Source organism: Symphalangus syndactylus, chromosome 3 (genome assembly GCF_028878055.3).
Source record: "Symphalangus syndactylus isolate Jambi chromosome 3, NHGRI_mSymSyn1-v2.1_pri, whole genome shotgun sequence".
Taxonomy (NCBI): Eukaryota; Metazoa; Chordata; class Mammalia; order Primates; family Hylobatidae; genus Symphalangus; species Symphalangus syndactylus.
The window spans coordinates 71,905,415-71,977,503 of NC_072425.2; the positions used below are offsets into that span (position 1 = coordinate 71,905,415).

Below are 72,089 nucleotides of genomic sequence, written 5' to 3' on the forward strand. Positions count from 1 at the left end.
GGATCACCTGAGGTTGGGAGTTAGAGACCAGCCTGACCAACATGGAGAAACCCCGTCTCTACTAAAAATACAAAATTAGCCCGGTGTGGTGGCACATGCCTGTAATCTCAGCTACTCAGGAGGCTGAGATAGGAGAATCACTTGAACCTGGGAGGCAGAGGTTGCGGTGAGCTGAGATCGTGCCGTTGCACTCCAGCCTAGGCAACAAGAGGGAAACTGTCTCAAAAAAAAAAAAAAAAATATATATATATATATATATATATAATTGAATGCTACAAAGCACATTCTTTGTATTTCTGAGAATCATGTGTATATATGTATATTTAATATGGACATTTAAAAATAAATATCGTATATAGAAAGAAGATAAAGGGCATTGAAATCTTTGAACTTGATCCCTCTTTTAATACGATAAATAGATCAGCCATTAAATCTGAACAGAAACAATCACAATACGCAAACATCTAGTTATTATTATACCTTGGGACAAACAACACAAGTGGTCAGCTGGTTGGTTTCACAAATAGCAAGTGATCCCAGGTAACTATCATCTCCTTGCCTCTGAAGTATTCTCTGGTTCTTTAATTAAAATTTTAGCTAATATTAATCTGATTAATGCAAACACAGCTTTTCCAAGTATCTTGTGATCCATGTTAACAAAGTTGTGCTATAACCAGCATGTCCTGACAAAGTCCAAGGTGCAAACAAGCATCTGTGATGTGTCCCCCAAATACAACAGTGTTTGCAGCCCACTCCACCCCCACTTCAGGCAATAAGCAGCTCAGAAGGGTAGTGGGTCTCCAGACTCCTCTATCCACCCTCCCTCTTAGTTTCCCACAGGTCTTTAATGCTTACAAGTCTCTCCTGGGGGGGATTCCTTTACAGCTTGGACCTTTCCTAGTCAGGGAGTGACAGCAGGGGGAAGAGGCAGGTGCAATTCTGTCCAAAGCACAGAATCCTTGTAGCAGCTCATCTTCAGGAGTTCATTTGTTCTGTGGAAGAGCTCCCAAGTAAATAGGCCAAGATCATTGGGACCTTTCAATCTCCTCTTCCCTGACAGAAATTTGGGTTATTATGGACCAGGACCCCTGCTCACCAGTGTGATCAAATCCCCCTGGCAGAAGACACAAGGTCACAGTGTTAGTTTAAGGGCTGCTGTAATAAATTACCACACAGTGGGTGTCTTAAAACAACACAGATCTGTTCTCTCAGAGTTCTGGATGTTAGACCTCTGAAATTGAGGTGTCAGCAGGGCCATACTCTCTGAGAGGCTCTAAGAGACAATCTGTGCCATGGCTTTTTCTTAGTTTCTGATATTGCCGGCAATATTTGACATTCCTTGGCTTGTAAACACATCACTCTAATCTCTGCCATCATCACACGGCCTTTTCCCTATGTGTCTATGTCTCTTCTCCTCTTCTTATGAGGATGCCAGCCATATTGGATCAGAGCCCACCCTAGTCCAGTATGACCTCATTTTGATTTGAGTACATCTGTAAACATCCTAATTACAAATAAGGGCACATTTACAGGTCCCGGAGACTAGGACTTTAGTCTGTCTTTAGGAAGGACTCAATTCAACCCTCAAGAGCTACTTATGTTTGAGATGGCTCAAAACAATGGCTACAAGGGGATAAAGCTTGGACGACTTCAGCCAAGCTCTCCTCAAAGGTCTGGCTGAGAAAGCAGTGGAGGAGCCTGAATCCCCCACACCATCTGCTTCCACGATTCTGGCAACTCAACAGGGGGAAGGTGATTTCCCAGCAACATGCTAAATCATGGGCTCATAGTTCCCTTACCAGGCCCAAGCTCAAAGCATAGTGGTGCTTCGTTTTGCTTTGTTTCTGTATTTCTTTTGTTTGTTTCTTTGCTTTCCCCATAAGATCTTTTGTTTTAGATAAACGGCTAAGGCAGATGGATCCCAGGGCCCACTATATAAGTTTCCTATTCCTGTAACAAATTACCAAAAATGTAGTGGTTTACAATAACACTAATGTATTGTCTTACAGTTTTTAGAAGTCAGAAGTTCAAAATCAATCTCATCGGACTAAAATCAGTGTGTCAGAAGGATCACCCTTCTTTTATAACCTCTACAGGGCCAATTATTTTCTTGTCTTTTCCAATTTAAGGTCACTTGCATTCCTTCGCTCTCAACCCCTTCCTCCATCTTCAAAGCCAGCAACAATATAGCATTTCTTTCACCATAGAATTTATAGGAAACAATATTGCATCTGTAAATCTGACTGATCTCAGCTCCCATCATTCCATCTCCTTCTTTGGCTTTTCTGCTTCCCTCTTTTCTTTCAAGGGACACTTGCGATTACATTAAACCCACACAGATAATCCAGGATAATCTCTCTAACTCACGATTCTAAATTTAGTCACATTTGAAAAATTCCTTTTGCCACATAAGGCAATGTAGTCATAGGTTCCAGGGAATAGGATGGGGAATAGGACCTGAACATCTTGGGAGAGGGAAGAAGTAATTATTCTGCCTACCACACCCACCACCCTCTTTACTCCCTATTTCAATTTCCCAGGACTGGAACAACCATACTTTTTTTTTTTTTTTGAGATGGAGTCTCCCTCTGTCGCCCAGGCTGGAGTACAGTGGCGCCATCTCAGCTCACTGCAAGCTCCGCCTCCTGGGTTCACACCATTCTCCTGCCTCAGCCTCCCGTGTAGCTGGGACTACGGGCACCCACCACCACGCCCTGCTAATTTTTTGTATTTTTAGTAGAAACGGGGTTTCACCATGTTGGCCAGGCTGGTCTCGCTCTGTCACGTAGGCTAGAGTGCAGTGGCACGATATGGGCTCACTGCAAACTCTGCTTCCTGGGTTCCTTAAAGCAATTCTCCTGCCTCAGCCTCTCAAGTAGCTGAGATTACAGGCGCCTGACCATGCCCAGCTAATTTTTGTATTTTTAGTAGAGACAGGGTTTCACCATGTTGGCCAGGCTGGTCTCCGACTCCTGACCTCAAATGATCCGCCTGCCTCGGCTTCCCAAAGTGCTGGGATTACAGGCAGGAGCCACACCTGGCCTGGAGCAACCATGCTTTTAAATCCTCAAATTACAAAAAAGTCGTGCTTCACCTTTGTGTCAGGATATCAGGGCGATTTGTCCTGCATTCTCTTAGTGAATTCAGGTTGATATTCTACCACCATTTAAAATGCAATATGGGCCAGGCGCACTGTCTCACGCCTGTAATCCAGGAACTTTGGGAAGCCGAGGTAGGTGGATGGCCTGAGGTCCGGAGCTCGAGACCAGCCTGGCCAACATGGTGAAACCCCATCTCTACCAAAAACACAAAAATTAAGCCGGACTCAGCGGCCTGTAATCCCAGCACATGGAGGCCAAGGTGGGTGGATCACGAGGTCAGGAGTTTGAGACCAGCCTGGCCAACATAATGAAACCCCATCTCTGTTGGCGGGCGCCTGTAGTCCCAGCTACTCGGAGAGGCTGAGGCAGGAGAATGGCGTGAACCCGGGAGGCGGAGCATGCAGTGAGCCGAGATTGCGCCACTGCACTCCAGCCTGGGCGACAGAGCGAGACTCCATCTCAAAAAATAAAAATAAAAAAATAAATAAATAAATACATAAATATATATATATACACAAAAATCAGCCAGGCATGGTGGCATGCCTGTAGTCCCAGCTACTCAGGAGGCTGAGGAAGGAGAATCACTTGAACCTGGGAGGTGGAGGTTGCAGTGAGCCAAGATCACGCCACCACAATCCAGCTCGGGCAATAGAGTGAGACTTCGTTTAAACAACAACAACAAAAATTAGCCAGGTGTGGTGGTACGTGCCTGTAATCCCAGCTACTCAGGAGGCTGAAGCAAGAGAATCGCTTGAAACTGGGAGGCAGAGGTTGCACTGAGTAGAGATCGCGCCACTGCACTCCAGCCTGGGTGACAGAGTGAGACTCAGTCTCAAAAAAGAAAAAAAAAAAAAACACAAAAAATTTAATATGGCTAGACTTAAGAGCAGAAAACACTGTTGGACATGGTGGTTCATGCCTGTAATCCTAGCACTTTGGGAGGCCAAGGCAGGAGGATCCACTTGAACCCTGGAGTTCAAAACCAGCCTGGACAACATAGTGAAACTCCATTCTCACACACAAAAAAACAATTTAATGAATATAGAACAGAAAGCACCATTAAATTATTTAATGAAATATAATGTCTGATGACTACCTTTGATGGGAATATATGAGTGTACAATAACAGGTCTTGCAAGCCTGTAGTAAATAGTAAAATCCAGAAGAGAGGTTTGTAAATAAAGTTACTAATTTGAAATGTTGATCTCTGAAGATCTATTGTTTCTTTTATTCTAAAATTCTTCCTCACTCATTTATTCCACAAATATTTATTTCATGTCCACTATGTGCCAGCTACTGTGCAAGGCGCTAGAAATATAGGTGGATAGAGGGGATATAGTTTCTTCTCTCATGAGCTTGCTCTCATGGGCATGTGTGTACCCAGAGCTGGGGCAGCACATCGTCTTTAGAAAAATTAAAAGCAGTAATAAAATTGACAAAAATGAGTGGTTTTATTTTTATTTTTTTAGAGATAGGATCTCACTATGTTGCCCAGGTTGGTCTCCAACTCCTGGGCTCAAGCAATCCTCCTGCCTCGTCCTCTCAAAGTTCTGGGATTATAGGCATGAGCCACTGCAGCATGACAAGTCAGCTTTTTGCCATGCACTGGCAATTGTAGACAATCAGTGATAAAAAATACAATTCCCAGAAAAGAAAACATATCTTGTTGGCTTAAATTCTAAACAATTGCAGTAACTGTAGACTTTTTTTTTTTTTTTTTAAGAAAGAGTCTCACTCTGTCACCCAGGCTGAAGTGCAGTGGCGTGATCTTGAATGAACCTCCCGGGTTCACTGAAGCAATTCTCCTGCCTCAGCCTCCCAAGTAGCTGGGATTACAGGCGTGCACCTGACCATGCCCAATTAATTTTTGTATTTTTAGTAGAGATGGAATTTCACCATCTTGGCCAGGCTGATCTTGAAACTCCTGGCCTCGTGATCCACCCCACCTCGGCCTCCCAAAGTGCTGGGATTACAGGCATGAGCCACTGTGCCCAGCCCTGTAGACTTTTAGTAATAATATATATACTATAAATTAACACATTTTTTATTACTTATCCTTTAATAAATACTGTATTCTACATGGACGTTAATTTGAAGAATTCCGATTTATCAATCAGTTCCCAACACATACAGACTCAGTGCTATGGATTGAATGTTTGTGTACCCCCAAAATTCCCGTGTTGAAGGCTAAATCTCCAAGTGATGGTATTTGGACATGAAGCCTTTTGGTTACGAAGGTAGAGTGCTCATAAATAGGACTGATGTTCTTCTAAGAACGGACATGAGAGGTGGTCTGTTCTCTGCTCTCTGCCATGTGAGGATAGAACAAGAAGATGGCCATCTGCAAACCAGGAAGACGAACCTCAGCAGATACCAGATCTTGGACTTCCCAGCCTCCAGAACTGTGAGAAATAAATGTTTACTATGAAGCATTCCAGTTTATTGATATTCTGTTAAAGCATCCCGAATAGAGTAATACACTTAGCTATACATATTTGTTTCTAGGTTCATGGGAGGTATAGAATAATTTCTGTTCATTTCAGGCTCTGTTCCTATCTCCAAGTCTTTGGTTCTCTTTCAGAGCACTTAGTCTTCCCAGTGGTTTATACCCTGATCAAATGTAAAGTCCTTAGTTATGTTCATTTTGAGAATAGCAAATTTGGAAGAAAGGAGTCATGCCTGGGTTTCTTTATATTTCTAGGATAAACACTCCTGAACTCACATAGTAGTCACCATATGACTGAATTGTGATAGCTGGACTTGAACCCCTATCATGGCCAAGGACATGACAATGCTGAAACTATGGCCAAGACTGACTATAGTGTTTAGGTAAAAGTCAAAGGAATTTATCCTAAATCCTCATTTGTGCTTGTGCAAATCAATCTCCAAACTCCACTGTTTTGGAAATGTTTCTTCATGTACGATTTTTTTTTTAGGGGGGTTGAGGCGAACTTGGAGAATTTTTATTTCATCTTTTTAACCTTTTTTTTTTTTTGAAATGGAGTCTGGCTCTGTTGTCCAGGCTGGAGTGCAGTGGCACAATCTTAGCTCATTGCAACCTCTGCCTCCCAGGTTCAAGCCACTCTCCTGCCTCTCAGCCTCCCAAGTAGCTGGGATTACAGACGCACGCCACCGCACCCAGCTGATTTTTGTATTTTCGGTAGAGATGAGGTTTCACCATGTTGGCCAGGCTGGTCTCAAACTCCTGACCTCAGGTGATCCACATGCTTTGGCCTCCCAAAGTGCTGGGATTACGGGCGTGAGCCATCGCGCCTGGCCTTTTTATCAATTTTAAAAAGATTCACTGATGGACCATGCTGAAGATTGTAAGTATAACAATGGAAAGGCTTTCTCACACACAACAGAGTATTCATTTTGAAGCTATGCACACAGTAAAGTTTAAGAAATGAGTCCCAACTTTTGAAGTATTATACTACCTAAAAAAAAATGTAGACACAAGAAAATCAGTAGATTTTTCTCTCTGCTGAGGCTATTTATCTTTTCTGGGTTAACTTTTTTCCTGGAGTGAAGTCTTAGATGAACTTAATCAGACACAAACTTCCAAAGAGACAGAATCAGCTTTGAAAAATGTGCATGCTTTAAAATTCTGTGTGTGTGCTTTAAAATTCTGTGTGCAGTCTTTAAAATTTTGTGTGCAGGTTTTAAAATTTTTTCTTGAAGATCAGTGCAGAGAACTGGTGGAAAGGCCAATAAATATTTAATCACAAGTATAAGGAAATGGCCATTTACGTCTTTTTCAAAGCAAATTTTGAAGAAAACAACTAGCAGCAATAACAAAATATGCTGGTCTGACGTTACCGGAAGAAAACAAAAGGACAATGTTTGAATCCCTCAATCACTTTAATCAAGAACTTGGTACTTGCTCTAAAGCAAAGAATTAAATAATGTCAATGTTTTCAATCATTCAGTGGTTTTTTCTAACTTTCTGCAGAAGAAGAAAATTTCAGCAGTTTTTCCAAGTGTAACATCAATTTATTTATTTATATATTTTTTGAGGAGTCTCGCTCTGTTGCCCAGGCTGGAGTACAGTGTTATGATCTTGGCTCACTGCAACCTCTGCCTTCTGCGTTCAAGCGATTCTCCTGTCTCAGCCTCCCGAGTAGCTGGGATTACAGATATGCACCACCATGCCAGGCTAATTTTTTCGTTTTTTTTTTTTTTTAGTAGAGCTGGGGTGTCACCATGTTGGCCATGCTGGTCTTGAACTCCTGACCTCAGGTGATCCATCCACCTCGGCCTCCCAAAGTGGTGGGATTACAGTTGTGAGCCACTGCACCTGGTCTGTACCATCAATTTATGATTAATTTTTCTAGTGAAGGTATTTTTTTTTTTGAGGGATGACATTTTTTTGAGCGATGACATTTGAACTTTTTTGAGCAATGACATTTGAAATCCACTATAATTGATCTGAAAGAAGTGAAGGTATTGTCAATTTTACAATTTGTGAAAATTACTGTGCAATAGGATTTTTATTTCACCAACCATATCCTTTTGTTTAAGATTTTTTTATGGGGACTGGGTGCAGTGGCTCACGCCTGTAATCCCAGCAGTCTGGGAGTTCGAGGGAGCTGGATCACTTGAGGTCAGGCATTCGAGACCAGCCTGGCCAACATGGTGAAACCCTATCTCTACTAAAAATTCAAAACTTAGCTGGGCATGGTGGCAGGTGCCTCTAATCCCAGCTACTCGGGAGGCTGAGGCATGAGAATCACTCGAACCCGGGAGGCAGAGGTTGCAGTGAGCCAAGATGGCGCCACTGTACTCCTTCCTGGGCAACAGAGTGAGACTGTGCCAAAAAAAAAAAAAAAAAAGTTGACAAATCGGGTTAAACTGTCTATTGAAGCTGATTATTTTTAAAAAGATCAGTTTTAATGAAATCATTGACCAGTTTGTCAAAGTTAAGTCATTAAAACAGAAACCATAATATTGTTATACATTATTGTGACAGACCAGTATATATGTAAAAGGTTTTTTCTTTTTTTAAAAAAAAACATATTAATATAATTACAAAGTATTAATTCTGAAGCATAAGAAGAAGTCAGCCATTCAAAGGGCATGGCTACAAATACCCATCAATCAATGAGTGGATAAAGAAATGTGACATAGATATATATATATATCTCATGAAATACTACCCATGAAAAGGAACACATTAATGGCATTCACAGCAACCTGGGTGGAACTGGAGACTCGGGAACAGAAAACCAAATATTGTATGTTCTCACTCGTAAGTGGGAGCTAAGCTATGAGAATACAAAGGCATAAGAATGATACAATGAACTTTGGGAACTCAGGGAAAGAGTTGCGGGGGGTGAAGGATAAAAGACTACACATTGGTTAGAGTGTATGCTGCTCAGGTGATGGGTGTGCTAAAATCTCAGAAATTACCACTAAAGAACTTTTCATGTAACCAAAAACCACCTGTTCCCCAAAAACCTATTGAAATTAAAAAAAAAAAAAAAGAGGTAAAAAGGCTGGGAGCGCTGGCTCACGCCTGTAATCCCAGCACTTTGGGAGGCCGAGGTGGGAGGATCACCTGAGGTCAGGAGTTCGAGGTCAGCCTGACCAACATGGCAAAACCCCATTTCTACTAAAAATACAAAAATTAGCCGGGTGTGGTGGCAGGCGCCTGTAATCCCAGTTACTCAGGACGCTGAGTCAGGAGAATCACTTGAACCCAGGAGGTGGAGGTTGCAGTGAGCCGAGATCGTGCCACTGCACTCCAGCCTGGAAAACAAGAGCAAGACTCTGTCTCACAAAAAAAAAAAAAAAAAAAAAAAAAAAAAAAAAGTTAAAAAATCAACAACAAAGGGCAGGGCTAAGATCATTCCACCTGGAAGAAGCAGCAAGCTCAAAGACTTTGAGTTAGGAAAGAATGTGGTGTGTTTGAAGAATTAAGATGAGACAAACATGGCTTGAGTGAAATGGAGAGTGTCTGGGGTTATACCTTGAGGGGCCTGGTCATATGACAACTTATAGGCTCTGGACATGAATTTAAACTTTATATTAAGCACAAAAAGAAACTATTGAAGTGGCCAGGTGCAGTGGCTCACACCTGTAATCCCAGCACTTTGGGAGGCCGAGGCGGGTGGATCACAAGCTCAGCATTTGAGACCAGCCTGACCAACATGGTGAAACCCGTCTCTACTAAAAATACAAAAAATTATTGGGGTGTGGTGGCACGTGCCTGTAGTCCCAGCTACTTGGAAGACTGAGGCAGAAGAATCACTTTAACCCGGGAGGCAGAGGTTGCTGTGAGCCGAGATCACGCCACTGCACTCCAGCCTGGGTGAAAGAACGAGACTCCATCTCAAAAAAAAAAAAAAAAAAAGAAAGAAAGAAAAAGAAAAAAGAAACTATTGAAGCATTTTAGGAAGGAAAGTCACTGGGTGTGGTGGCACATGGCTGTATTCCCAGCTACTTGGGAGGCTAAGATGAGAAGATCTCTTGAGCCCATGAATTAGAGACCAGTCTGGGCAACATAGAGAGACCCTTCTCTTAAAAAAATCTAAAAGTTAAAAAATAAAAAAAGATTAAGCAGGACAGTGGTGTGAGCAAACTTTATATATATATATATAGCCTCCTGGGTTCAAGCAATTCCCCTGCCTCAGCCTCCCAAGTACCTAGGATTACAGGCACCCACCACCATGCCCAGCTAATTTTTGTATTTTTAGTAGAGACGGAGTTTCACCATGTTGGCCAGGCTGGTCTCAAACTCCTGACCTCAGGTGATCCTCCCACCTTGGCCTCCCAAAGTGCTGGGATTACAGGCTTGAGCCACCATGCCTGGCTCAAACTTACATTTTTAAAAGATAATTCTGGCTGCATTGCAGAAAATTGATCAGAGGGGAGTCAGAATGAAAATATGAAGACCAATAAGAAGGTTATTCCAATAATCTATAAGGGAAGTGGTTGTAGCTCTGGATAGACTAGTAGCAGGGGAGATGGGAAGAAGTACATAGACCTGAGATGCAGGAGATCAATTTGGGAACTAAATTTAAGGAAGAACGGACAGGATTTGCTCATGGGGTAGATGGAAGAAGTAAACAATAGGAGGAGGAATCAAGGAAAAGTTCCAAATTTCTGGCTTCAACAATTAGTGAATGGTAAGGTCACTGGTTGAGATGGGAGAGAAACTAGTTGAATGAGAAAAATCACTGTGTCAAGGCTCAAAGGCAACCTTACCAGATGAAAGATAAAATGTAACATGACACCTTCTTTTTTTAAAAAAAAAATTATTACATAGAAAAAAACAAGTGAAGGTCTAGTGCATATTTTCATTTTACACATTAGAAAACTGAGGCCTAGCTGGGTGCAGTGGCTCATACCTGTAATCCCAGCACTTTGGGACGCTGAGGTGGGTGGATCACGAGGTCAGGAGTTCGAGACCAGCCTGGCCGAGATAGTGAAACCCCATCTCTACTAAAAATACAAAAATTAGCTGGGCGCAGTGGCAGGCACCTGTAATCCCACCTACTCAGGAGGCTGAGGCAGAAGAATTGCTTGAACTCAGGCAGCAGAGGTTGCAGTGAGCTGAAATCATGCCATTGCACTCTGGCCTGGGCAATAGAGTGAGACTCTGTCTAAAAAAAAAAAAAAGAAAAAAAAAAAAAAACAAAGAAAGAAAGCTGAGGCCTGAAGAGTAAAGATGACTTGGTCAATGAGTCAGTGCCTGGATCAGAATTCTTTTTTTCTTTTTTTCCCCCTAGGCTGGAGTGCAGTGGCACAATGTCAGCTCACTGCAACCTCTGCCTCCCAGGTTCAAGCGATTCTCCCACCTCAGGCTCAGGAGCAGCTGAGATTACAGGTGTGTGCCACCACACCCAGTTAATTGTTTATTTTGAGACAGAGTCTTGCTCTCTCGTCCAGGCTGGAGTGCAGTGGCGCGACCTCAGCTCACTGCAACCTCCACCTCTTAGGTTGAAGTGATTCTCCTGCCTCAGTCTCCAAGTAGCTGGGACTTCAGGCACATGCCACCACACCCGGCTAATCTGTGTATTTTTAGTAGAGACGGGGTTTCACCATGTTAGCCAGGATGGTCTCGATCTCCTGACCTCAGGTGATCCTCCCACCTCAGCCTCCCAAAGTGCTGGAATTACAGGCATGAGCCACCGAGCCAGGCCCTTTTTTGTGTGTATTTAGTAGAGGCGGGGTTTCACTAAGTTGGCCAGGTTAGTTTCAAACTTCTGGCCTCAAGTGATCCACCCACCTCGGCCTCCCAAAATGCTGGGATTACAGATGTGAACCACCACGCCCGGCCTCTTAGGTCAAATTCTTTGGCTCTAGTATTGCAAATACCTCACCCAGGTTTTTTATTTTTGGTTTTTTGTGTTTTTTTGTTTTTGTTCTTTAACAATCCTTTCTCTTACATCCTCTTTCAGTTTTTCAGCTATGTATGCTAATAGAGCTTATGACCTCACTTCTTCCTAAGGGCATAGACTGATGCCAAGAAGGTTCTTCCTGACTTCAGATCTTTCAGTCTAGTCATACCTTGTTTCTGAGAAGGACATAAAATGCTGTTGATCTGGAAATTTTCATCTATCAAGCTTCCTCTTCTAAAGCCAGTACCTCCAAGACCACCCTGGAAAGCTTCTAGGCTTTTTTTTTTTTTTTTTTTTTTTGAGATGGAGTTTTGCTTTTATTGACCAGGCTAGAGTGCAATGGTGTGATCTTAGCTCACTGCAACCTCCACCTCCTGGGTTCAAGCAATTCTCCTATCTCAGCCTCCTAAGTAGCTGGGATTACAGGCGCATGCCACCATGCCCAGCTAATTTTTGTATTTTTAGTAGAGACGGGGTTTCATCATATTTGTCAGGCTGGTCTCGAACTCCTGACCTCAGGTGATCGGCCTGCCTTGGCCTCCCAAAGTGCTCAGATTATAGGCGTGAGCCATCTCACCCGGCCGCTTCCAGGCTCTTTAAGAGAATTCTAGCTATTCAAACAATTCATTCAGACAAATACTTATTCAGTTCCTACTGTTCTGTATGGTCTGAATAACTCAAAAATATGAGATTTGATTCTTGGCACCAACAAGTCTTAAGTTTGGTTGGAGAAATTAAGACATAGATGTAAGAATTTATTAAGTGATAACACCAGTTGGTGTAAAGATTTGGCATCAAAATAGGTGGCTAGCACTGTAAGAGCTATGACATTTCAGAAAAGGTAACCATCCATGTGGGCAAGAGAAATGAAAGATTGTAGGGCTAGAGATGGAAACTGAAGAACAATTTGGCATTGAGAAAAAGGAAAGGAGGGTAGATTTAAATTTGACCTGGAAAAAACAATTCAGTTCAGGACCTAGCCACATCCAAAACAAAAGTCAGAAGTTTTAATAAAGATGGGTAGTATTGATGATTGGATTTAATGGAGGCAGATAACTGATCATTATATCTGTATTAACTCACTGAAGCTTCACAACATCCCTATGAGGAGGTACTATTCTAGCTCCATTTTATAGATAAGAAAATCAGGATGCAGAGTGGTCATTTAATTTGCCTTAGTCACACAGCCAGCATGTTGTCGTGCTGAGTTTCAAGGTCAGCTACAGGGCCTGTGCTCTTAACCACTACAGCAAGTGGCCATTTGCATGAGCTCTCCTGGTTTGTAACAGTCAAAGGGTGGGGCATCAAAATGACCACAGCAAAGTTCTGGGAATCATGAATAGGGACAAAAATAAACGACTACAAACACGCAATGCAGAGACAGATTGCAAAGACAAACGGGCATAAGAGCCAACTTCAAAACAGTAAGGACAAGGATAAAGATTGGAAAGGAATAGTGCCAGGTTTGGAGAAGAGGTGGAATTAAAAGAAAAAAAAAGTCAGAACAAGGAAAGTCAAAGATGAGGAATTTCCCTGAGGTAAATTCCTGGCAGAAAGCTGGTCTGTCTGCCCCTGATTTTACTACCCACGTGGCTATCTCTGCCATTGTACCTTAGGGAAATCATGCAAGCCTCAACAGAAGAATAAATGGAATAAAATGTGACAGTACAGGCTGAGCATGACTGCTTAGAGTACACCAAGAACTCATCTTCCTACCCCCCATTTCCTGGGATAAAGGACAAATATTAGAAAACAACAAGAAACAAGGTGCTGTAGTTTGGATGTTCGCCCTCCCAAACTTCATGTTGAAATTCGATCCCAATGTTGGACGTGGGGCCTAATGAGAGGTGTGTGTTGTGTGGGTGGATCCCTCATGAATAGATTAATGCCCTCCCTGGCAGTGGTGGGAGTGAGTGAGTTCCCAATCTGTTAGTTCCCTCAAAAGCCTGTACCTCTGTTAAAAAGATCGTGGCACCTTCTCCTCCTCTCACGCTCTTCTCTCCCGCCATGTGATCTCTGCACATGGAGGCTCCCCTTCACTTTCTGCCATGAGTGGAAGCTTCCTTGCCTTCACCAGAAGCAAATCCAGGCACCAGGCTTCTTGTATAGGCTTGCAGAACTGTGAGCCAAATAAACCCCTTTCTTTGTAAATGACCCATCCTCCGATATTCGTTTAAAGCAATGCAAAATGGACAAAGTCAGAATACTGGTACCAAGTAGTGAAGTGTTGCTGTAAAGACACCTGAAAATGTGGAAGCAACTTTGGAACAGGGCATTGGACAGAGGTTGGAAGAACCTGGAGGGCTCAGAAGACAGGCAGATGAGGGAAAGTTTGGAACTTCTTAGAGATTGGTTAAGCGGTTTTGACCAAAATGCTGATAGAAATATAGACAGTAAAGGCAATGCTGAGGAGGTCTCAGAAGGAAATGAGAAACTTACTGGGAGCAAAGGGTTCCATGTTATGCTTTAGAAAAAAAACTTGGCTGTATTGTGTCCATGTCCTATGGATTTGTGGAAGACTGCAGTTAAGAGTGACGACCTAGGATATGTGGCAGAATTTTTTTTTTTTTTTTGAGACAGGGTCTTGCTCTGTCACCCAAGCTGGAATGCAGTGGCACAATCTTGGCTCATTGCAACCTCCATCTCCTGGGCTCAGGTCATTCTCCCACCTCAGCCTCCCCAGTAGCTGGGACTACAAGCACATGCCACCACACCTGGCTAATTTCTTTTGGTATTTTTTGTAGAGATGGGGTTTTGCCATGTTGCCCAGGCTGGTCCCAAACTCCTGAGCCCACGTGATCTGCCCACTTCAGCCTTCCAAAGTGCCTGCCTCTCACAGGCATGAGTCACCATGCCCAGCCAGCAGAGGAAATTTCTAAGCAACACAGCATTCAAGAAGTGGCGTGGCTGCTGGAAATCAAAACTAAAATTCAAACTCCCCCCAGTCAACTGAATAGACTCCTTGGTCAAGGAGATCCCAAAGAAACCTGAAAAACTAGCTCATGCCATAACAGGATGAGAGGGTACCCAACAAGCCTTATTACACCCTCCTCCTTTGGAGTTTAGACACAAATGACCAGCATTAACATTAAAACAGAGATCATATGACTGACAAAACAGACTCTTTGTAGCAATAAGATACCAAATTTGAACTCGACTCTGATATAGCATCACATGACATAGCAAGACCTAAAGGAAAAAAAGCATTTTATTGTCCATGCACGGTGGCTCATGCCTGTAATCCCAGCACTTTGGGAGGCCAAGGCAGGCGGATCACTTGAGGTCAAGAGTTTGAGACCAGCCTGGCCAATATGGTGAAACCCTGTCTCTACTAAAAATACAAAAAATTAGCCAGGCATGGTGGCAGACACCTGTAATCCCAGCTACTTGGGAGGCTGAGGCAGGAGAATCGCTTGAGCTGAAGAGACAGAGGTTACAGTGAGCCGAGATCTTGCCACTGTATTCCAGCCTGGATGACAGAGCAAGGCTCTGCCTCAATACAATATGATACAATACAATACAGTACAATACAATGCAATGCAATGCAATACAATACAAGTATTTTATCCCAAAATACATTTATTTGACATTTTGAAAAGGCCCTGCAACGTTGTCTCTTGTGGGGGAAGTCAGTGTTCTATAGAGAATCTCTTTCCCTTACCAAGTCTTTTCCAGAGAGTCTGACACCTTTTAAGTTCTACCAAGAGACACTCATCATCTATTCACTCTGAAGCCTGCTACCTGGAGGCTTCATCCACATGACAGGAACCTTAACTTTCACAATTTTTTTTTTCAGACAGTGTCTGGCTCTGCCACCCAGGCTGGAATGCAATGGTGCAATCTCAGCTCACTGCAAACTCTACTTCCTGGGCTCAAGTAATCCTCCTGCCCCAGCCTCCCAAGTAGCAAGGACTACAGGTGTGCCCCACCATGCCCACCTAATTTTTGTATTTTTTGGAAAAACAGGGTCTCACCATGTTGCCCAGGCTGATCTCAAACTTCTGGGTTCAAGCAATCTGCCCACCTCAGCCTCCTAAAGTGCTAGGATTATAGGCATGAGCCACAGTGTCCCACCAACCTCTTTATCTTAACTCAAGCTGACTTCAATTCTTCAGGCAGAGCTTAACTCTTTCATCCAATTGCCAATCAGGAAACTTTTGAATACACCTTTGACCTGGAAGCCCCCACTTAGAGATGTCTTACCTTTCTGGGCCAAACCAATGTATACCTTGCATGTATTGATTTATGTTTTTGTCTGTAACTTCTGTCTGCCTAAAATGTATGAAACCAAGCTACACAATACTACCTTGGGCTCATGTTTGCAGGACCTCCTGAGGCTGTGTCATGGGCCATGGTCCTTAACCATGGCAAAATAAACCTTACATTGACTGAGAACTGTCTCAGATACTTTTTGGTTTACACTGCTTTTAATTGTAAATATGATTGTAAATTAGACATGGCAGCAAATGAGTGACCTAAAGTTGTAAATTGTAACTAAAAACCAAGTAAAGCATAAAAATTTGGAAGTTTTGCAGCCTGGCCATGTGGTAGATGAAGAAAGAGCGTTTTCAGGAGAGGAATTCAAGGATGCAGCCAAACACTTGCTAGAGAGATATTAACATGACTAAATGGGAGGTAGGTTCTAATAGCCAAGACATTGGAAAAAAAGGCCCCAAAGGCATTTCAGAAACTTTTGAGGCTGCTCTTCCCATCACAAGCCTAGAGGCCTAGGAGGACAAAATAATTTTGCAGGACAAGCCTGGGGCACCACTGCCCTGTGCTGCCTCAGGATGCTGCTGTCTGCGTCCTGGCCACTCTGGCTCCAGCCATGGCTCAAATGGCCCCAGGTACTGCTTGAGCCACTGCTCAGGTGGGTGTAAGTGGTAAGCCTTGGTGGCTTCATGGTGTGAAATATGCAGGTGCCCATAATGCAAGAATGTTGGAGGCTTGGCAGCTTCCACCTAGATTTCAGAGGATTTACTGGAAAGCCTGGGAAGGCAGGCAGAAGTCTGCCATGGGGCAGATCAACTACAGACAGCCTCTACTTTGGCAGTATCTATTGGAGGTGTGGGAGCAGGGCTACCACCCTCCAGACCCCAGAATTATAGAGCCACCAGCAACATATAACTGCAGCCTGAAAAAAGCACAGGCATTGGGCTTCAATCTGTGAGAGCAGTCACGTGGGCTGCACCCAGCAAAGCCAAAGAGTGGGGCTGCCTAAGGCCTTAGGACCCAGCCCTCACACTACTATGCTCAGGATGTGGTATATGGAATCAAAGGAAATTATTTTGGGGTTTTAAGGATTAATGTCTGGCTAGGCGTGGTGGCTTATGTCTGTAATCCCAGCACTTTGGGAGGCCGAGGCAGGCAGATCACGAGGTCAGGAGATCAAGACCATCCTGGCTAACACGGTGAAACCCCATCTCTACTAAAAATACAAAAAATTAGCTGGGCATGGTGGCAGGCACCTGTAGTTCCAACTACTTGGGAGGCTGAGGCAGGAGAATGGCAAGAACCCGGAAGGCGGAGCTTCCAGTGAGCCGAGATCACACCACTGAACTCCAGCCTGGGCGACAGAGCAAGACTCTGCCTCAAAAAAAAAAAAAAAAATGAATGTCTGCCCCACTGGGTTTCAGACTTGGATGGGACCTGTTACCACTTTCTTTTGGCCAGTTTCTCCCTTAGGGAAATGGGAATGTTTACTCAATGCCTGTACAACCATTGTATCATAGAAGAATATAATTCATTTTTTATTTTTGCAAGCTCACAGCTGTAAAGAAGTTGCCTTGAGTCTCGGGTGATAGTTTGCACTTTGGACTTTTGAGTTTATGCTGGAACAAGTTAAGATTTTTAGGGACTATTAGGAAGAAATGATTGTATTTGAATGTGAGAAGGACATAAGTTTTAGGGGGCCAAAGGCAGAATGCTATAGTTTGGATGTCTGTCCCCCCTCCAAACCTCATATTGAAATTTTATCCCAATGTTGGAGGTGGGGCCTAATGAGAGGTATTTGGGTCATGGGGGAGAATCATTCACGAATAGATTAATGCCCCCCCCTACAGAAAGAGTCAGTGAGTTCTCACTGTATTAGTTCCCACGATAAGTGGTTGTTAAAAAGAGCCTGGCACCTCTCCACACCTCCCTTGCTGCCTCCCTTGCCCCGTGATTTCTGCACATGAAGGCTCCACTTACCCTTCTGCCATGAATAGAAGCAGCCTAAGGCTTTTACCAAATGCCCAACCTTCCAGCAAGCAGAATTGTGAGCCAAATCAACCTTTTTTCTTATTAAATTATCTAGCCTCAGTCTTCCTTTATAGAAACACAAACACACTAGAACACAAAGCTAACTAGATATGTCAGATTGTGGAACACCAAAACTCAGGATGAGTGGCTGCAATTTAATCTCAGAGGTAAAATGGAGCCACTGAAAGTTCTTGAGGAGGAAGTGAGGGAACAAAATTGACAAATCACATATCCTCCCCTGATATGGTTTATAGGTTGGATTAGAAGGAAAAGAGTAAGGTTATATGCAGCTAAATTTAAATGCAATCAAGGGAAGAGGACATGTAGGTCAGGATCAAGAGGACTCAAGAAGATAGTTAAAACAATGATAGAAATACAAGTTTTCAGGAGAAATCCAAACTTTCAAGGATGACTTCTAGCAGCTCTGGGAGAGTTTCTTCCTGCAATGCTAATAGTTCAGAAGACATTGGGGTACCTTTGTAACACGCTAAACAAAATGCTGAAAAGATGAGTCCCTTGGAACACAGGTGAACTGGGTAACTTTACGTAGATTCATAGTTTCCCCTGAAAACATTCCTTCATCCATGATAAATATAGCTTTAAGCAGCATCCTACATGATTAATATAGCTGTAACACACCCAACTAGTTTTTTTTTTTTTCTCTAAGAGATCCATGAATCAACTGCCTTTGTGTAAGAATCAGGACTCTTTGCAAGCATCAACTTAGATAATAGACATATTTGAAGTAAGAGTAGTTATAATGAAAATAAACTGTTTCTACTCTGGTATAAAAAGTAGTCTTTTTATTTCACTTTATCTTTGAATACTCTAAGTCTTTATAACAGGTTGCCAACTACATTATTGGGTTTTGGACTTCTTAATTTCTTAACCACTATTTGCAGGGATAACTTTTTTCAGCATTTAGAATGAAAACCTAAATGCATCTTTAAAATATCTTTATAATCTTGTGATTTCAGTTCTGTTTCTTCATCAGTTGATTAAGAAAGTTAAACTGGACATTCTCACAGGAACGAAATATATAGGATTCCATTAACCTTTTCATTAATGTCTTTCTAATGATAGCCTTTGAAATATCTGAGATTTTTCTATATATGCCAAAATAATATATAGAGTCAGATACCAAATACAAATTTAAGAAGTTATATAATCTACATGTGTGTTAGCTTTTAACCAATCAATCATAATTTCTTCATGAACACAATTAAAATAATTTTCCAGAATGTTCATAAATATAACAAATAGCTTTCTTTGGTGGAGCCCTTTCAGAATGTCTGTTCAGCACCTCCCTCCACCTCCCCACCACTTTTTCTGTAAACTGCTGTCCATCTGCATAATTAAAGGTTGGATCCTAATGTGATAGTTCTGTTTCATGGCCCTACCCCACAACCACAGTCAGCTGAGCCAGGGAAAGCATCAGACCCAGGAACTGAGAATTGGAAAAGAGAGAGAACAAGAGACAGCTGTCCCTCTCCAAATTGCTGACATTTAATGTTGGGAAATTTTTTAAATTGTATTTATTTATTTTTATTGTTTATTTTACTTATTTATTCATTTATTTTGAGATAGATTCTCATTCTGTTACCCAGGCTGGAATGCAGTGGCACAATCACAGCTCACTGCAACCTCTGCCTCCCAGGTTTAAGCGATTCTCCTGCCTCAGTCTCCCAAGTAGCTGAGATTACAGATCTGCACCAACACACCCGGCTAATTTTTGTATTTGCAATAGAGATGGGGTTTCACCATGATGGCCAGACTGGTCTTAAAGTCCTGGCCTCAAGTGATCCACCTGCCTCGGCCTCCCAAAGTGCTGGGATTACAAGCGTGAGTCACTGCACCTGGACAGAAATTGTATTTTCAAAATTTGAATATGAAAAGTAGAAAAGCTTCCTTCCTTCCTTCCTTCCTTCCTTCCTTCCTTCCTTCCTTCCTTCCTTCCTTCCTTCCTTCTTCCTTCCTTCCTTCCTTCCTTCCTTCCTTCCTTCCTTCCTTCCTTTCTTCCTTTCTTTCTTTCTTTCTTTCCCCTCTCTGGCCCCAGCTACAATCTACTCGGCTTGCTACTGCCCGCGCCGCGGACTGCCTGGGACTGCCGGCGCGCACCACTGCTGCCTGCCTTTTCTCCTTTGGATGCAGGCACGCGTTCGCCATCTTGGCCACGCTGGTCGCCAGCTCCTGACGCCGAGTGCTCTGCCCGCCTCAGCCTTCCGAGGTACTGGGACTACAGACGGAGTCTCGCTCACCCAGTGTTCGGTGTTGCCCGGGCTGGAGGGCGGTGGCGTGGTCTGGCCTCGCGGCAGCCTCTACCCCCCGACCGCCTGCCTTGGCCTGCCAGGGTGCTGGGATTGCAGCCCCTGCCGGGCCGCCGCCCCATCTGGAAGGTGGGGAACGCCTCTGCCCGGCCGCCCCGTCTGGGAGGTGAGGAGCACCTCTGCCTGGCCGCCCCATCTGGGAAGTGAGGAGCGCCTCTGCCCGGCCGCCCTGTCTGGGAAGTGAGGAGTGCCTCTGCCCGGCCACCCACCGTCTGGGAGGTGAGGAACGCCTCTGCCCGGCCACTCACCGTCTGGGAAGTGAGGAGCGCCTCTGCCCGGCCACCCACCGTCTGGGAAGTGAGGAGCACCTCTGCCCGGCCGCCCCGTCTGGGAAGTGAGGAGCGCCTCTGCCCGGCCACCCACCGTCTGGGAAGTGAGGAGCGCCTCTGCCCGGCCACCCACCGTCTGGGAAGTGAGGAGCGCCTCTGCCCGGCCACCCACCGTCTGGGAAGTGAGGAGCGCCTCTGCCCGGCCACCCACCGTCTGGGAAGTGAGGAGCGCCTCTGCCCGGCCACCCACCGTCTGGGAAGTGAGGAGCGCCTCTGCCCGGCCACCCACCGTCTGGGAAGTGAGGAGCGCCTCTGCCCGGCCACCCACCGTCTGGGAAGTGAGGAGCGCCTCTGCCCGGCCACCCACCGTCTGGGAAGTGAGGAGCGCCTCTGCCCGGCCACCCACCGTCTGGGAAGTGAGGAGCGCCTCTGCCCGGCCGCCCCGTCTGGGAAGTGAGGAGCGCCTCTGCCCGGCCACCCACCGTCTGGGAAGTGAGGAGCGCCTCTGCCCGGCCACCCACCGTCTGGGAAGTGAGGAGCGCCTCTGCCCGGCCACCCACCGTCTGGGAAGTGAGGAGCGCCTCTGCCCGGCCACCCACCGTCTGGGAAGTGAGGAGCGCCTCTGCCCGGCCACCCACCATCTGGGAAGTGAGGAGCGCCTCTGCCCGGCCGCCCCGTCTGGGAAGTGAGGAGCGCCTCTGCCCGGCCGCCCCGTCTGGGAAGTGAGCAGCACCCCTGCCCGGCCACCCCGTCCGGGAAGAAGTGAGGAGCGCCTCTGCCCGGCCACCCCGTCCGGGAAGAAGTGGGGAACGCCTCTGCCCGGGCGCCCCGTCCGGGAAGAAGTGAGGAGCGCCTCTGCCCGGCCGCCCTGTCCGGGAAGAAGTGGGGAACGCCTCTGCCCGGGCGCCCCGTCCGGGAAGAAGTGAGGAGCGCCTCTGCCCGGCCGCCCCGTCCGGGAAGAAGTGAGGAGCGCCTCTGCCCGGCCGCCCCGTCCGGGAAGAAGTGAGGAGCGCCTCTGCCCGGCCGCCCCGTCCGGGAAGAAGTGAGGAGCGCCTCTGCCAAGCCGCCCCGTCTGGGAAGTGAGGAGCTCCTCTGCCCGGCCGCCCCGTCCGGGAAGAAATGAGGAGCGCCTCTGCCCGGGCGCCCCGTCCGGGAAGAAGTGAGGAGCGCCTCTGCCCGGGCGCCCCATCCGGGAAGAAGTGAGGAGTGCCTCTGCCCGGCCGCCCCATCCGGGAAGAAGTGAGGAGCGCCTCTGCCCGGCCACCCACCGTCTGGGAAGTGAGGAGCGCCTCTGCCCGGCCACCCACCGTCTGGGAAGTGAGGAGCGCCTCTGCCCGGCCACCCACCGTCTGGGAAGTGAGGAGCGCCTCTGCCCGGCCGCCCCGTCTGGGAAGTGAGGAGCGCCTCTGCCCGGCCACCCATCGTCTGGGAAGTGAGGAGCGCCTCTGCCCGGCCACCCATCGTCTGGGAAGTGAGGAGCGCCTCTGCCCGGCCGCCCCGTCTGGGAAATGAGGAGCGCCTCTGCCCGGCCACCTATCGTCTGGGAAGTGAGGAGCGCCTCTGCCCGGCCTCCCATCGTCTGGGAGGTGAGGAGCGCCTCTGCCCGGCCGCCCCGTCCGGGAAGAAGTGAGGAGCGCCTCTGCCCGGCCGCCCCGTCCGGGAAGAAGTGAGGAGCGCCTCTGCCCGGCCGCCCCGTCCGGGAAGAAGTGAGGAGCGCCTCTGCCCGGCCGCCCCGTCCGGGAAGAAGTGAGGAGCGCCTCTGCCCGGCCGCCCCGTCCGGGAAGAAGTGAGGAGCGCCTCTGCCCGGCCGCCCCGTCCGGGAAGAAGTGAGGAGCGCCTCTGCCCGGCCGCCCCGTCCGGGAAGAAGTGAGGAGTGCCTCTGCCCGGCCGCCCCGTCTGGGAAGTGAGGAGCGCCTCTGCCCGGCCGCCCCGTCCGGGAAGAAATGAGGAGCGCCTCTGCCCGGTCGCCCCATCCCGGAAGAAGTGAGGAGCGCCTCTGCACAGCCACCCATCGTCTGGGAAGTGAGGAGCGCCTCTGCCCGGCCACCCACCGTCTGGGAAGTGAGGAGCGCCTCTGCCCGGCCGCCCCGTCCGGGAAGAAGTGAGGACCGCCTCTGCCCGGCCGCCCCGTCCGGGAGGAAGTGAGGAGCGCCTCTGCCCGGCCGCACCGTCGGGAAGAAGTGAGGAGCGCCTCTGCCCGGCCGCCCTGTCCGGGAAGAAGTGAGGAGCGCCTCTGCCCGGCCGCCCCGTCTGGGAGGTGAGGAGCGCCTCTGCCCGGCCACCCATCGTCTGGGAGGTGAGGAGCGCCTCTGCCCGGCCACCCATCGTCTGGGAGGTGAGGAGCGCCTCTGCCCGGCCACCCATCATCTGGAAAGTGAGGAGCGCCTCTGCCCGGCTGCCCCATCTGGGAAGTGAGGAGTGCCTCTGCCCGGCCACCCATCGTCTGGGAGGTGAGGAGCGCCTCTGCCCGGCCGCCCATCGTCTGGGAAGTGGGGAGCACCTCTGCCCGGCCACCCATCGTCTGGGAAGTGGGGAGCACCTCTGCCCGACCACCCATCGTCTGGGAAGTGAGGAGCGCCTCTGCCCGGCCACCTATAGTCTGGGAAGAAGTGAGGAGCGTCTCTGCCTGGCCGCCCCGTCTGGGAAGTGAGGAGCCCCTCTGCCCGGCCGCCCCGTGTCTGGGTAGAAGTGAGGAGCTCCTCTGCCTGGCCGCTCCGTCTGGGAGGTCTACCACGGAGGCCAGAGGCAATGTGGGGGCTGGACGTGGTGGCTCACGCCTGTGGTCCCGGCACTCTGGGGGGCGAGGCGGGTTGATCACTTCGGGCTAGGAGTTCGAGACCAGTCTGGCCAACTTGGCGAAACATGAAGAATACAACAGACAAACCAACCAACCAACTCAATGACAACAAAACAGGTCTACCCTGGAGTCATACTCTAATTTTTTCTATTTTCTTCCCTTTCTGATCCTTTATCCCACTTTCTTTTTCTTCCTCTTCCTTCTCCCTCTTCTTTGTCAAATAGAGGATTGAGTTATTATCACTGATCCATATAAAGTCCCTCTCTCATTTATTTTAACTCCCACCCCCATTTCTATTCCCCGACTTCCCATGTGCAACCTTCCTAATATGTTTGATACGCATCTTTTTGTTTGTATGTATTTTTAGAAAATGTTTATTGTTTTTGTATGCAAAAAAAATTAATAAAAAAAAAAAAAAAAAAAAAAAGAAAAGTAGAAAAACCTGGTCCACAGAGAGAAAAGAGAGACAGGAAGGGAGAGAGAGAAATGCATGAAACCAATTACACAAAGGAGCAGAAGTGTTTAAGTCTTTGGTCCAGTTTGTTCTGATGCTTAGCTGTTTTTCTGCCTTAGATTGTATGAGAGTGCCTGTATCCTTATCATAAATTATCTTTGTTTTCATAAGCTATCTCAAATAAGTTTCCAGCCTGAGTTTGTTTCTCCAGAACAGTAACTCACATGACAAGTCATGCAAGGCTGTGTGGTCTGCATCTCCCTTGGATTTATTGGATTGGCTAGGTGTACTTAACAACAACTCTGATGGTTGCTGGGAGACACCTCTGGGAGAGTATGGTCAGGGGAAAATCAGGAAGAGAAGCAGTAGTCTTTGCTTAAAGCAACAACTCGCACCAGTGGATTGCTGGGTCATACCCTCTTTTCCTTTAATTTAACCTCCAGTCTTTGGAGCAGGGAAAAGTAAATCATGCCGGCTGCCCAGAGTTTCTTCTAGAACCAGGGATCGCACCTTGGGTTTCTCCAGATCTCCAAGCCTTTATCACTTTACGCATTATAAGGTGTGAGGGTTCTCTGGATGAATATACTCCACAAAAAGGGGCTCAGTTTCCCATAGGCAAAGCAAGAAGAGGGGGCACTTAAGCTGATCCTGGCCACTGTCTCACAAGTATTTCCCCTTCAAGGCTAGGGAAGAGTCAGGCCTTACTATAGAATGTAGCTTTTTCTGCAAAACACAGCACCTCCTTCTCCCTTAGCCCCAGCTCCCACATGTATGCTAAGCCATCATTTTATGGCAGATTAAGGGATGAGCCAGTTTGTCACTGAAACAGGATCCTCTACTCCAAGTAGCCTAGGCCTGGTGGACTGACTCCCTTTTAGCAATTCAGAGCCATAAGGTCATTAAAAATAGTTTGCTTTGCCTTTCCCTTGTTAGGCATTCCTCAAACACTTGGAAAATTTAGTCTCATCAGCAAGCTCTAACAAGACTACATTTGCATTTTGTCTTTCTGAAGATTAATTTGAACCTACCCAAAGAAATTAAAATACACTATTGCACTCTTTTTGAAGCTTCATCATAGTCTATGGCCCAAAATCATCACAGCCCCAAATCAGCATAGCATCTGAGGATATGTCTCATCCTACCTCACTGGTTCTTCCACAGCATTATGATCATGGCTTCAAGATGACTGGGCTTTAATTCCAGTAAAGTTTTTTTTTTTTTTTTTTTTTTGAGACGGAGTCTTGCTTTTGTTGTCCAGGCTGGAGTGCAGTGGCATGATCTCGGCTCACTGCAACCTCTGCCTCCCAGATTCAAGCGATTCTCCTGCCTCAGCCTCCTGAGTAGCTGGGATTATAGGCATGCACCACCATACCTGGCTAATTTTTGTATTTTTAGTAGAGACAGGGTTTCACCATGTTGGTCAGGCTGGTCTCGAACTCCTGACCTCAAGTGATCTGCCCACCTCAACCTCCCAAAGTGCTGGGATTACAGGCATGAGCCGCCATGCCCAGCCCAGTAAAGCATTTTTAATCAAAACTTCAGGCTGGGTGTGGTGGCTGACGCCTATAAACCCAACACTTTGGAAGGCCAAGGAAGGCAGGTCACCTGAGGTTAGGAGTTCAAGATCAGCCTGGCCAACGTGGTGAAACTCCATCCTACTAAAAATAGAAAATTAGCCGGGCATGCTGGTGGATGCCTGTAGTCCCAGCTGCTTGGGAGGCTGAGGCAGGAGAATCACTTAACCCTAGGAGATGGAGGTTGCAGTGAACCAAGATCATACCACTGCACTCCAGGCTGGGCAACTGAGCAAGACTCCATCTCAAATAAATAAATAAAAATAAAAGATAAAAATCTTAGAAGCATCAAAGGCCTAGCAGGATTCTAATGAATTGCCAGCCAGATACAGGAAAAAATGGGAATTCAGATAGGAAAGCTTGGCACTTGGAGAATTTTGAATTGAGGGCATTTTCCAATTGAAGATAGGTGGCCAAGAGAGAAAAAAAAAAAATCAGTGCCTAGAGCCAGACAAGGTAGGAATTCAGTAAATTGTTCTTTCCTTTGGACTGGTAGCTCAAAGAGCTACACCCTAGATGTAAGAGTAATGCGGATTAATAGTAAACTATTCCTCTTATGAACTACAGGGCAGTGTGAGAGCAGCAGAATATTTTATGTGACTGAGAGCTCCATAGTATATAAGAGAGGTGCAGAGCTGAACTCGATATTGCTTTAGGAAATAAATCATATAGCAGGGACAGTTGGTCCAGCTGACCTGGAAAATATCAAATCTGAAACCTTAATTAACATTATCCTGAGTTAATAGTGTCCCTAGGAACGTAACTAAAGTAATTTAAAATCTTTTTTGGTGGACAAAACACCAGTCTAGGCTTCATATGATTTGTACACATTGTGTTTAAAAAATTATTTGCCAAAAACAATGTCTAGCATGCAATCAAAAGTAACCAGGCATAAATACAGACTAGACACTGTTAATGTAAATTTAAAAAACAAAAAAACAAAAACAATGAAAGTAGACGAAAGTAGACTCCAGAGGCTCCTGATACTGGAATTATTAGATAAATATATAAACAACTGTGCTTGTTATGTTTAAGGAGGTAAAAGTCAAGGTTAAAAATTATGGCAGAAGCCGGGTGTGGTGGCTCATGCCAGTAGTCCCAGCACTTTGGAAGGCCGAGGTGGGCAGATCACAAGGTCAGGAGATGGAGACCATCCTGGCTAACATGGTGAAACCCTGTCTCTACTAAAAATACAAAAAAAAAAAATTAGCTGGGCATGGTGGCAGGCGCCTGTAGTCCCAGCTACTCGAGAGGCTGAGGTGGGAGAATGATGTGAACTCGGGATGCAGATCTTGCAGTGAGTCGAGATCACACCACTGCACTCCAGCCTGGGTGACAGAGTGAGACTCTGTCTCAAAAAAAAAAAAAAAAAAATTATGGCAGAAAATAAGTGGCAAATTGGATATCCTAAAGCTGAAAATTTGATACCTAAAATTAATAATTCAATAAACAAATTATAATATTAGACATAGCTGGAAAGAGAATTAGTGAACTAGGAGACATGTCACTAAAAGTTATCCAGAATGAAACACAAAGACATGAAGATGAAAAATACAAAAGAGAAAATAAGAAGCACAGAAAATATCTTGAGAAGCTCTTTTTTTTTTTTTTTTTTTTTTTTTTAAAGATGGAGTCTTGCTCTGTCACCAGGCTGGAGTACAGTGGCACAATCTCAGCTCACTGCAACCTCCACCTCCCGGGTTCAAGCAATTCTTCTGCCTCAGCCTTCTGAGTAGCTGGGACTGCTGGTGGCTCATACCTGTAATCCCAGCACTTTGCGAGGCCAAGGTGGGTGGATCACTGGAGGTCAGGAGTTTGAGACCAGCCTAGGCAACATGATAAAATCCCATCTCTACTAAAAATTTAAAAAATTAGCCAGGTGTGGTGGCACACATCTGTAATCCCAGCTACTCAGGAGACTGAGACATGAGAATTACTTGAACCAGGGAGGCAGAGGTTGCAGTGAGTCAAGATCGCGTCACTACACTCCAGCCTGGGCAACAGAGTGAGACTTCATCTCAAATACAGAAAGAAAGAAAGAAACTATGGAGCTCTCAGCCACATAAAATATTCTGCTGCTCCCATACTGACCCGGGATTTCAGGAACTCAATCAGGCTGTCTCATGCCCACCTGCCCAGATACACTATAATGATATTCCTTTATTCCCTCTTTAACATAATCATATAGAAATTCTGGGTTTTACCTTGCTCCCCAGACCTGATTTCGTGGGCCTGTCTGACCTTCACTGACAAAATCTATTAGAGAGGGGGAGGGTGTTTTTTATTGTCTATTCTCAGAACTCGGCAGAACCCTCAACAGGGAGTCAAGTCTTCAATCTTTCTTGATTCTCTCCTTCCTCTTAGAAATTTTTATCTAGCTGCAGGTGAGGGAAACTGGCTTAGTCTCATAATTTGATTCTAAATGTTCTCTCTTATGTGCAGACCACATTCTCAAAGGATGAACATTTGATTCTTCTAAGTGTTTTGCTGTGTCACTTTTTCCCAAAGGCAGTGAAAACCACTGAATGAAATAGGAAAAAAAACAGAGAAACAAGAAAGCACACTTGAATGGATAGCTCAAGACATTATTTTATAACATATGAAGCCAGATTTGTCTTAACTAATACAGTATCCACACACACACACAAACACACACACATATATATACACATTTCCTATACACATATGTATATACACACTACATAGATACATAGACATCATTTTAGGCGTGCACGTTTATTACAGCAGAATTTTTCTTTTTTAGAGGCAGGGTCTAGCTATGTTGCCCAAGCCAGTATGCAGTGACTATTCACAGGTGCAACCATAGCCCTCTATAGCCTCAAACTCCTGGGCCCATCTCAGCCTTCCAAGTAGCTAGGACTACAAGTGCCCGCCACCACACCAGGCTTGAATAAACGTATTATTCTTTAATTTTTGGCCTTTTTCACGCAGTCCTTTACCAGTTCACAAAAATAGGAAATGATTTAGCAATTAGAGTTATCCCTTGGTATTCACGGAGGAATGGTTCCAGGACCACCTCCCCGCACCCCCCAATACCAAAGTCATAGCTGAAAAGATGCTTCAGTCCCTGATTAAAAAAAAAAATGGTGTAGTATTTCTATATAACCTGTGCACATTCTCTCACATACTTTAAATCATAACTACACTACTTGTAATGCCTAATACAATATGAATGCTGTGTAAGTAGTTATTATACTATATAGTTTAGGAAATATACAAGAAAATAAAGTCTATACATGTTCAATACAGACACATTTTTTTTCCGAATATTTTTGACCCATGGATATGGAAGGCAGGGATACAGAGGGCCAACTGTATTTGTCTAACCTTGTAAGCAATCTATTTTGTAAATGTAACAAAGGTCATACTAAAGGTCAGTCTGCAAGCCCACCTACCTCAGAAACTCAGGAAATTTATATTGGGCTCCCTGAAAATAGTGGGAGCAGGACATTAAGGCTGACAGCCAAGTCTTGGGTCCTCAGATTCAGAACCTTCAGGAGGATGGGGGTTTTAGTCCACTTGGGATGCTAATTACAAAAATCATGAACTTGACCAGGTGCGGTGGCTCACATCTGTAACCCTAGCACTTTGGGAGGCCAAGGCGGGTGGATCACCTGAGGTCAGGAGCTCAAGACCAGCCTGATCAACATGGAGAAACCCAGTCTCTACTAAAAATACAAAATTCCCCAGGCATGGTGGCACATGCCTGTAATCCCAGCTACTTGGGAAGCTGAGGCAGGAGAATCGCTTGAACCTGGGAGGCGGAGTTTGTGGTGAGCCGAGATCGCGCCATTGCACTCCAGCCTGGGCAACAAGAGTGAAACTCTGTCGCAAAAAAAAAAAAAAAAAAAAAAAAAATCATGAACTTATGGTTTATAAACAAGAGAAATTTATTTGTTTACAGTTCTGGAAGATAGGAAGTTCAAGATCAAGGTGCCAGATGATTGGTGTCTGGTGAGGGACCCTTCCTCGTAGACAGCACCTTCACATTGTGTCCTCACATGGTGGAAGGAGCTAGCTAGCTCTCTGGGGCCTTTTTTTATAAGGACAGTAATCCCATTCATGAGGGCTTTGTCCTTATAACCTAATTACCTCCCAGAGGCTTCAGTTTCTAATACCACCACCTTAGGGGTTAAGATTTCAACATGTAAGTTTGGTGGGGTGGGGAGATATAAACATTCAGACCATAGCAGAAGGTTGCCCTAAATTCTGGAGTGGGGGAGGGGGGGAAGTATCGCAAGAAAACAGGAATACTGAAAGACATGGGCTCCTTCTCAGATCTCAGAGAACAAAAGAAAGAACTAAATGGAGATGTGGGAATCACAAGGCCATAGTTTAGGGTCTCGCAGTGCCACTGGCAACAAAGCCTGAGAGCCTAGGCGATAGAGGCAGAACACCCAGAGGAGAAGCCCCTTCCCCTTGCACCGTGAGCCTGGTGTTTGCAGCTTGGTAGCAGTGGCAACTGAACAATCAGTTCTCCTACAATAAGCCAGGGACGGAGCAAACAACAGCAGCAGCGGTAGCAGGGAAACAGAATCTGTGTTGGCGTGCAGGGAGCAGGCAGCGTCTGCAAAGTAGCGCTGGCAACCACAACAGAAAGGCCAGCAACAGGAGGAGCAGGAGGAGCGTGAGTCACTGGGGTCTGGGGAGGGCAGCAAGGGAGGAGGGCAGAGGAAAGAGGCCACTCTGCTGCTGGTAAACATCCCCCAAATCAGCAGAGAAAAACCAGGAAACACCAGAATATCAACCTGTGATTACACAGGCAGATTCCTGGGTGCTACCACAGAGCTGCTACATCATAATGTCGGAGTGCGGGGAGGCAGGTAGAATCCAGAAATTCGCTTTTTTTTTTTCAGGTCAGACAGGTGATGTACCGGGTCATAAGGAGGTTCAGAGGGTGGCACATCTCACACATGCCTGTGAACACCCAATCATCATGCTTTTGAACTACAAAAGAATAGAGACATTTGCATTTTAAAGAAGTGTTCAAGGGGATATTTAAGCAGTACTACCGACAGGCCTGAGCAACTGGAGCTTTGCCCTGAGCTCTGCCTTTTAGAGGGCTCAAGGCTAGCCTTCTTCCAGCCACGCCCCTCAGAGCTAACATCCTACAAGACAAGGGAACATGCCCAGCGGAACCCCATGCTCACCTAGTACATGACACCCCCTACCTAGACCATGCATCTGGTACCCAGGACCCTGGATTCATGCCTAAATGGCATTGAGACCAATTCCATGGCCTGAATGGACCTCTGGCCCAGGCAGCGCCTGTTCTGTGCTTCTGCAGGTGGACCACACTGCATGGTGTGCACAACTCTGGAAGGAAGAGTTCCTCATGGGCTGCTTGGTGGACTCGTGTGTTGAGCTGACCATATGTGGTCTCCAAGCCTGACCCTCTGCAAGAACAGGAGCAGGAAAAGAAGCAGGGGGTGGTGCTCTTCCTCGCCTTTCATGCTCATTTGTGTTCCCAGCTCACACATGTTAAGGACATCTATTGGCCTAACTAGACACTTGCACATTATTCTTGGCTACTTTTTTTAAAGTCACAGGGGTTTTAATTTAGTTAATCTTGTTTTGTCTGGTTTTACTTTGTTTTTAAACACCAGCGAGGAAAAAGAAAGCTCTTAGGGTGAAAATACCAATTATAAAATGAGTGAATCCTAGAGTTTAATTCCTTTACAAGTTTAATCACTTTACAAGCTTTGATTTTTCCCATGGCAGATGAAGTTTTGGAGAACCAGGCTTACATGATTAAGTAGCATCTTAAAATTTTGAATTCATAGAGTTAATTTAGTGTAAGTAGTATCCATTGAGGGTTTTTTACTGTATTCTCCATTGTCCTACACAGTGAGAGGATCAATAAGATAGGATGAATATCCTCAAAGCAAGGCATTTGGATAATTCAAGTTGTACATATGAAGAGAAAAAAATAACAGCTGTGCAAAGGAGAGCACAGTGCTAAAGTGAGAGCCCCAGACAAGGTTAACTGCAATAGGAAATTAACAAATCTCCAAGATCCTCTCCTTCTGTTCTCAGTGTTGTCTCCGTCTAGAGGACAGACTTACACCCCACGCCCCCAACCCCCAAAGCAAGGGGCCGGTGCTTTCAAAGTTCAGGCACAAGCAAGATTAGCGAATGACACTCTGTGCAATAATGCTTACTTAGTCTGTGGTTAAGGACTTTTTTTTTTTTTTGAGACGGAGTCTCACTCTGTCGTCCAGGCTGGAGTGCAGTGGCACGACCTTGGCTCACTGCAACCTCCATCTCCCAGGTTCAAGCAATTCTCATGCCTCAGCCTCCCAAGTAGCTGGGATTACAGGTGCGTGCCACCACGCCTGGCTAATTTTTGTATTTTTAGTAGAGACGGGGTTTTGCCATGTTGGCCATGCTGGTCCAGAACTTCTGACCTCAAGGGATCTGCCCGCCTGGGCCTCCCAAAGTGCTGGGATTACAGGCATGAGCCACCGCAACTGGCCAAGGATTTTTTTGTTTTTCATGTGAGCAAGGAGAGAGACACAACAGTTCAAAATGTTTCCCTTTCTTTCAGTGATGACCCATCCACTGAGCCTTGTCATCTACAACAAGCTCTGCATTTGTCAGTCCCAGATGGCCTTTGATTGGCTGAGTGTCATCTGTGTTTCTTTCTGGGTGGAATATTGAGTAATAAAATCTCAAAATAAATTAACTTATTCACACTGTTGTTAAAGTAAGACATTGGTTTCGCCCTAAACTTCCCATCACACAAGCCTAAGGCATCTGACTCAGTACTTACAACTGCCCTGAGGTAATGTAGCATCTGGTTCACTTTTTAGCCAATGAAGCGTGCTGTGGAGGACAAAGAGCAACAGAGGCAGGAAGCAGTGACAAGGAGTGAGCTGGGAAATTCCAGCTGCCCTCCTGTCCTACTTACAAGGAATGGGTATGACTCATTTTTAAGATGCAAACAGATGCTGACTTGGCTAACAAAATCCTATGCAAAATGTAACCTCTCTAAGACCTTGTTTCCTTTTCTGGAAAAAATAAAACAGATAAGCTATTATATTTGGACACCTGGATACTATTGTTAAGTACTGGTTTAAAAGAATAGGCATACATGTATTTGTTTTGAATATGCCCTTTCTTACGTCCTTGAAGCCGGCCTTCTTCTGGACCGTAAATTTCTATCAAAGACAAACTCTACAAGAAAAACCTCCACAATCCAGGCTTGGGCTGTGCAGGCGTGTGGTGATCTGCTCCTTAGAGATATGTGGAATTTTCTGATAAGGACGCTAATTAGTATATCCTCGTGTCCACCACCACATAGGAGTCCAAACATCTGGTTTATAATCCTGGCTCTGAACTAAATGGCTATGTGGCCTCAGTTTTCTCACCTGTAAAATCAAGAGGTTGGTCCCTTAAGGTTTCTCTCCCTTCTCACCTCTTTATTGTTTTATAATTCTAGGACTTAAAAAAATTGAGAATGCATACCTATCTTTTCCATTTACTTATCTACCATAAGAATGAACACTTATATGGGATACAACATTTTGTGTTTATCGGTTTTCTTTCATTGCAGGGAGAGGAAGGCATGACTGTGGTAATACTGGGTCAAGGATAAGATATAACATGTATTAGACTTAACAACTATTCCTCGCTTACCTCATTGGGTTGTTATAAGGATCAAATGAGATCGCATCCTTGAGAAGTTTATCATGTATTATTACTCTCTATTAAAATGTGGTTAATATTACTAATAATAAAAGTGAACATTTATCTAATAAACATTGGTCATACACCTTCTACATATCAGGCACTATGGTAAATATTAAAAAGACACTGATCCTGTTTTTTCAGGCTCAAAGGAAGTCAAAAGAGCTCAGATAAATTGATGACAATATTTACCCTTAAATTTTTTATTTCCTTTTTGAGACGTTTGGGCAGAATAAAGGCACAAATTGCTACATGCTATTTTCTTTCTTTATTTTCAAGTACTATGCATCTTTTTAAGTGCCCCATTCTAAACCTGAAGAAAAAAATGACATATCTAAGATTCTGCAAAAGCTCAACTGATTTCATGCTAGGTTAAGAAATAAAAGATGCTACAGTCTATTAACTGTTGGGACCAAGTATAGCGGCAAGTATTTAATGGGCTCCCTAGCACTGATGAGTGAAAAATGGATGATGATAACCTCACTGCAAAGGGTAATAGAAGACTGACCTTGGGCTATGAAAAATCTGTTCTGTAGACTTGTGGCTGCAATTTCAGAGCCCATGATCCCCCTTTCTCACTTTATGCTTCAGTAGCAAAGCATTTACCGGCTTTTAGTTCTTTTAATATAATATGCTGTTTCAGGCCTCTATACATTTTTTTTTATTCTCTGTTCTTAGCCTGGAACAAGTACAGTTGACTCTGAACAAGTCAGGTTTGAACTGCATGGGTCCACTCATAGGCAGATTTCTTTCAATGAAAGCTACACCGAGTGTGCCTGCCTTTCCTGCCTCCCCTTCCACCTCCTGCACCTCTACCACCCCTGCCATCCCTAAGACAGCAAGGCCAGTCTCTTCTTTCTCTCCCCCTCCTCCTTCAGCCTATTCAACATGAAGATGACAAGGATGAAGAGCTTTATGATGATCTACTTCCCCTTAATGAACAGTAAATACAGTTTCTCTTCCTTACAATTTTCTTAATAACATTTTCTTTTCTCTACCTTACTTTATTGTAAGAATACAGTGTATAATACATAAAACATACAAAATATGTGTTAATAAACTGTTTATGTTATTGGTAAAGCATCTGGTCAACAGTAGGCTGTTAGGAAAGTTTGAGGATTGTCAAAAGTTAAGCTCAGATTTTTGACTATGCAAGGGTCGGCATCCCTAACCCCCAAGTTGTTCAAGGTCAACTATAATTCTCTATTACTCCTCATTCTTCCTCCCTCCTTCCTCCTCTTCTTCCTTATCCCTTCTCCTTCATTTTCCCCACAGGCTAACTGCAACTCAGCCCACCTCATTTCCTAATTTTTCCTCCTCCCTGCATCCCCCCAAGTCTTTGTGAGACGCTCTTCCCTTCACTCCTGCCAGCCCTATGGCATCATGGCATTATCATTGTGTATGGAGAACTTCTATCTTTTTATCTGTTTCTCCCACTAACCCAGTGGTTTTCAACTGGAGACAATTTTGCTCCTCAGGGGACATCTGGAAAAGTCTGGAGACATATTGTCACTTCTAGGGGAGGGGGTTGATAATGGCGTCTACTGAGTAGAAGCCAAGAAGGCTGCTAAACATCCTACAGTGCACAGGACAGGCCCTCACAAAAAAGGATTATCGGGCCCCAAAGGCCAATAGTGCTAAGGTTAAGAAACTGCACTAGGCTGAGTTCTTTTAAAATATGACCCTATTCAGCCCTGTTCCAGCAGCTCCACAGACGGTGTCCAGTGCCCAGTAGCAAGGAATCCAAACAGTTTTAATATTACATTTGAAATTTTAATTGAAAAACTTTTCCGACAGCTGTATGTTATAACTAATAAGCATATGACCACATACCACAATTCAAAGGAAAACCAATATGCAGAGGTAAAGGTGGCTTACACCCATCAGTCTTTGACACTTCCTCCTATCTAGTTCTCCGTATTTCTTCCCTTTCTCCTTTTCTCTTGTCCCTGTGCACAATGTCCCCCTTTACTGTCATGTTTGTTTGAATTCCACTTCAAAATGGGAATTTGAACAGAGTGCAATAAATTGTCCCACATTTGTTTATTTTAGGAAATCATTCCATTTAATTTTAACATTTAAACATACCAATTAGGCCAGGTGCGGTGGCTAACGCCTGTAATCCCAGCACTTTGGGAGGCTGAGGCCGGTGGATCACAAGGTCAGGAGATCGAGACCATCCTGGCTAACACGGCGAAACCCCGTCTCTACTAAAAATACAAAAAATTAGCCGGGCGTGGTGGCGGGCGCCTCTAGTCCCAGCTACCTGGGGAGCCGAGATCGCGCCACTGCAGTCCAGCCTAGGAGACAGAGCAAGACTCTGTCTCAAAACAAACAAACAAACAAACAAAAAAAGTATCAATTACTGGGTGACATGCTGTGCACTGCAAGAAAAACAAAGATAAATAGGAAACTGGGACTATCCTAACCGGGGGAGATTTCTGTAGCAGTAGAAAAGTAGAGGAAATATAGTTTTCATTTCACTAATGTGATTAGGGAATATCTCATGGACAAAGTCTTCGATTTAGGTCTTCACACATGTTTCATAAAGAATGTTAACACACCACACATAGGTAATAATGTTGTCTTTCCTTACCTGGCATCATTATGAGGGCCACCTTTTGGGGCAATGATTCTTAAATTTCAGCAACTCCTGGAGGGCTAGTGAAAGCACAGATTGCTGGGTTCTGCCCTCATAGTTTCTGAGGCAGTAGGTCTTTGGTGGAATCAGAAAACTGGTGTTTCTTTTTTCTTTTTTTTGTGACGGAGTCTTGCTCTGTCACCGAGGCTGGAGCGCAATGGCGCGATTTCAGCTCACTGCAACCTCCGCCTTCCGGGTTCCAGCGATTCTCCCGCCTCAGCCTCTGAGTAGATGGGATAACAGGCGCGCGCCGTCATGTTTTTGTAGAGGCGGGGTTTCACTCTGTTGGCCAGGCTGGTGTTGAATTCCTGACGTCACGTGATCCCCCCACCTCAACCTCCTGAAGTGCTGGGGTTATAGCCATGAGCCACCGCGCCTGGTTTTTTTTGTTTTTTTTTTCCTAATCAGAGTTTTTGCTTTTGTCGCCCAGGCTGGAGTGCGATGGTGTGATCTTGTCTCACTGCAACTTTTGCCTCCCAGGTTCAAGCGATTCTCCTGCCTCAGCCTCCCAAGTAACTGATTTCAGGTGCCCGCCACTACACCCGGCTAATTTTTGTATTTTTAGTAGAGGCAGGGTTTTGCCATGTTGGCCAGGCTGGTCTCAAACTCCTGACCTCAGGAGTTTGGCCTCCCAAAGTGCTGGGATTACAGGCATGAGCCACTGTGCCAGGCCTAGAAAACTGGTGTTTCCAACAAGTCCTTTGGTGCTGCTGGTGCTACTGCGGGTCTTCTGAGAAGATTTTGAGAACCGCTGCATCAGGATTATCAGCCTGGTAACTCCTGGCCGAAGACATGCACACCCTTCATTTGGCTAAAAGAAAGAATTTCCAATGTTCATAAAGAAAACACAACTTGTGGGTTCTCCAAGCAGGAGAGGAAAAAATCATGTTCCAGTCTATTCCTGTAACTAACGAAGGGCTCAGGTTTCAAAGGTAAGTTAATTGTCAGACCCACTTTATTGTACCTAGTGTCCTTGGGAAACATAATTATTTATTGGAAATATGTCACAACTAACATAACATTCTTAAAAATTTGTTAAATTAGAAACAAAATATTGTATTTGCTGATACGTTAAAACATAAGGGCCTAATATTTAGAATTGCACTTCTCATACTCACAACATGTACTCAAAATGCTGTTAACATCTACTTTGATGATTGTTTTGGGTTTACTTGAACCTAATGTTTCCGTTTAATAATTCTTTTTTTTTTCCTTTTCCTTTTTTCAATCAATCCTTTCTCTTTTATATGTTCTAGATTCATGTTATCTTAGAATTCTATTTTGGCCTTCTAAGTTCTTTACTTCTTCCTCCAGCCTGTCATTTTCATGTCTTCAGTGATTTCTCAGACTTCTCACAGAAAGTTAACCATTTTTGTGCATCTTGAAATTTTAACCTTTGATTTGAAGATAAATGCTAGTAAATAAATAAATATAATTCTTATGAATACATTAGGCACAACGTTAAATTCAAAATGACTGACATGTTTCATGCTGTGTGCCATAAATAGGCTAAACTTCATTTCAAACAGACTAAATAAAACACATGGAACTACATACACTTTTTGTGAACAGCATCTTCATACCTGTTGTTTGTTAATGTCAGCAATTATAAGCTTATAAGTGTGTTTTTCAAGTGATCACTGAAAATAAATGTAGTATGTCCATTGGCAGAGCCGCTCACACCTACTAATTATTTGAAAAATGTGCTCAAACACACAGTAGTGCCTTCTAGAGAAAGCATAGTATAGTCCTCCCTCATATCCAAGGACAAGAATTCATTTCTTGAAGCTTTCTTCACAAAAGAATGCAATAAAAGAGGAGGAAACTGGGACTTGATTGAAGAAATATCTCTACTGGGAGCATGAACTAATAATGAGTGACTCTAAGAAATCTCTCACAGGCATTTTTGTTTTTGGCTTTTGTTGTTGTTGTTTGGTTGGTTTTCATTTGTTTTTATTTTTATTTTTTATTTTATTTTTATTTTTTGAGGCAAAGTCTCGCACTGTCACCCAGGCTAGAATGCAGTACCGCTGTCGTGGGTCACTGCAGCCTTAGCCTCCCGGGTTCAAGTGATTCTCCTGCCCCAGCCTCCTGAGTAGCTGGGATTACAGGCACCTGCCCTCATGCCCAGCTAATTTTTGTATTTTTGTAGAGACAGGGTTTCACCATGCTGACCAGGCTGGTCTTCAACTCCTGATCTCAGTTGATCTGCCTGCCTTGGACTCTCAACTGTTTTTTTATTTTTTAATTTTAATTTTATTTTTTATTTTTTGGGGGACAGGGTCTCACTCTGTCACCCAGATTGGAGTGCAGTGGTGTGATCTCAGCTCACCGCAACCTCCGCCTCCTGGGATCAAGCGATTCTCCTGCCTCAGTCTCACAAGTAGCTGGGATTACAAGTACACGCTACTACCGCCCGGCTAATTTTTGTATTTTTAGTAGAGATGGGGTTTCACCATGTTAGCCAGACTGGTCTTGAACTCCTGACCTCAAGTGAGCCACCCACCTCAGCCTCCCAAAGTGCTGGGATTACAGGCGTGAGCCACCGCACCCAACCTGTTTTTTATTTTTACCATCACTAAAACAAAGGCAGCACATGCAATTGTCAGTGACTTTTTGGCATCTTAAATTAAGACCGAAGACTGCAAAATCCATTTCCTGTTTTCATCCCCTGCTTAATATGAATTTTTCAAAAGACCACTTCCCCTAAGTTACAGTAAGAAAATTAGAAATTAATTTGCTTTATCACAAATGGCTTGCATGCTGAGGCATTGTTTAAATGTGTCTGGTCCTTTCTGATTTTTATAACTTAGAGCTCTAAGTCCTGTCATTTCAGTTTACACCATAGTTTTAGGGACACAGAAATTTAAAAGTGAATGTCCGAAAGGCTCTCTGGAATGCTGGCCTACTTTGCACAACTGAGGGGCTATTGTTCAAATCTTTTCTGTAGTATACATGTTAATATATCTTGGGCTCTTTCCAGGAGTTATTCTGGCTAAAGGACATCCGAAGCACATCTGAGTTCTCATTCTAATAAAGAAAAGAATGTAATACCAAGGCAGTAGTTGCTTTCTCAGCTGTCTTTACCTCCTCCAATGTTTTACTGGGAAAACCTTCTCATTTATTCATATTTATATACCAATCATGACATCTATCTGGTGATAACCATGTGCTAAGTTTTGTAAGCATTATTCCGTTTGTTTATTTATTTATTTATTTATTTATTTATTTATTTATTTTGAGACGGAGTCTCGCTCTGCTACCCAGCTTGGAGTGCAGTGGCGTGATCTCAGCTCACTGCAACCTCCACCTCCAGGGTTCAAGCGATTCTCCTGCCTCTGCCTCCTGAGTAGCTGGGATTACAGGGGCGCACCACCACACCTGGCTAATTTTTGTATTTTTTTGTAGAGATGGGGTTTCACCATGTTGGTCAGGCTGGTCTCAAACACCTGACCTTGTGATTCGCCTGCCTCGGCCTCCCAAAGTGCTGGGATTACAGGCGTGAGCCATTGCACCCGGCCTATGTTAAAACTACCTTATGAACTGGTTATTAGTGTCATCCTCATTTTATGTATGAGGAAATGGAAGTTTGTAGAAGTTTAGTACCTTGCCCAAGGTTGCACAATTAATGAGTGATCAGGGGAGGATTGGAACCCACTTTTGACACCCGAGCCAGAGCCCTTAGGCACCAAGCTGGGCCACCATTCTCCTTTCCTTACGTCCCTTTTCCTAACCCCTACTTACTTCTTTTTTTCTAAGTGTTCTCAATAAAAGTGACTTGGAATTTGCTGATATGGAATTGGAATTCCATATCCTATGATCTGTTAAAAGATGGTACAGAGACAAAAGGATAAAAGGAAGGAGGAGGATAAGAAAAACATGAGCTCTGCCCTGAAATAATGGAAGACTCTGGACACACATGTTAAGCAACTGAAACCCACACATCAGAACAATAAAACCAGTGCCATAGGTTCTAGGTAAATGTCTGTGGAACTAAATGTGAGATCAAATAAGATCTAGAAGCACTAAGGGGGTCTAATTATGGACATGAACAGCATTTGTGAAAAGTTTGTTAAGAAAATATGGATTTCTTCTTTACAGTAGTAAACAGTAACTCTTCACACTACTTCCCCCGTCAGCCAAAAGTTCCAAAGGTCATGTGAAAATCGTGAATATTAAATAAAAGGATCCAGCTTAAGAAACCAATTTATTACAGTGAGAACTGTCATAATTCAACTAAATGTTTATTGAATGCGCACTGTATGTACGCACTGCACAGCAGATATTTTGAAGCCTTAATTTGTTCACAATATTGGCAGAAATTCCTAAATAACTATTCACACTGTAGTCAGTATAAAAACGGTAGTCCGTGAAAGCACATTTCATAAGCTTATTTCTCTCTAAATCAGAAACATTTTGAATTAGGGTAAGAATTTGTGATTCTAGGCTAATTTACTTCAAGTACCCATTTATTTCTGCTATTTAGTGTTTTAAATTTAAAGCAAGCTATGTCTTCTTCAAAAATGTAGTCTTTAACATTGTTTTCTGAATTTAGTATGTTTAAAAATATATGAAAAACCAAAATGGGCTGTGGATTCCCACGTCACAGTTAACTCATTCGAACCTACAATCTTCTTCCTACAGTGGAAAACTATAAAACTCTCTCCTTTTAAATAGTCTTCACTATATTTGAAAGTTTAAGAGATCACATTTTATCATCATAAATACAAAGCACTTGATTCTACTGACAAGCCATTTTCCACAATGTTTATTAATAAAATGATCTTAAAAATAGAGAACCTAGGCCAGGCACGGTGACTCACGCCTGTAATCCCAGCATTTTGGGAGGGAGATCACTTGGGTGAGGGGGGCAGATCACTTGGGGTCAGGAGTTTGAGACCAGCCTGGCCAACATGGTGAAACCTCGTCTCTACTAAAAATACAAAAATTAGCCAGGCATGGTGGTGCATGCCTGTAATCCCCACTACTTGGAGGCTTAGGCAGGAGAATCGCTTGAACCCAGGAGAGAGAGGTTGCAGTGAGCCGAAGTTGCACCACTGCACTCCAGCCTAGGTGACAGAGCGAAACTCCATCTCAAAAAAAAAATAATAAAATAGAGAATCCATACACTGTTTCTCAACCTGAAAACATTTTTATCTTGGCAAAAATCAACAATATCCTAAAAGAATGGACTCATGAAATGAAATCTACTTTTCAACAATCAGTACCTATAACATCAAAGGGCTAAGATAAGCACAAATTTTAGAAAAGATGGTTATGCACCATGCAAATGTGCATATGAGAAAGGGTTCTACAAACAAGTGGGACAGAGGTAGGAAAAGAAGGTCATTTGTGTGGATGCCTGGTAGTGCTATTTCTTTTTTAGCTCATGACTAAATATATTGCTCTTTACTTAAAACACCTCAATGGTTTCTCATCGCCGGCATTATAAAATCCAATCCCTTACCATAGCTCTCAATGACCTGAATGGAATTCACCTCTCCAACTTCATTCCCTAGCATTCTCCAAAATACTCCCTGAAATGTTGTCATACTAGCTTTCTAGTATGTAGTGGTTCTCCAAATAGACCATGGGAAAAAGTGCAAGGACTTTCATCTAGCGAATAAAAATCTGGTTTATGCTCCTTGTTTTTACACGCAATTTTTCCTAACTGAAACAGCTTTCTTTAACTATTCCACCCTCAAAACCAAGGCTAAGAGAGTCTTCTGTGAAGCCATCCTGAACCACTTTCCCAAAAGCTGCTACGCTCTTTCTTTGTGTCAGACAGTATTACTTTTACATTATTTATTGCACTTATTACCCACTTAATTCCCTTTTAAGTTGGAGAAGTCGTCATGCCAGAGTCTGTGACTTCGTTATCTTTGCATCTCAGGCTCTAGCACAGTTTCAGACATACCATAGAAGTTTGATAAAACTTAAGTGTTGTATTGATGTTGAATCTTATGTAGACATAAAACGTACATTTGAAAATCATCTCGGCCGGGTGAGGTGGCTCACGCCTGTGATCCCAGCATTTTGGGAGGCTGAGGTGGGCGGATCACGAGGTCAGGAGTTCGAGACCAGCCTGACCAACATGGTGAAACCCAGTCTCTACTAAAAATACAAAAATTAGCTGGGCGTGGTGGCCGGCCCCTGTAATCCCAGCTACTCAGGAGGCAGAGGCAGGAGAATCGCTTGACCCCGAGATGTGGAGGTTGCAATGAGCCAAGATCCACCACGGCACTTCAGCCTGGGTGACAGAGCAAGATACCATCTAAAAAAAAAAAAAAAACAAAACAAAAACTCTGTATTTCAATAGTTATCATTTTTTATCTCTTTACAATATCTATATATATTTTCCCTCTGTTCCACCTTCTCTCATATCAAAACTTTTTGCTTTTCTAATGAGTATATTCAACTGGCTTCATTGTACAGCATTATAACAGCTAGCAAAAGAACACAATCTGTGGAAACAGTTAAGCTCACCTCTTTTTTTTTTTTTTTTTTTTTTGAGACAGTCTCACTCTGTTGCTCAGGCTGGAGTGCAGTGGTGCGATCTTGGCTCACTGCAACCTCCACCTCACGGGTTCAAGCAATTCTCATGCCTCAGCCTCCTGAGTATCTGGGATTACAGGTGCCTGCCACCATGCCCAGCTAATTTTTGTATTTTTAGTAGCGACGAGGTTTCACCATGTTGGCCACGCTCGTCTCAAACTCCTGACCTCAAATGATCCATCCACCTTAGCCTCCCCAAGTGCTGAGATCACAGGTATGAGCCATCACACCTGGCCAGCTCACTTCTTAAGAAGTAAAGTTGTCCAAAATTTTAAAATTATTAAATACGTGTATGCGTGTATGTTTGAATACAACTATTATTACATAATTTGGAATGGAGGAGTGAGCTAAAGTTATGTTTCAGTCATGAATCAAGATCTGTCCCACAAAGGTTATCACAAAACTACCAATAAAATGATAATGAATATTCACCCAAATGTCTATTAACTTCATTAGTTTGTGGATACAAATAATGTCAAATTTTCAGTTAAATTTGGACTTGTGGCTGGGCACAGTGTCTCACACCTATAATCCCAGCACTCTGGGAGGCCGAGGCAGGCAGATCACCTGAGGTCAGAAGTTTGAGAGATGCTGAAACCCCATGTCTACTAAAAATACAAAAAAAAATAGCCAGGCGTGGTGGCACACACCTGTGGTCCCAGCTACTTGGGAGGCTGAGGCAAGAGAATTGCTTGAACCTGGGAGGCAGAGGTTGCAGTGAACCGAGACTGTGCCACTGCGCTTCAGCCTGGGCCACAGAGCGAGACCCCATCTTAAAAATATATTAAAAAAATAAATAAATTTGTACTTGCTCTTGAAAGATTCCAGGTCCCTTCAGACTGTTCTTTCTTCCCTGAGTTGCCCAGTATGGCAGAATCACTAAGGAATGTCTTACAAATCATTCCTGGTCATCACACACCGACACGACACCTACATTGGTGCTGCTGTTAACAGTGCCAGAACTATGCAGACCATGCTCCTACCTCGCTTTTGTCTTTTGTTTTTTTGTTTTGTTTTGTTTTGTTTTGTTCTTGCCCTCCCAAGATTGTTTCCAGTCAATAATGTTCACAAACAGAGACAAGTGAAAGAATCTGCTCTGTGTGTTATGCTCTCCTTGGGGATTCTCAGAAATGGTGGACAGCAGTGAGAAGAATGCAAAAAAAAAAAAAATCAGGGGCCTGGGACGTAGGGTTACAAAGACGGTGAAAAACACATTTTTTTGTCTCTCCTTAGAGTGACGTACGGGGTGAATTTATGAGGGCTAATTTCAAGTATTTGCTGCCACACTTTAGTATTTCTTTCACTTTCACAGACCCTCTGTCCTTTGGCCTGTACTGGAGCCTGACTTGTCCAGCAGCACATTGTCCTCACGGTGAATTCTCTTAGCAGGTGCTCCCTCCAAGACTTCATAAAGTTGGTCTGCTTGTGCTTCCACCTCCAAAACATACACACCCCAGCCCCAAATCCACCAGACACACCTGTGTACATCTGAACCCCAGTTGTGAACTACCCTTAAGTTGTTCACTTTTTCTTTCAGGAAGTTTCTCGATATCCTCTTAAGATCAGTAATTACAAAGATAGACTCCTAGGGAAGTGGAGTACCATCTAACTCTATGCCACCAAACTATCCAAAATTCAGCCTTGAATCAGAGGTGAATCCCTTCACAACAGTAATTACCATTGTAAGAAATATGTTAATTATTAGCATTTGTAGCTTTGCTAAAGATCATTCCCATTAAAAAGGCCAGAATTTGAATTAGACATTCATTGTAAAATTAAATGACGAGAAAGTCATGAAACCATATGCGTTTGGTTTTCTCTGTCTAGTTCTATCTAGTGAAACATAATTCTCCTCTTCTCTTAACATTGACAAATTTTATTGACATAGTTGTTACAGGAACCTTCTTTTGATGGACGGCTCTGGTTTGAGCAGTTTTCCTTCTGCCACTGTGCCACATGCAAATATTAACTGTGATGTAACCTACTCTATAAACTGAGGTTTTTAAATTCAAGAGCTAATTTTAATCCTGGTTATGTCAATGAGATTTCACTGAAGGTAAACATAGCCTGCTGAATTTTTATGTCAATAGAGTGAAAATAGTAGAGTATATATGCAGTTACCAAATTAGAAAGAAATTTATTTATTTATTTATTTGTTTGTTTGGGGGTTTTGCTTTATTTTTGTTTTGTTTTTGAGACAGTGTCTTGCTCTGTCGCCCAGGCTGGAGTGCAATGGCATGATCTCGGCTCACTGCAGCCTCCGCCTTGTGGGTTCAAGCAATTTTCATGTCTCAGCCTCCCGAGTAGCTGGGATTACAGGCCTGGCTTTTTTTTTTTTTTTTTTTTTCTGGTATTTTTTAGTAGAGATGGGGTTTTTCCATGATGGCCAGGCTGGTCTCAAACTCCTGGCCTCAAGTGATATGCCCGCCTTCGCCTCCCAGAATGCTGGAATTACAGGCATGAGCCACCGCACCCAGCCAGAAAGAGGTTTTTTAATCCCTCCACTTTGAATTCTCTAGTCTTCCAATGTTACAATAGCTCCTCTTTGGACAAAGTATTGGGATAAAGGTCAGATATTTCAGATGACCAAATGGAAAAAAGCACTAAAGCAATCTTCTAGCAAATGTATCTGAAATATGATTCATTATACAGTTTGGGTACCCACAGTGATTGAATTTACTAAACCATTTATTTTGTGTGGTTACGCTTTGACGTTATAGGTCAGATCAAAATGACACACAAGAGCAATAGAAGGCCATTTGCTCAAAGTACATGTGTATTTATCTTTCTGCTCTAAATGCTTCCAAATATTACAGTTGTTGAGGGTAGAGCCAGTTGAGGGTTTTGTTTGTTTGTTTGTTTAAGTTAAGGAACAAGGTAGAGCAAGTATTCACCCATTGTCCTGAGAGAAGAGCATAGGCCTTTGGTTTTTTTCCAGGAGCTGAGTAAATCTGCCCATATCCTGATAAGTAGAGGTTTTTCTTGGGATGGAGGTGGCCCAATCTGCATAAAGATCCCAGTCCCTGAACTCTGGACAATACTCAAAATGAAAAATTATAATCATGGAAAATAAAGTACAAAATTGGCAGTGTCTTTGAGGACAGATGATGCAGGGCTACCACCTGGGTTTAAATGTTTATGAGAGAGGGCTTGTTTGAGCAGGTGACTAATGCTGGAAGTTCCCCTACCCTAGGCACCTTAGCATAGTAGGTGGACTTGACAGCACAAAAGTGTAAACTAAGCCTGGCATGATGGCTCACGCCGGTAATCCCAACACTTTGGGAAGCCGAGTCAGACAGATCACCTAAGGTCAGGAGTTCAAGACCAGCCTGGCCAACATGGCGAAATCTCATCTTTACTAAAAATTCAAAAATTAGCCAGGTGTGGTGGCACGCACCTGTGGTCCCACTTACTTGGGAGGCTGAGGCATGAGAATCACTTGAAACCAAGGACAGGCAGAGGTTGCAGTAAGCTGGATCCCACCACTGCACTCCAGCCTGGGCAGCAGAGTGAAACTCTGTCTCAAATAAATAAGTAAATAAACAAATATAAATAAATAAATAAAAATGTAAACTAAAATGTGTTGTTCCCCTGGGACCCAACCCAAGTCCTGGTCAAGGACCCAGGCCAACCAGCCCATTCTAGTAGCAGTGTAGACTGCATGGGACCAATTTTCATTTATGATATCAAGTAGCAAGAAGCAACAGCTCAGACCTAACACCACCATCACCATCACCATCTTTGAACTGGGATTTTTACACTATTTGGAGGAGTGGAATCACAAGAAGAAATACTAGATTCTTGCTAGTAACTCTTATGGGGGCTAGAATTGTCAATTCAAATAATTTTTTTAAAATATATGAACATATTTATACCCTAAGTTTGTACATCAGGACCTACTGTTTATATAGTTCCAAATAATCTGTTATTTATTGTTATCTTGTTTTTTCCTTTTCTACAGGCTAATTGGATCATTTATACTAAACAAATAATTGCATTATTATCAGGGAAGAATTTGTAAGGTTCTGAATAGAAGGTGGAGAGCATCTATTTACTAGTGTTAGCTTTTTAATGCTCTGAGGAAAGATAATTGGTAATTGGAAACTCTTTTTTTTTAAAAGAAAACCTACTCAAATATTTTCATGAAGAAAAATTTTTTACTAAAAAAAGGGAAGGACAATAGCAAAAACAGAGATAAATAAGCAGCTTTATTGGTTGACTTTCTATGTATTAAAAGCATCTCTCTGACTCTGCAGATAAATATAAATTTGTGGTTATGCACAGGAAAGCTTAAGTATTTCACACATAAGGTCAAGTACTCAGATGGCCATAGTTTGCAAAAGGGCCATATGTACATTAGAATTCAAAATGTAAGTATCTGCTTAGATAAACTTTTAATTAAATGTTTGTGATGTTTGACTTTTCCTTGCCAGATAAATAAAATCCAGCCACTGACTAATTAAGTAGAAAACTTGAGCACTGAGACAGGACACAGAAAAACAAAAATAATTTATCCAGTGATTTTGCCTTTCTTAATGAGGCCAGGATATGTTACAGGGGGTGAATTTGCTTCAGATTGAAGTGTTTGAAGAGTATGAACCGTGAAAAACACAGATTCAACTCATGTAAGAATCCACAAATGTACACACACACGTATTCCTCAAAAACATCAGGCATTAGATGTCTAGGGTTTTAAAAATATGTATCAGTTCTTAAAATGGCTCCACAGAAATGACAAATCTGAAATTCTAACTAGTGGCTAAGGCCTCTATTTTATGACTCAGACCTTCTGTTCTTGTCAGAGGAATGGAAGGAGAGCAATACCTTTTAGTTTAGTTTCTCACCAAACCTACTTATCAGCTAAGATTACAATGAAGGTCGCAATTATAAAATGGTTGAATTCTCTCTATTTTAGGCAGTGGAAGATATACTTTGATTGTTTTATTAATTTCCAGGGAAAAGCCATTAATGCATTTCTTATTTTTTTAGAGCTTATTTTTCAAATCTACCTGGATCATTCAGTGCCTTTTCTTGCTTTGGGGATAATTTTGGAAAATCTATTGCAAGCATATCATGAAGAGGATAAAGAAAATGCAGTCAGTTTGTTCCAAGTCCTTCAGTTCACTGCATTTTACTGTGTTATAAATTTCATCTATTCAGCTTGGACTCTCCTCTAGCTCCTCTGTCCCACCTCCCTCCCACACTCATCTGAAAGATAAAAATATGTGAGTGCTGTCTTTCTACTCAGACTTTTACAGAGTAACAGTAATAGCTTTGAAAATCTTCCAGTATAATCTAACCTGTGACGTCATTTAACTGTAGTGACTCACATTTGTGTAGTACTTCAGACATTATAATATTTTCTTATTTGAGACTTGCACAGCCCAATGGGAAAGATAAAGAAGGAATTGCTACTATTTCTGTTACACAATGGAGAAAATTGTGCCTCACAGGGCCCGATGATGGCCCAAAATCAGCTAGTAAGTGGAGGGTCTGGTTTGCCTACTTTGACTATACTACTTTGCCTCTTTCCAACTAGTTGTTATGTGACTTTCCATCTAGCATGTTTTCAACATATTCAGCATTTATGTTTCTCTCATCAAACATAAGTAGGAAAATAATAAGCAAAATAGAAGAGAGAATTTAGAGAATTGTCTAGATAGGTTGCCTGTTGCCCTGGATAGAAGTACCCATTTTGATCTCTATAAAGATTGCACATAAGCCTTTACATAAAATATCATACATATCTCACAACTAAAACTCAAATATCAATTAATATTCAGAGCAGGAAAAGTTAGTAGCCCAAGAAATTGTTCTTGGATTCTATGCTACAGACCTGTCAGTCTGAGTCAAGGTAAAAACTCTTAACTTTATTGATGGTGCTAGTGCTTCAGTGTCAATAAAAATATGTTGGTAATTCCACAAATATTTTCAGATTTTATATGTTTTTGCATTTCATGAACTCCTTAAAGCCTAAGCCCAGTTCTTATTTGCCCTTATATCATTGAAGATAAGCTCAGTGCCTTGAGCGTAATAAATATTCAGTACATTTGATTTGTTGTTAAGCACTTGACAGATACCTGTAAGGCACCATAGTTTGTAACTTAAGCTGACTAGTCAATATGGATCTCAACAGGACTCTGAACAAAACTCCATTGTTGATCCTAATTTGCACATAGACACAATTATTCTTTGGTAGATTCACATAATAAAGGTTATGTTTGCAATCCTATTTCTAACCAAAGCATTAAACTGAGTCTTTAACTTATCGATCACTATAACTTGATAATGAACCTCTGTGTGTGTGTGTGTGTGTGTGTGTGTGTGTGTGTCTGAAAGGGTGGAGAAAACTAGAAATAGGCATGTGTGTTTTTCTGTGTTATTTGCTAGAATGGCAAATTTTTCTTCATTATTTTTCTGCAAAACAATTTGTAGAAAAATATTTTTCATTATTTTTCTACAAAACAATTCTCAGCCAAACAGGTTTGCTTTAAGTTAAGACTAAAAAAAGAAAAAGACTATATTATATATTTAAATATTTATAATATATTACATATAAAATATATTTAACATATATTTATATACTACATAATATATCTTACATATACAGCACATGTCTGCATACATATATACATACGTATGCATGTGTGCATGTATGTGTGTCTGTATACATATATACACATATATACACATATATATACACATATATATACACACACATATATACACACACACACACACACACACATATATATATACTTTCCAAAAGAAATCTTAAAAGGGCCTATTTGGGGAATCTATTTGTTACTGTTCATTTTCATCTCAAGGCTCATAAACATGTATAGACAACATCTATAAATATGAAAGAGACCAAGTATTATCCCTCAGAAAACACTATAGCAATTAAGATTTTTTCCACCCAAAGCATCAGGAATCAACCCTGGCTAAGCAAAAGGGGTTTTGGTGACCAGGCGCGGTGGTTCACGCCTGTAATCCCAACACTTTGGGAGGCTGAGGTGGGTGGATCACCTAAGGTAAGGAGTTTGAGACCATCTTGGCCAACATGGCAAAACCCCATCTCTACTAAAAATACAAAAATTAGCTGAGCGTAGTGGTACGTGCCTGTAATCCCAGCTACTCAGGAGGCTGAGGCAGGAGAATGGCGCGAACCCCGGGGGGCGGAGCCTGCAGTGAGCCGAGATCGCGCCACTGCACTCCAGCCTGGGCGACAGCGAGACTCCATCTCAAAAAAAAAATAAATAAATAAAAAGAAATTATACTTAAAAAAAAAAATATTTCCCCATTTATACTTAGACCCAATTTATAGTCAACAAACATTTATGAAGCACTAATTACTGCCATACCCTGTGCTTGAAACTAGAGGATACAGTAACATCATTTCTACTTTCAAAGAACTCAGTCCAGAGTAGGAAATAAATAAGTAAACAAATGACTTTAATATAATATATTCAGATTATGACGAGGATAAGCAGATTGTTATGGGGACCCAGTGAAAAGGCAAGTTGGTAGGGTTGGGGACACAGGGCTTACAAAAGGCTTCTAACAGATTCACTGATAAAGCCAGAAGCAGGATTGATTTCTGACCACATGCAGCATCAAAGGAGAGTGCCTACATCTCAAAACTCCAAATCACTACACAAGCAAAAACAAAACACACCAGCAAGACAAATGCTAGGTATCTTTCATTCAATAAGCACCCTGGGAATAGAACCAAGTTTATTCATGTTAAGCTATTTGATTAAATATACATCAACTCAGTAATGCCAATTTATTCAATCTCACTTTAAAACATGCCCAGAGAGGGTTTGCAAAGGTGCTGGCAAGGAGGTGCTGTGGCAGCGGGAGGTGAGAGGGAACTTTTCGGGTACACAGCTCTTCCTCAGTTGAAGGTCTGCTTCTCCACCCCTTTGTTTTTTTCTGTATGCAAAACATGGAGCTCTTGTTCCCCTCTGATTTCCTCGCAGGTACATATAGCCCTGTTGAGTTTTTGGGGTGCTACATCAAATCTTGGGTTCCCTCTTCAGCTTTTTGCTCCAGTCATGGAGTAGCCCATACCCACATGATTCAGGCTACTCCATTTCTTCCTTGATCACTCACACACTAGGACCACAGGACAAAAGAGTGCTGCCCAGCTTCTCCCATCTCACCCTTTCCCCACTCCTGCACACAGGCCCCACAAGGCCACCTCAGGACATCAGATCCCAGCCGATGCCAAGTGGCCACAGATCATGTGTAACTGGGCATTTTACTCACAATCTCACACTTGAGAAATACATCAATTTCTCAAATACTTCTATGTACATAGGAATATAACAACAAGTTGGTATCTACCATGGTATTTCAAAGGAAGAAAATTTAAAACAGGCCTATAGGCAAACCCCTATGCCGAGAACAATATCTTGGATGTAGTAGCTCCCTTAAAATGTTTCTTATTAATTTATTCAGACAAACAGTATCCTGCACAGTTTCGGGGCAACATAGACATGTTGACTACTTACAGACTTTTTTGTGCAGAAATGTGGGTAGTTAAATTACAAAAAAGCATTGGGGAAGGCAGGCCACTGAGAATGAGAGTGGGAAATAGTGCACTGCTAGATGTGTTTTACGTAGATTCCTTCCATGCTGTTTTTCTCTGATTATTTCAAGCAGGAAAAAATTAAATCTGTCACATTAGGTGCTTCACTACCCAAGGGCAGAAAAGAAGTCTATGCATATTTGTCAAATACAAAATATGTTCCCAGGAGCCTTCTATTTATTCATTCATGGACTTAGCAAGCATGTTCTCAACACCTCAGGTATATATTTGATACCAATTTGCTATTTTCAAGTTCCAAGAAAAAAAAAAACAAGTTGCTTCAAAGAGAAGGAATAACTAATTAAATAACTATCAGTAATGACCGCAGGCTTAATTACATAATTTCTAAAAACTGCCATGCAAAATCAAAGCTCAATTTTAAAATAAATATTATTAATCACATTGATGATTGGCATTAGAGAAACAATCACTCAGAAAATTAGGGAAATCAGCTCTTCTCTTGGACTCGGGTTCAACCTAAATCCATGTTTACCAAGGCGTTGACAAAAGTGAGGGATGATTAATTTTTTTTTTTTTGAGATGGAGTCTTGCTCTGTTGCCCAGGCTAGAGTGCCATAGCACAATCTCAGCTCACTGCAACCTCTGTCTCCCAAGTTCAAGCCATTCTCCTGCCTCAGCCTCCCAAGTAGCTGGGATTACAGGCGCCCGCCAGTGCACCCAGCTAATTTTTGTATTTTTAGTAGAGATGGGATTTCACCATCTTGACCTCGTGATCCACCCGCCTCAGCCTCCCAAAGTGCTGGGATTACAGGCACGAGCCACCGCACCCAGCTAAAATATGTAATTTTTTTATTATTATTATACTTTAGGTTTTAGGGTACATGTGCCCAATGTGCAGGTTTGTTACATACGTATCCATGTGCCATGTTGTTTTGCTGCACCCATTAACTCGTCATTTAGCATTAGGTATATCTCCTAATGCTGTCCCTCCCCCCTGCCCCCACCCCACAACAGTCCCCGGAGTGTGATGTTCCCCTTCCTGTGTCCATGAGTTCTCATTATTCAGTTCCCACCTATGAGTGAGAACATGCGGTGTTTGGTTTTTTGTCCTTGCGATAGTTTACTGAGAGTGATGGTTTCCAACTTCATCCATGTCCCTACAAAGGACATGAACTCATCATTTTTTATGGCTGCATAGTATCATGGTGTATATGTGCCACATTTTCTTAATCCAGTCTATCATTGTTGGACATTTGGGTTGGTTCCAAGTCTTTGCTATTGTGAATAGTGCCGCAATAAACATACGTGTGCATGTGTCTTTATAGCAGCATGATTTATAGTCCTTTGGGTATATACCCAGTAATGGGATGGCTGGGTCAAATGGTATTTCTAGTTCTAGATCCCCGAGGAATCGCCACACTGACTTCCACAATGGTTGAACTAGTTTACAGTCCCACCAACAGTGTAAAAGTGTTCCTATTTCTCCACATCCTCTCCAGCACCTGTTGTTTCCTGACTTTTTAATGATGGCCATTCTAACTGGTGTGAGATGGTATCTCACTGTGGTTTTGATTTGCATTTCTCTGATGGCCAGAGATGATGAGCATTTTTTCATATGCTTTTTGGCTGCATAAATGTCTTCTTTTGAGAAGTGTCTGTTCATGTCCTTTGCCCACTTTTTGATGGGGTTGTTTGTTTTTTTCTTGTAAATTTGTTTGAGTTCATTGTAGATTCTGGATATTAGCCCTTTGTCAGATGAGTAGGTTGCAAAAATTTTCTCCCATTCTGTAGGTTGTGTGTTCACTCTGATGGTAGTTTCTTTTGCTGTGCAGAAGCTCTTTAGTTTAATTAGATCCCATTTGTCAATTTTGGCTTTTGTTGCCATTGCTTTTGGTGTTTTAGACATGAAGTCCTTGCCCATGCCTATGTCCTGAATGGTATTGCCTAGGTTTTCTTGTAGGATTTTAACGGTTTTAGGTCTAACATTTAAGTCTTTAATCCATCTTGAATTAATTTTTGTATAAGGTGTAAGGAAGGGGTCCAGTTGCAGCTTTCTACATACGGCTAGCCAGTTTTCCCAGCACCATTTATTAAATAGGGAATCCTTTCCCCATTTCTTGTTTTTGTCAGGGTTGTCAAAGATCAGATAGTTGTAGATATGTGGCATTATTTCTGAGGGCTCTGTTCGGTTCCATTGATCTATGTCTCTGTTGTGGTACCAGTACCATGCTGTTTTGGTTACTGTAGCCTTGTAGTATAGTTTGAAGTCAGGTGGCGTGATGCCTCCAGCTTTGTTCTTTTGGCTTCGGATTGACTTGGCAATGCAAGCTCTTTTTTGGTTCCATATGAACTTTAAAGTAGTTTTTTCCAATTCTGTGAAGAAAGTCATTGGTAGCTTGATGGGGATGGCATTGAATCTATAAATTACCTTGGGCAGTATGGCCATTTTCACGATATTGATTCTTCCAACCCATGAGCATGGAATGTTCTTCCATTTGTTTGTATCCTCTTTTATTTCATTGAGCAGTGGTTTGTAGTTCTCCTTGAAGAGGTCCTTCACATCCCTTATAAGTTGGATTCCTAGGTATTTTATTCTCTTTGAAGCAATTGTGAATGGGAGTTCACTCATGATTTGGCTCTCTGTTTGTCTGTGATTGGTGTACAAGAACGCTGTTAAAATATTCAATATTTTTAATGGAGGTTTCTGCTCAGTTTTTAGGATACATACACATGGTAGTGCACATACTGTATACAGAGTGAAGCAAACAAAAGAACTATTCCATCTGGATAAATTAAGATGGAATAAGCCAGGTACAGTGGCTCATGCCTGTAATCCCATGACTTTGGGAGGGCAAAGCTGGCGAATCACTTGAGGTCAGGAGTTCGAGACCAGGCTGGCTAACATGATTTAACCACGTCTCTACTAAAAGTACAAAACTTAACAGGGCCTGGTGGCATGCACCTCTGGTCCCAGCTACTCAGGAAGTTGAGGCACAAGAATTGCTTGAACCCAGGAGACAGAGATTGCAGTGAGCTGAGATCAAGATTGTGTCACTGTACTCCAGCCTGGGTGACAGACTGAGACTCCATCTCAAAAAAAAAAAAAAAAAAAGAAAGGATAGGCAGGTGCTAGTAGCCTAAGAAGCTACATCCCTAAGATGATGAAAGGGTAAACACCACGGACAAGGCCTGATTCGTAACACGAAGTCTGACCAAAAGTAAAAGGACTCACCTCACCTTTCCATCAGCAAAGTAAAAGCCGCAGCCATAACAGGTGCAATGGGTACTTCCCAATCACTTGTCCTAGTTTTCCCTGTCTGGAGAAAGAATCAACCCCTTGTTTTTTGTTGAAGAGAGTAGTATTTCTATACTTGAAGTCTAATTTTGCTGTCAGCAAGAAAGGATGTGACTGTTTTATACTCAGAAATAACATCTCAAAGTTTATGGGTACTCTGTTAAGGGGGTAGATTTATGAAGAGCTCCTGGGATGAAGTCGGATGATACTTAGTTAATATCAAGTCTGACATAGCTGGGAGAATATAAATAATTTCCTTTACTTCTCTGAGCCTCAGTTTCCTCCTCTCTGTAAGAAGGCATTAAAATAACAGAATAATAAAGATGTTTAGCTGTGGAGTCAGACAGATCTAGGTCCTAGCCCTGGTTCTGCCACTTGCTAGTCGGATATTCTTGGATGAGTTATTTGACCTCCCTGAGTCTTACTTTACTGATATGTATCATAGGGACAAAAATTAAAGCACCCTCTTCAAAGTGTCTTTCAATAAGAAAGGCATTATTGACTGGGCACGGTGGCTCACACCTGTAATCCCAGCACTTTGGGAGGCCAAGGCGGGTGGATCACGTGAGGTCAGAAGTTCGAGACCAACCTGGCCAACATGGCAAAACCCTGTCTCTACTAAAAATACAAAAAATTATCTCGGCATGGTGGTACATTCCTGTAATCCCAGCTACTTGGGAGGCTGAGGCAGAAGAATTGCTTGAACCAGGAGACGGAGGTTGCAGTAAGCTGAGATTGCGCCACTGCACTCCAGCATGAGCAACAAGAGCAAAACTGTCTCAAAAAAGAAAGAGAGAGAGAGAGAGAGAAAGAAAGAAAGAAAGAAAGAAAGAAAGAAAGAAAGAAAGAAAGAAAGAAAGAAAGAAAGAAAGAAAGAAAGAAAGGCAGGCATTATTATTGTAAGCATTAAGCATTATAAATCTACATATGGCGCTTAGTATAGCGGCAGTCTCAGAATCAGCAAGATAGGCCAGGTGTGGTGGCTCACACCTGCAATCACAGCACTTTGGGAGGCCGAGGTGGGTGGATCACCTGAGGTCGGGAGTTCAAAACCAGCCTGGCCAGCAAGGTGAAACCCCGTCTCTATGAGAAACACAAAAATTAGCCAGGCGTGATGGCAGGTGCCTGTAATCCCAGCTACTCGGGAAGCTGAGGCAGGAGAATCGCTTGAACCTGGGAGGCTGAGGTTGCAGTGAGCTGAGATCGCACCATTGCACTCCAGCCTGGACAACACAGAGACCCTGTCTCAAAAAAAAAAAAAAAACAGAATCAGCAAGATAATTACCATTCCTACTCCTACGACACTACTGCTACCTTACTACACTTCTACTCCTACCTTACTTCACTACTACCACCTTCTCACACTAATGTTACCATACTACACTACTGCTACCTTACTACACCTGTACTACTCTTACTATAGTTACGCTACTACCTACTATACCACTACTATCTTATGACATAACTACTGTAATGCCCACTACTACTACCTTAGTACACTAATACTCCCTTACTACACTTCTACTAGCTTACTTCATGACTATTACTTCCTTATCACACTAATACTATCATACCACATGACTACTACCATGCTACATTTTTACTTTTTTTTTTTTTTTTTTTGAGACAGAGTCTCGCTCTGTTGCCCAGGCTGAAGTACAGTAGCATTATTTCGGCAACCTCTACCTCCCGGGTTCAAGTGATTCTCCTGCCTCAGCCTCCCGAGTAGCTGGGATTAGAGGTGCCCCCCACCACGCCTGGCTAATTTTCGTATTTTTAGTAGAGACGGGGTTTCGCCATGTTGGCCGGGCTGGTCTTGAGCTCCTGACCTCAAGCAATCCACCCACCTCGGCTGGGATTACAGGTGTGAGCCACCACGCCAGTCCCATTTTTACTATTCTTAATACACTTCTACTACTACCTAACCTATTGCTATTATCCTGTAACACTACTACTACCTTACCACACTGCTACTACCTCACTACATCTTTATTATTGTTTTACCAGACTTCCACTGCTACCTTACTACATTACTACCTTAAGATACTATAACCATAGCTACAGTGCTACCTGCCATAACCACCGTATTATGCAAAATGTGTATTAGTTTTCCAGGGCTGCCACAACAAAATATCACAGATTTGGGTGGCTTAAACAACAGAAGTTTATTTTCTCACAGTTCTGGAAGCTGCCTGAGATCAAGGTATAAGCAGGTTTGGTTTCTTCTCCCATCTCCTTGGCTTGATGATGGTTGTCTTCTCACTGTGTCCTCACTTGGTCAGGATCCTCCAGAGAAACAGAGCCAACAGGATGAGCATATATACAGAAAGAGATTTATTTAAAGGAATTGGCTCATGCAGTTGTGGAGACTTGGCAAGTCCAAAATCTAATGGTGAAGGCCAGCAGCCTGGAGACTCAGGAAGGAGTTGCATTTTTAGTCCAAAGGCAGTCTGCTGATGAACCAAGAAGAGTTAATGTTGCAGTTGAAATCCACAGGCAGTTTGCTGGCAGAACTTCTTCTTGCTTGAGAAAAGTCAGCTCTTTGTTCCTCTTTTTTTTTTTTGAGACCAAGTCTTGCTCCGTTGCCCAGTTTAGAGTGCAGTCACAATCTCAGCTCACTGCAACCTCTGCCTCCACCTCCCAAGTAGCTGGGATTACAGGCATGCGCCACCCCACTGGGTTAACCTTTGTATTTTTAGTAGAGATGGGGTTTTGTCATATTGGCCAGGCTGTTCTCAAACTCCCGACCTCAGGTGATCCACCTGCCTCGGCCTCCCAAAGTGGTGGGATTACAGGCATGAGCCACTGTGCCCGGCCAGCATTTCGTGCTATTCAGGCCTTCAGCTGATTGAATGAGGCCCTCCCATGTTATGGAGGGTAATCTGCTTAACTCAAAATTCACCCATTTAAATGTAAATCTCATCTAAAAATATTCTCACAGAAAAACCCAGATGAATATTTCACCACATATCTGGGCATTATGGCTCAGCCAAATTGACTGATAAAATTAGCCATCACACACGGTCTTTCCTCTGTACACCTGCATCCTGGTGTCTCTCTGTGTGTCCAAATTTTCTTTTTTTCTTTTTTTTTTTTTGATATGGAGTTTCGCTCTTTCACACAGGCTGCAGTGCAGTGGCTCAATCTCAGCTCACTGCAACCTCTGCCTTCCGTTTTCAAGAAATTCTCCTGCCTCAGCCTCCTGAGTTGCTGGGATTACAGGTGCCCGCCACCACGCCCAGTTAATTTTTATATTTTTAGTAGAGACGGGGTTTCACCATGTTGGCCAGACTGGTCTCAAACTCTTGACCTTGTGATCTGCTGGCCTCAGCCTCCCAAGGTGCTGGGACTACAGGCGTGAGCCACCACACCTGGCCAAATTTTCTCTTTTTATAAGGACACCAGTCAGATTGGATTAGGGCCCATACTAATGGCCTCATTTTAACTTAGTCACCCTTAAAGGCCTTTTCTCCAAATACAATCACATACTGAGGCATTAGGGCTACAATATATGAATTTGGGGAGGAAATAATGGAACCCATAACACTGATTTCTACTACAATTTACTAGCACTACTATCTCACTACTACCATTGCACTCTACTACCGTTACTACTACTACTCATCATCTTTCTTTTTTTTTTTTTTTTTTTTATTATACTTTAGGGTTTTAGGGTACATGTGCACAATGTGCAGGTTTGTTACATATGTATCCATGTGCCATGTTGATTTCCTGCACCCATTAACTAGTCATTTAGCATTAGATGTATCTCCTAATGCTGTCCCTCCCCCCTCCCCCCACCCCACAACAGTCCCCGGAGCGTGATGTTCCCCTTCCTGTGTCCATGAGTTCTCATTGTTCACTTCCCACCTATGAGTGAGAACATGCAGTGTTTGGTTTTTTGTCCTTGCGATAGTTTACTGAGAATGATGTTTTCCAGTTTCATCCATGTCCCTACAAAGGACACGAACTCATCATTTTTTATGGCTGCATAGTATTCCATGGTGTATATGTGCCACATTTTCTTAATCCAGTCTATCGTTGTTGGACATTTGGGTTGGTTCCAACTCTTTGCTATTGTGAATAGTGCCGCAATAAACATACGTGTGCATGTGTCTTTATAGCAGCATGATTTATAGTCCTTTGGGTATATACCCAGTAATGGGATGGCTGGGTCAAATGGTATTTCTAGTTCTAGATCCCTGAGGAATCGCCACACTGACTTCCACAATGGTTGAACTAGTTTACAGTCCCACCAACAGTGTAAAAGTGTTCCTATTTCTCCACATCCTCTCCAGCACCTGTTGTTTCCTGACTTTTTAATGATGGCCATTCTAACTGGTGTGAGATGGTATCTCACTGTGGTTTTGATTTGCATTTCTCTGATGGCCAGTGATGAGGAGCATTTCTTCATGTGTTTTTTGGCTGCATAAATGTCTTCTTTTGAGAAGTGTCTGTTCATGTCCTCTGCCCACTTTTTGATGGGGTTGTTTGTTTTTTTCTTGTAAATTTGTTTGAGTTCATTGTAGATTCTGGATATTAGCCCTTTGTCAGATGAGTAGGTTGCAAAAATTTTCTCCCATTGTGTAGGTTGCCTGTTCACTCTGATGATAGTTTCTTTTGCTGTGCAGAAGCTCTTTAGTTTAATGAGATCCCATTTGTCGATTTTGGCTTTTGTTGCCATTGCTTTTGGTGTTTTAGACATGAAGTCCTTGCCCACGCCTATGTCCTGAATGGTATTGCCTAGGTTTTCTTGTAGGATTTTAATGGTTTTAGGTCTAACATATAAGTCTTTAATCCATCTTGAATTAATTTTTGTATAAGGTGTAAGGAAGGGATCCAGTTGCAGCTTTCTACATATGGCTAGCCAGTTTTCCCAGCACCATTTATTAAATAGGGAATCCTTTCCCCATTTCTTGTTTTTGTCAGGTTTGTCAAAGATCAGATAGTTGTAGCTATGCGGCATCATTTCTGAGGGCTCTGTTCTGTTCCATTGATCTATGTCTCTGTGGTGGTACCAGTACCATGCTGTTTTGGTTACTGTAGCCTTGTAGTATAGTTTGAAGTCAGGTAGCGTGATGCCTCCAGCTTTGTTCTTTTGGCTTAGGATTGACTTGGCGATGCGGGCTCTTTTTTGGTTCCATATGAACTTTAAAGTAGTTTTTTCCAATTCTGTGAAGAAAGTCATTGGTAGCTTGATGGGGATGGCATTGAATCTATAAATTACCTTGGGCAGTATGGCCATTTTCACGATATTGATTCTTCCAACCCATGAGCATGGAATGTTCTTCCATTTGTTTGTATCCTCTTTTATTTCATTGAGCAGTGGTTTGTAGTTCTCCTTGAAGAGGTCCTTCACATCCCTTGTAAGTTGGATTCCTAGGTATTTTATTCTCTTTGAAGCAATTGTGAATGGGAGTTCACTCATGATTTGGCTCTCTGTTTGTCTGTTATTGGTGTACAAGAATGCTTGTGATTTTTGTACATTAATTTTGTATCCTGAGACTTTGCTGAAGTTGCTAATCAGCTTAAGGAGATTTTGGGCTGAGACAATGGGGTTTTCTAGATATACAATCATGTCATCTGCAAACAGGGACAATTTGACTTCCTCTTTTCCTAATTGAATACCCTTTATTTCCTTCTCCTGCCTGATTGCTCTGGCCAGAACTTCCAGCACTATGTTGAATAGGAGTGGTGAGAGAGGGCATCCCTGTCTTGTGCCAGTTTTCAGAGGGAATGCTTCCAGTTTTTGCCCATTCAGTATGATATTGGCTGTGGGTTTGTTGTAGATAGCTCTTATTATTTTGAGATACGTCCCATCAATACCTAATTTATTGAGAGTTTTTAGCATGAAGGGTTGTTGAATTTTGTCAAAGGCCTTTTCTGCATCTATTGAGATAATCATGTGGTTTTTGTCTTTGGTTCTGTTTATATGCTGGATTACATTTATTGATTTGCGTATGTTGAACCAGCCTTGCATCCCAGGGATGAAGCCCACTTGATCGTGGTGGATAAGCTTTTTGATGTGCTGCTGGATTCGGTTTGCCAGTATTTTATTGAGGATTTTTGCATCAATGTTCATCAAGGATATTGGTCTGAAATTCTCTTTTTTGGTTATGTCTCTGCCAGGTTTTGGTATCAGGACGATGCTGGCTTCGTAAAATGTGTTAGGGAGGATTCCCTCTTTTTCTATCGATTGGAATACTTTCAGAAGGAATGGTACCAGTTCCTCCTTGTACCTCTGGTAGAATTCAGCTGTGAATCCATCAGGTCCTGGACTCTTTTTGGTTGGTAAGCTATTGATTATTGCCACAATTTCAGGACCTGTTATTGGTCTATTCAGAGATTCAACTTCTTCCTGGTTTAGTCTTGGGAGGGTGTATTTGTCGAGGAATTTATCCATTTCTTCTAGATTTTCTAGTTTATTTGCATAGAGGTGTTTGTAGTATTCTCTGATGGTAGATTGTATTTCTGTGGGATCGGTGGTGATATCCCCTTTTTTGTTTTTTATTGCATCTATTTGATTCTTCTCTCTTTTCTTCTTTATTAGTCTTGCTAGCGGTCCATCAATTTTGTTGATCTTTTCAAAAAACCAGCTCCTGGATTCATTAATTTTTTGAAGGGTTTTTTGTGTCTCTATTTCCTTCAGTTCTGCTCTGATTTTAGTTATTTCTAGCCTTCTGCTAGCTTTTGAATGTGTTTGCTCTTGCTTTTCTAGTTCTTTTAATTGTGATGTTAGGGTGTCAATTTTGGATCTTTCCTGCTTTCTCTTGTGGGCATTTAGTGCTATAAATTTCCCTCTACACACTGCTTTGAACGTGTCCCAGAGATTCTGGTATGTTGTGTCTTTGTTCTCGTTGGTTTCAAAGAACATCTTTATTTCTGCCTTCATTTCATTATGTACCCAATAGTCATTCAGGAGCAGGTTGTTCAGTTTCCATGTAGTTGAGCGGTTTTGACTGAGTTTCTTAATCCTGAGTTCTAGTTTGATTGCACTGTGGTCTGAGAGACAGTTTGTTATAATCTCTGTTCTTTTACATTTGCTGAGAAGAGCTTTACTTCCAACTATGTGGTCAATTTTGGAATAGGTGTGGTGTGGTGCTGAAAAAAATGTATATTCTGTTGATTTGGGGTGGAGAGTTCTGTAGATGTCTATTAGGTCCACTTTATGTAGAGCTGAGTTCAATTCCTGGATATCCTTGTTAACTTTCTGTCTCGTTGATCTGTCTAATGCTGACAGTGGGGTGTTAAAATCTCCCATTATTATTGTGTGGGAGTTTAAGTCCCTTTGTAGGTCACTGAGGACTTGCTTTATGAATCTGGGTGCTCCTGTGTTGGGTGCATATATATTTAGGATAGTTAGCTCTTCTTGTTGAATTGATCCCTTTACCATTATGTAATGGCCTTCTTTGTCTCTTTTGATCTTTGTTGGTTTAAAGTCTATTTTATCAGAGACTAGGATTGCAACCCCTGCCTTTTTTTGTTTTCCAGTTGCTTGATAGATCTTCCTCCATCCCTTTATTTTGAGTCTATGTGTGTCTCTGCACGTGAGATGGGTTTCCTGAATACAGCACACTGATGGGTCCTGACTCCTTATCCAGTTTGCCAGTCTGTGTCTTTTGATTGGAGCATTTAGCCCATTTACATTTAACGTGAATATTATTATGTGTGAATCTGATCCTGTCATTATGATGTTAGTTGGTTATTTTGCTCATTAGTTGCTATAGTTTCTTCCTAGCCTCGATGGTCTTTACAATTTGGCGTGTTTTTGCAGTGGCTGGTACCGGTTGTTCCTTTCCATGTTTAGTGCTTCCTTCAGGAGCTCTTTTAGGGCAGGCCTGGTGGTGACAAAATCACTCAGCGTTTGCTTGTCTGTAAAGTATTTTATTTCTCCTTGACTTATGAAGCTTAGTTTGGCGGGATAGGAAATTCTGGGTTGAAAATTCTTTTCTTTAAGAATGTTGAATATCGGCCCCCACTCTCTTCTGGCTTGTAGAGTTTCTGCTGAGAGATCAGCTGTTAGTCTGATGGGCTTCCCTTTGTGGGTAACCCGACCTTTCTCTCTGGCTGCCCTTAACATTTTTTCCTTCATTTCAACTTTGGTGAATCTGACAATTATGTGTCTTGGAGTTGCCCTTCTCGAGGAGTATCTTTGTGGCGTTCTCTGTATTTCCTGAATCTGAATGCTGGCCTGCCTTGCTAGATTGGGGAAGTTCTCCTGGATAATATCTTGCAGAGTGTTTTCCAACTTGGTTCCATTCTCCCCATCATTTTCAGGTACACCAATCAGACGTAGGTTTGGTCTTTTCACATAGTCCCAAATTTCTTGGAGGCTTTGTTCATTTCTTTTTATTCTTTTTTCTCTAAACTTCCCTTCTCTCTTCATTTCATTCATTTCATCTTCTATCAGCGATACCCTTTCTTCCAGTTGATCGCATCTGCTACTGAGGCTTCTGCATTCTTCGCGTAGTTCTCGAAACTTGGCTTTCAGCTCCATCATCTCCTTTAAGCCCTTCTCTCCATTGGTTATTCTAGTTATCCATTCTTCTAATTTTTTTTCAAAGTTTTTAACTTCTTTGCTATTGTTTTGAATTTCCTCTCGTAGCTCAGAGTAGTTTGATCGTCTGAAGCCTTCTTCTCTCAACTCATCAAAGTCATCCTCCATCCAGCTTTGTTCCGTTGCTGGTGAGGAACTGCGTTCCTTTGGAGGAGGAGAGGTGCTCTGTTTTTTAGAGTTTCCAGTTTTTTTGGTCTGTTTTTTCCCCATCTTTGTGGTTTTGTCTACTTTTTGTCTTCGATGATGGTGATGTACAGATGGGTTTTTGGTGTGGATGTCCTTTCTGTTTGTTAATTTTCCTTCTACCAGACAAGACCCTCAGCTGCAGGACTGTTGGAGTTTACTAGAGGTCCACTCCAGACCCTGTTTGGCTGGGTGTCAGCACCGGTGGCTGCAGAACAGCGGATTTTCGTGAGACCACAAATTCAGCTGTCTGATAGTTCCTCTGAAAGTTTTGTCTCAGAGGAGTACCCGGTTGAATGAGGTGTCAGTCTGTCCCTACTGGGGGGGTGCCTCCCAGTTAGGCTGCTCAGGGGTGAGGGACCCACTTTAGGAGGCAGTCTGTCCGTTCTCAGATCTCCAGCTGCGTACTGGGAGAACCACTACTCTCTTCAAACCTGTCAGTCAGACAGGGACATTTAAGGCTGTGGAGGTTCTCGCTGAGTTTTTGGTTGTCTGTGCCCTGCCCCCAGAGGTGGAGCCTACAGAGGCAGGCAGGCCTCCTTGAGCTGTGGTGGGCTCCACCCAGTTCGAGCTTCCTGGCTGCTTTGTTTACCTAAGCAAGCCTGGGCAATGGCGGGCGCCCCTCCCCCAGCCTCGTTGCCGCCTTGCAGCGTGATCTCAGACTGCTGTGCTAGCAATCAGCAAGACTCTGTGGGCATAGGACCCTCCGAGCCAGGTGCGGGACACAATCTCCTAGTGTGCCGTTTTCCAGGCCCGTTGGAAAAGCGCAGTATTAGGACGGGACTGACCCGATATTCCAGGTGCCGTCTGTTTCCCCTTTCTTTGACTAGGAAAGGGAACTCCCTGACCCCTTGCGCTTCCCGAGTGAGGCAATGCCTTGCCCTGCTTCGGCTCGTGCACAGTGTGCTTCACCGACTGTCCTGAACCCACTGTTAGGCACTCCCTAGTGAGATGAAACCGGTACCTCAAGCAGAAATGCAGAAATCACCCGTCTTCTGTGTCGCTGGGGCTGGGAGCTGGAGACCGGAGCTGTTCCTATTCGGCCATCTTGGCTCCACCTTCTACTCATCATCTTTCTATTACTAATACTTCCATAAAGTTCCTTCAACTTGCAATTTCCTGTGTTTCTACAAAATAGATGGTATACGGTTGGCACCATGAAGCTCGGAGTTTCTGTTTTTATTTCTTTTATTATTTTTAAAATATTTATTTATTTATTTATTTTTATTAAGACAGAGTTTTGTTCCTCTTGCCCAGGCGGGAGTGCAATGGCCCAATCTCGGCTTACAGCAACCTCTGCCTCTCAGGTTCAAGCGATTCTCCTGCCTCGGCTTCCCGAGTAGCTGGGATTACAGGCACCCACCACCACATCTAGATAATTTTTTGTCTTTTTAGTAGAGACGGGATTTCATCATGTTGGTCAGGCTGGTCTCCAACTCCTGACCTCAGGTGAACCACCTACCTCGGCCTCCCAAAGTGCTGGGATTACAGGCGTGAGCCACCTCACCTGTCCGAAGTTCGGAGTTTCTATCGAGATTGAATGCAGGTTCAGCCAGAGAGTTAGTTCATGGAACACAATTTAGATTACCATTGGAGAATATTTCAGGATACAGGAATTTTGGTCAAGGAAGAAATGCCCAACTATAAAGAACTTAGGCCAGGAGGATGGAAAAACTAAGACATCCTACCCAAGAGGAGTTTCAATCTGTAAATTGTTACCAGTAAGTGACTTTTCCTGGCCATAGAGCTCAAACATTCTGGAACAAAAGACTCAGCAGCAGTTATGGTTAGATGTCATGAGGGGTTCATCACTTGAGTGGCTTGTCTAGTTCTCCTCAATAGGAAGAACCTAAGGAATGTTTACCTTTTATTTCTCTTGCAAGCATTAATTATATACTTTTATTTATCAATTTTATGGTAATCCCCAGACAATAATTGAGAAATATTGCCAAGGAAGGACTAAGTGGTGAATGAGTGGAAAATACTCCACATATACATACACATTTATACTCATAGACATTACCAGGCCAGCAAATGATGGTTTCTCAGTTTCTTTTTTTTTTGGAGACAGAGTCTCACTCTGTCGCCCAGGCTGGAGTATAGTGGCGCAATCTCGGCTCACTGCAAGCTCTGCCTCCCAGGTTCACGCCATTCTCCTGCCTCAGCCTCCCGAGTAGCTGGGACTACAGGCGCCCGCCACCACGCCTGGCTAATTTTTTGTATTTTTAGTAGAGACAGGGTTTCACCATGTTAGCCAGGATGGTCTTGAATTCCTGACCTTGTGATCCGCCCGCCTTGGCCTCCCAAAGTGCTGGGATTACAGGAGTGAGCCACCGCGCCCAGCCCTCAGTTTCATTTTATATTCCATGCAAGTTAAATTGTACGAAGACAATGAAATTTCCGAAGATGATGGCTGAGTCATTCTTAAATTTGTGGTTCTCACTGTGCCTTTTTCAGTGTCTTTTACATCATCTTTGTTCAGGAAATATTTGCTGAGTTTAGTAGACAGCAGATTCCCCAAATTCTGATGATACTAGCTGCACTGCTGCTCTGTTTCTCGTTCAAATATATGTATTAAGTTCAGCTACCCTGCCAGCCATTGAACAAAACAAACTCACAATGTGTATGTACCTGAAGATTGAGAGTCTGTAACATGGTGTAAGCAGTTCAAGTAAATCCGACAGTCATTTATTTAGCCTACACTATGTGTAAAGCACTGCAGAGCTGCTCATCCATTAAGGCAGACAGAGTGTGTACATAAATATCCATAATTCAAGGCAATTTTCTCTATTAATAGAGAAATAAATAATGTACTGGGATGTGGAACATGGCAGAGACAGGCAGGAAACTGAAACTAGCGCCAGATTGTGGAGCAGTTTGAAGGCTGGGCACAACCCTAATCGCCACTGATAAATCCTTCTGTCGCCATTCGTAAAGGTTGAAAAAATATGGAGACACAAAGCCTGAACGGTCTCATTACCCTAATGGGCACAGCATGGAGTAGCTTGATAGTACTGACACCACTTCCAGGAATAACACCATGTACGTGATAAAATGCCCAACCTTACTCTCTCCAGAACATTCAGTTATGAACAGCTATACACCAATTACTTTGTATTTTAATCAAAATATAATTGAAGCAAGCTAGATTTAAAACTCTTTGATGCCACAGGCCACAAGATAAAAATTATGAAAGTTAAAATAGTTAAATAATCCCCCGAAGGCCACCATTCTGTAATTCCAAGGCCAACTCACTTCTCCCTTTATCTCTCAGATTGACACAAAAAGAGTGGGAAAAAATCAAATGAAAAGAGTTACAGTGACTCACAAAGAGCTATGAGAGAGGGAGGAGGAAAGAGACAAAGTAGAAGCCACAAAGGCTTAGGGGAGGGAGGGTTTGGGAGGCGAGTGGATTGGTATGAGGTAGGGGACAGATGTGCACAACAAAGTATGGAAGCCGGGCACAGTGGCTCACGACTGTGATCCCAGCACTTTGGGAGGCCGAGGTAGGCGGATCACCTGAGGTCAGGAGTTTGAGACCAGTCTGGCCAATATGGTGAAACCCCATCTCTATTAAAAATACAAAAATTAGCTGGGCGTGGTGGCAGATGCCTATAGTCCCAGCTACTTGGGAGGCTGAGGCAGGAGAATTGCTTGAACCTGGGAAGAGGAGGTTGCAGTGAGCTGAGATCGTGCCACTGCACTCCAGCCTAGGTGACAGAGCGAGACAAAAAAATAAAAGAGCGTGAAAGTATTGGGGAAAGGGGAGAAAAGGACACGATGGTTATGATTTGGATCCTTGCTAATGTCCTTTGAGAGATACAAGTAAAGAACAGATTTCTCTTTTAATTTAGGGGAAGAAATGAGATTGGCTATTGCACTGTGCTTCTTGAATGCCAAACTGAAACCTTTGGGACCCCAATTTATTAGGGTTGCAATGGAATCTAAAATATTTTAGTTGATGAGAAATGCAATGAATTTAAGCCGGGCATTTCCTAACTATGCAATTAAATTCTGATTTAACTCAGAAAACTATTTTCTTAACCTAGTGATACAATTTCAAGACAATGGATATGAAAATGAAACATTAAGAGGTTTTAATTAGGACAAGGGCTGTGGTTGTTGTCTAACTACCTATTATTTTTCCCAGAAGCAAGCTACTTGAAATATCTAGGTCAGAAATTAAAACCTCTCGGTACCAACTGAATTGTAAATGCAAGCAGTTAATGAAAGCTTCATTCCTTTACAATCTATGGACTGCATTAGCCAGTTAATGTTGATCTTTTAGAGTGCCATTTTAAAATTTTATAACGAAAAGATATGTGTATGCATGTGTCTATTCATACCAAATAAGTGACTTAAGCTGTCATATATATCAAATTAATTTAAACATTTAATAACCACAATGTCACTAAAAAACCTGGCTTGCAATTTGTTTATTGTTAATATCTGATATCAGAATTTCTTGGAATCGTGAAGCTATAGCTCAAATAATTTAGTCACACACACACACACACACACAATTATGGCTCCTTGTTCCAGAAAATGTGTACCTTCTCACCTAGTACCAAGTAGAAAATTAAAACTTCCCAAATTAGCTGAGTATGGTGGTGCATGCCTGTAGTCCCAACCACTCGGGAGACTGAGGCAGGAGAATCAACTTGAACCCGGGAGGCGGAGGTTGCAGTGAGCTGAGATTGGGCCTCTGCACTACAGCCTGGCAACAGAGCCAGACTTCATCTCAAAAAAAAAAAAAAAAAAAAAAAAAAAAAACAAAAAACTTCCCATCCCCCAAAGCAAGCTAAAAGATTAAACACAGGTTGTTAATACTTAAAGGTACTAAATATTTGCATCCAGACCCAAGATAGCTCTAAAACAAGCAACTGGTTAAGTAGAAGTATCACACTATCTGCAATAGTAAATACAAGTCCAGAGCCACTGACATCAATAAGATCAATGTGGGAAGGGGAATCTAAAACAGAGGGACAACGGCTTCTAAAAGAAAAAAAAAACTGTGTGTAAATTGCTTATCATCATGGCTTATAACATACCACTGTTTAATAGTCATTAGCATGACAACCAGGTAGCAGTTGTTCACTAAGAACGTACCTTCAGATTTGTATGCACTTAATGGATATATGTGTATGGTAAACGTAAGACTGTGGTGTAAAGTCCTTTGCAGGTTTGCTTAAAGGAAGAATTTTATTTTTCAATTGCATAAAAGCTAAACACAGTTCTAAACACAAGTTCTCTCTATTCTCTGAGGGTTGTGAAATGCACACAGCTCTCTTCTTTTGATAAATATCAATGAAAGGGAAAGAAGTTGAACAGCAATCCCTAATCTTTCTTCCTTATCTCCAGTATATTTCAGTCCCAAGCCACATCTCAAGAAAAGAGAAAGTAGGGGTGGAATGAGGAGAAAAAAAAATAGGTCCAGAATCACTCTAGGGCAAAGGTTGATGCTGGCAACACACAGATATATTATTTGGCCCACCTATGTTTTCAGATGGAGAGAATTTACATTTAAATATATCCAGATTTCTGGCCAGATGCAGTGGCTCATGCCTGTAATCCCAGCACTTTGGGAGGCCAAGGCGGGTGGATCACCTTAGGTCAGGAGTTTGAGACCAGCCTGGCCAACATGGTGAAACCCTGTCTCTACTAAAAATACAAAAATTAGCTGGGCGTGGTAGCGGGTGCCTGTAATCCTAGCTACTTGGGAGGCAGAGGCAGGAGAATCGCTTGAACCTGGGAGGCAGAGGTTGCAGTGAGCCGAGATTGTGCCATTGCACTCCAGCCTGGGTGACAGAACGAGACTCTGTCTCAAATAAATAAATAAATATAACAGAATATCTAAATTCCTTTGCTCACTTCAGCTAGAGTTGAGTACCTCTTGCTACCCATAAATAGGACAGCTGTTCTCTAGTTCACCACAATCTTGAGTTGATGCACTTTAGTCATGTCTGTTACCTGCCAGACCTTATAGGCATGCAGGTTTACCACTCAGGTAATCTCTTAAATTACTATATCGCATAAAAGCCTCAGATAAAACTCTCTGGAACTTCATGTATTTATAAAACGTGCCTTAAATTCCACAGTTTTCTTTCAGGTATTTTCTGGGGTGGGTTGCAAGACATGGAAATTTGTCTTATTTGTATTTCTCTCTCTCATAGTTCACACAGTGCCTGTCACATAAAAGGCACTCAATAAATGTTGATTGTTACAAACTAAGGGTAGAATGGACCGTAATAACCCTCACAGAGCTAATCTGCTTTGGACATCTTTGATTTACTCAGAGCCAAATCCATGCATCCAGGATTAGCCTTAAATTGAAAAGGGCCTGGAATGTAAGGGGATTACAGAGGTTGTGTTGCTGTGAAGGTCAAAAGTCAGACCAGTTCTCTGGGAGCAAATTTGTCTACAGTGAAGAAAGGACTTGCCTCAGCATTAGGAGTCCTGGATGCATTGATTACATAAATAAATACTATTCATTGTCTACTGTGTGCTAAGTGCTATGGATAGAAATATGAACATAATAAGGTCCTTTAAGGAGTTCAGAAATCAAACACATAGTTTCCATGAAAGTCATGTGAATGTGGGTATGTCATTTAACCTTTTCAAACTCACCAGCAAAAAAAGGGGGTGGCAAATCTGTTTGTTGGGGCTTACTTCATGATACAGTAAGAAACAACTGAAACAATGGGATTGTAAACCTTGTGAACCGTAAAACATTGACAACAAGATGGTAGAACTGGATTCTTCCTGCCTTTGTTTCTTAGGATGCTAATACTGCAGTCAAAAAAGTAAGCATGAGACATACCCTGCCCCAAATACAAAGAAAATGTTGCAGTTTTATAGAGAAATGACCTCCGAGAACCTGTTGCATGCCAGTTGGGTTCCTCAAGCAGACAAATGATTTTTTTAAAAAAATCAGGGTTAAGAAGAGAGAGGTGCTGGCATGCTCAAAGTCGCCAACCCCCACCTGTCCATCTCTCCCGTATTTTTCTCACCTCAAGGCTAGAGAGGTGAGCATAATTCCAAATATGTTTCCTATAGTTGGGAGTAACACAGGACTGTTGCCTGACTCCCACTAGAGGCATCTAAGGTAGAGAGTGGATGGTCCACCTGGGGAAATCTGGAAGTAAGAGATGGCCTGAGCAGTCACTTTGGTGGTAGATCTAAGGGGAAGCTAGTGTATTGGGACTGCATTACTCACTCCAAATTTGCCTGCACAAGAGATACGGGATGTTTCCTGTTGACTAGAATGAGCTACCTGAGAGAGAGATTGGCCTCTGTTACTCCTGTGTCCTATCAATTCGGGCCACACGGAGGTGTGAGGTGACCTCAGTAGAAAGAGGCTGGGTTCCAGCCAGGCGCAGTAGCTCATGCCTGTAATCCCAGCACTTTGGGAGGCTGAGGTGGGCAGATCACGAGGTAAGGAGTTTGAGACCAGCCTGACCAACCTGGTGAAACCTCGTCTCTACTAAAAATACAAAAATTAGTTGGGTGTGGTGGCTCGCGCCTGTAATCCCAGCTACTCAGGAGGCTGAGGCAGGAAAATTGCTTGAACCCAGGAGGTGGAGGTTGCAGTGAGCCTAGATCATGCCACTGCACTCCAGCCTGTGTGACAGAGCGAGACTCCATCAAAAAGAAAAAAGGAAGGAAGGAAGGAAGGAAGGAAGGAAGGAAGGAAGGAAGGAAGGAAGGAAGGAAGGGGGGCACGATGGCTTACGCCTGTAATCCTAGCACTTAAGGAGGCCAAGGTGGGTGGATCACCAGGTCAGAAGATCGAGACCATCCTGGCTAACAGGGTGAAACCCCGTCTCTACTAAAAATACAAAACATTAGCCTGGCGTGATAGCGGGCGCCTGTAGTCCCAGCTACTCGGGAGGCTGAGGCAGGAAAATGGAGTGATCCCAGGAGGCGGAGCTTGCAGTGAGCCAAGATCGCGCCACTGCACTCCAGCCTGGGTGACAGAGCGAGACGCTGTCTCAAAAAAAAAACAAACAAAAAAAGAAAGAAAAGAAAAGAAGGAGAGACAGAAAGCAAAGAAGGAGGGGAGGGAAGGGAACGGAAGGGAAGGGAAGGGAAAAATTTTCCCTGGAGGTAAAAATGAACTACGGGAGAGAAAGAAGTCCAGCAAGGGAAGAGCCCCTGAAACTGCCACGTAGGAGAGAATCCATTTTTCTTCCATGTCTTTGCAGCCAGGATCTCTAAGGGGGGCTGTCTTTAACCATCTGCCAGGTCAGAGAGCCAAAGTTACCTCACCAAGTGACAATGGTTCTATCCCTTTATTTCTCCTCTCTCCCAACCCTGCTTTTGAGCCTAGGAAAGTGGTGAGCAGGAAGCGAGAAGGAGGAAGAAGAGACAAACTCACCTCTTCTTCTACTGCAGGCTTCAGACTAAAACAGGACATAGCTAGGCAGGGAGAATTGATATCAAGTTGTATTTGGAGTTCTGACCTTGCATGGAGCTGGACAGTGTTAAGACTGAATTAGGTCTGTGTCTGTGACTTAAAATGATTGTAGGACTGCTTTTTACCTGACTAAACAGAAAAGACATGGGAATAGCCCAGATATTCATCCAAGGTCAGGTGAATATTACCTTCCCAACCCCAACAAATACAAAATTAAGGGAGGGTAGAAAGCATACACAAAGATGCATTTGATCAAAATCCACACATCATGCGCCATATTTGCACCATATAAACAAGAGTAATTCTGGTATGAAGTAGTGTTATTTTCTCTTCCTGAAAAGTAGCTTTCATAGCGAACTATTGCTAGAGTTGCCATAATCGTCTTTTTCAACTTTCTTATTTTTAAGATGAAATATAGGTAAAGCCTATTGATAGAATGATAATGTTTATGGATCATGGTGCAGGTCCTGAAGTTGAAGTGAAATCATTTCTGAAGAATTATAAGTAATGAGAGAGATCTAACCTGACTGACTCCATCTTGCTTCTATGACTGGCTCCATCTTATTTGTAACCTCACAGGCTAATCTTTTTTTTTTTTTTTTTGCTTATTCAAGATAAATTTAGTTTATAGTTCAACTTAAACTTAGAGGCATAGGAAACTGAACATCTCCTTGTTCACAGATTGAAGCTGCATTTGTAAGACAAGTTTAGAATTATGGGAAGGACTCGAACTTTGCTAAAGAATAGGCATAAACAATGACCTGCCATTGCTTAGCTTGCTTTTCTATTAGTTGTTTACCACTCCAGAGTCACGTAATCAGGGGCTGTAAGATTTATAATTTCCCCAACTACTCCTATAGATAACGTCAATATTGTGAAACCTAAAGAACTGGTCTTTGAGATCTTTTCCAAATTTAGCATTTTGGTAGACCAAGAGATGCCATCTGGTCCTCAGACCCCCTCTTGGGAACTAACTCAACTACACAAAGGCAGTTTTAGACACCCCTGTGATTTCTTCCCCAGACAATCAATTGTTTCAGTTTCCCAGCCCCCTGCTTACCACAGTAC

The 72,089-nt window shown here is 43.1% G+C and overlaps 1 non-coding gene across 1 annotated transcript; it reads right to left on the reverse strand.

Moving 5' to 3' along the window:
* Positions 1–29,983: 29,983 nt before the first annotated feature.
* Positions 29,984–30,087, reverse strand: LOC129479992 (small nucleolar RNA U13). Its single transcript, XR_008656906.1, has one exon. It is a non-coding gene; the product is annotated as a small nucleolar RNA U13 (small nucleolar RNA).
* Positions 30,088–72,089: the final 42,002 nt, after the last annotated feature.